General features: G+C 38.4%; 1 protein-coding gene across 1 annotated transcript; it reads left to right on the forward strand.

The window, feature by feature from the left end:
• The first annotated feature begins 5,154 nt into the window (after positions 1-5,154).
• Positions 5,155-50,636, forward strand: LOC128506546 (complement C3-like). The gene is made up of 34 exons (XM_053477042.1): positions 5,155-5,225; positions 5,377-5,572; positions 7,654-7,823; positions 8,533-8,599; positions 24,108-24,196; positions 24,335-24,417; positions 24,493-24,580; positions 26,277-26,379; positions 26,599-26,719; positions 33,150-33,265; positions 33,534-33,680; positions 33,817-34,014; positions 34,214-34,405; positions 37,158-37,319; positions 37,449-37,578; positions 38,189-38,260; positions 41,039-41,162; positions 41,249-41,340; positions 41,466-41,605; positions 42,339-42,545; positions 43,495-43,558; positions 44,686-44,772; positions 45,057-45,169; positions 46,092-46,151; positions 46,226-46,316; positions 46,402-46,450; positions 46,626-46,716; positions 46,829-46,918; positions 47,002-47,107; positions 47,190-47,285; positions 47,909-47,989; positions 48,201-48,284; positions 48,421-48,550; positions 50,356-50,636. Exons 1-34 carry the CDS (start codon positions 5,155-5,157, stop codon positions 50,501-50,503), a joined length of 3,858 nt encoding a protein of 1,285 aa, XP_053333017.1. The 3' UTR covers positions 50,504-50,636.
• Positions 50,637-69,179: the final 18,543 nt, after the last annotated feature.

Consider the following 69,179-nt stretch of genomic DNA (forward strand, 5'->3'; position numbering starts at 1 on the left):
AGTCTAGGAGATAAACATAAATAACATAACAGATAAACAAAACATAACAGTACGTACACATAACCAAACAAAGACCAGAACAAACCAGGAGCTAGGGAAGTGGCATGACACCAAGAACCTTGAAACATTAACACCCAAGTAACTTAAACAGTATGTAAACAATATGCCAGACAAGGACCCATGGAACAAAAGGCTATTTATAGCCAAACTAATTATCCACCCTCGGTTCAGGTGTGCTCCCATCACCTGCCCGAGGTGCATTCTGGGAACTGGAGTGCAAGGAAAACAAAGGAAACCCAAAAGAACACATAATGGAGTCCGGGAGCATGGCGCCCTCTAGTGTTCCACCGTGACAATAGGCTGGTATGAAAAGGCAATGTGTTCACTGGGGCTGATGTGTTGCCTAGACTCAAATGGTTCACCTTGTGTTGTGTAAAATGACGTGAAAGGGTTAAACTTCTAATTAAGTTCATATGAATCAAAATGTATAGTTGCTTAATTCGTGAATCTGTCGATTTTTTTTACTTCTTTACATTTTATTTAAAAAAGAAGAAAGAAAAACTCCTTTAAAGTAGCACTTTAATTAATAAATGTGATCTAACAAAGGTAAAGGGCAAATATTAACCATATATCATGTGTATATTGCTTGTAACCAGGATAAATTAAATGTCTGTTGAGTATTTTAACATAAAATTGATTGTGTTGAAATAAAACTACAAAATGCAGTGGGTCCACCAGACACAGGCTGAGTATCAAAAATAAACACCACATAAAGGTTAAGCATAGTGGTGTATGTAAAGCATCTAAAAATCAATAATTAGAAAATAAAGAGAGGATAAACTCAGATCCCATGTCTAGATTATGATTTTAAATGCTCAGCCTTTGCCAGGCCACAGTTGTAAATAAGAAACCTGTTCTTAATATGTCTTGCCTGGTTAAATAAAGGTAAAAAAAAAAAAAACACACACACACAAGAAAGATACTCAAAAATAAATAATATTTCGGTTAATAAAAGATTTTTTTTGCAACCCCTGTTTTAAAACTTTAGAGTACTTTTTTTTATAACAAAAAAAGTATGCTTTAAGTTTACTTTTTATGTGTTTTTTTAATATATCAGTGATAGTAGTAGTTTAGTATATTTGGTCTTATAACTGACAAGCATATAGAAATGTTTACATATACTTATACTAAAGAAAAGTATAATTAAGTGCACTTGCCTTAGATAAATTTCAAGTTTACTTATAGTTTGTGGTGGAATATTTTAAAGTAAATAGTATATCAGTGGCACTAAACTTGTGTATTCACCTGTCTTATACAAATTACTGTTTTACCTTTGACTAGTTTTGAAAAAAAAAAAAAAGTCAACTTTGTGTGTTTTAATTTTTGGGGAATTGTTTTGGAGGAATTGTTTTTATAAAAAAAAAAAAAAAAAAAACATTTACTTGAACCAACTACTTCAATGGGCAAAAATGGGAGACAACTTTGTTTTAAATAGAATTGGGGTAATAATATTAATAATTTTTATTATCAATATTATTAACTGGTCATAAAAGCAAACGAAAAAAGATGGTTAAACACTTGATCATGCTAATGTGTGCTTGCTTATGGGACCCATAATTATTTTTCTCAGTATAATTAAATGTTTTGGGGTTTTAAGAACTTCATAAAAAGAGCAAAGACAAATAAAATTAGCAAATTTTATGTATTTTAAGATTCTCCAAACACGAATAGAGAATAAGACCAAAAAGCTCTACTTGGTCTTATCTGACCACAGGACTTTCTCTCATGACTCCTCTGGATCATCCAGATGGTTCCTGGCAAACTTCAGACGGGCCTGGACATGGGCTGACTTAAGTAGGGGAACCTTCTGTGCGATGCAAGATTTTAAACCATGATGTTTTATTACTGATAGTACTGTAGCCTTGGAAACAATGGTCCCAGCTCTATTCACAGCATTGACCAGCTCCTGCCATGTAGTTCTTGGCTGATTCTTCACTATTCTTAGCATCATTGATACCCCGTGTATCTACTTAAACTTTGGCTGTGGGGTGCACAGGTGTCTTTATGAAAGCTAACAACCTCAAACAGGTGCTACTAATTTAGAATCATGAGCAAAGTGTACAGTAGCTGGTAAAAGCAAAATAACAGGTCTTTGAGGGTCAGAAATCTGGCTAATAAGCAAGTGATCAAATACTTATTTGACACAGTAGTTCACAAATAAATTGTCAAAAAATCACACAATGTGATTCCTGGATTTTTCTTTTTAGATTCTGTCTCTCACAGTGGAAATGCACCTATGCTGAAAAATGTACACCCTCCATGATTTCTAAGAAAACGTGCAAAATCACAAGGTGATCAAATACTTATTGATATACTCACCTAAAGGATTATTAGGAACACCTGTTCAATTTCTCATTAATGCAATTATCTAATCAACCAATCACATGGCAGTTGCTTCAATGCATTTAGGAGTGTGGTCCTGGTCAAGACAATCTCCTGAACTCCAAACTGAATGTCAGAATGGGAAAGAAAAGATAGGTGATTTAAGCTATTTTGAGCGTGGCATGGTTGTTGGTGCCAGACGGGCCGGTCTGAGTATTTCACAATCTGCACAGTTACTGGGATTTTCACGCACAACCATTTCTAGGGTTTACAAAGGATGGGGTGAAAAGGGAAAAACATCCAGTATGCGGCAGTCCTGTGGGCGAAAATGCCTTGTTGATGCTAGATGTCAGAGAAGAATGGGCCGACTGATTCAAGTCGATAGTAGAGCAATTTTGACTGAAATAATTACTCGATACAACAAAGGTAGCAAAGCATTTGTGAAGCCACAACACGCACAACCTTAAGGCGGATGGGCTACAACAGCAGAAGACCCCACCGGGTACCACTCATCTCCATTACAAATAGGAAAAAGAGGCTACAATTTGCATGAGCTCACCAAAATTGGACAGTTGAAGACGGGAACAATTTTGCCTGGTCTGATGAGTCTCGATTTCTGTTGAGACATTTAAATGGTAGAGTCAGAATTTGGTGTAAACAGAATAAGAACATGGATCCATCATGCCTTGTTACCACTGTGCAGGCTGGTGGTGGTAGTGTAATGGTATGGGTGATGTTTTCTTGGCACACTTTAGGCCCCTTAGTGCCAATTGGGCATCGTTTAAATGCCACGAGCTACCTGAGCATTGTTTCTGACCATGTCCATCCCCTTATGACCACCATGTACCCATCCTTTGATGGCTACTTCCAGCAGGATAATGCACCATGTCACAAAGCTGGAATCATTTTAAATTGGTTTCTTGAACATTTAGGCATTTGGCAGACGCTCTTATCCAGAGCGACTTACAAGAAGTGCTTTAATGTTTATATCATTGGATACATACTTACACTGGCTTAACTAGGTTAATAACTAAGTGCCATTAGTCCAACACAACTAGGAAAAAGGTTTTTTTTTTTTGGTGGGGGGGTGGTTAGTCCAAGTACTGGAGAAACAGATGTGTCTTGAGTCGTTGTTTAAAGATAGTCAAAGTCTCTGATGTACGGACATCTAGAGGAAGTTCATTCCACCACCTAGGTGCTAGAACAGAAAAGAGCCTGGATGAATGCCGCCCTCGATCCCTGAGAGATGGTGGGATGAGGCGAGCAGTGCTGGAGGATCGGAGGGAACGTGGTGCAGTGCGTGGTGTAATTAGCGCAGAGAGGTAAGTGGGTGCTGGGCCATTTTTAGCTTTGTAGGCAAGCATCAGTGTTTTGAATTTGATGCGGGCAGCTACAGGAAGCCAGTGCAGGGAGCAGAGGAGTGGGGTGGTGTGGGAGAACTTGAAAGGTTAAAAACGAGACGTGCTGCTGCATTTTGGATCAGTTGCAGAGGACGAATCGTAGACAGAGGCAGGCCTGCCAGGAGTGAGTTGCAGTAGTCCAGTCTTGAAATAACAAGGGACTGAACAAGCACCTGAGTAGCCTGTGAAGAAAGAAATGGGCGAATTCTTCTGATATTGTAAAGAAGAAATCGACAGGAGCGAGTAAAGTTAGTGATGTGTGGGGAAAATGACAAATGATTGTCCACGGTTACCCCAAGATTGCGGGCGTTGGCTGAAGGAGTGACATGACAATGAGTGAACATGACAATGAGTTCACTGTACTAAAATGGCCCCCACAGTCACCAGATCTCAACCTAATAGAGCATCTTTGGGATGTGGTGGAACGGGAGCTTCATGCCCTGGATGTGCATCCCCCAAATCTCCATTAACTGCAAGATGCTATCCTATCAATATGGGTCAACATTTCTAAAGAATGCTTTCAGCACCTTGTTGAATCAATGCCACGTAGAATTAAGGCAGTTCTGAAGGCGAAAGGGGGTCAAACACCGTGTTAGTATGGTGTTCCTAATAATCTTTTAGGTCATCCGCATGCTATTGCTATATATTGCAATAGCATGCTGATGACACTGAAGTGAAGTAAATAAATGCTTCCACAATGTGGAATTCTTTACCTTTGATACCATTTTATAAAAGCAAAAGCAACATAGAAAACAACAGTATATAAAGGGTATAGACATCAGTCAGAATGTGGCCCCTTCGACACTTGCAAAATGCTTGCCCTCATGCTTGTAAGTATACCTTAGTAACATCTGACAAACAGATTTTGAAGCAATAGGCTTTAAAATAAATTGTATATTTGTGTATTTTTTAAAACATTTATTTGCGGCTGTATAATCAATAACAGACTTTTTCCCCAATGATCAAAGGTTAAATTGACACAAGATGGAAATTCAGCTGATTTACGGTAACTCTGCTTGATTAACCCTTTAGATCCCGCAGGTGATATAACAAGTGTAGGACGTTCCCTCAGACCCTGGAACGGGTTGGTACATTTAAAATGTCTACGAAGCATAATAAATAAATACATAAATAAATCTTACCACTTTTGAAGTGGAATGTCATTTAAGAACAAATAAAAAAAGTTGAATTAATAATCAATTTAAAGAACTAAATTAAATCCCCAAAATCCCTTTTTACCCTGAGTAGGTGGAGTAAGAGAGATGTTTGGTAGATAGTCTCTAGAGGAGTGTATGAGGCTATTATGTATAAAAGCTGAGGTCCTGCTCTGTAACACACAACTCCTCAGAGTAAGCCAGGACCAGCAGGCACGATGTATGTGAACGTGGTGTGGATGATGGCTGCGATTCTCTCTTACCCCATGCTCACCCTGTGTGACCCACTGTAAGTAGACACACACACACATACTGTACACACACAAACAAAAAATCTGAACATATTATTTTTACTTATTATTTATAAATTTTACTGTACTGTTAGTGTTACATGTGTTACAATAAAAAAATTACTGTAAATACATGTATAACATTAACAGGAACGTCTTGGTGGCCCCGAACCTGCTGCGGGTGGGCACACCTGAGAGAGTGTTTGTGGAGGCTCAGGATTATAGTGGAAATGACCTCAATGTAAAAATCACTGTGAAAAACCATCCACAGAAAACTACAGAACTGACATCTGTTTCTGTCATCCTCACTGCTGGTAACAACTACCAGGCTGTTGTAGACATAACGGTGGGTTATTTGAGAGTGCTATATTTGAAACTAGAGGATCACAAAGAGGGTTTATTTTGTCGCCACTGACCTCATGCCTGCAACATAAATTCTATTATGACATTTACTTTTTAGAAACATAATCCAACTGTTTAAATATTAAAATCTTAAACTTGTACAATAATATTTTTTTAGGACTTTAAATTTAAATTTGGTGATTTCTGAGGGCACTTGGTTCCATTGGATTTTAGTCAGGAGTATTAGAGTAAAGAGGGCTTAATACAAATGCATGTCACACTTTCATAAATTTATTTGTAATTTAGAAATAATTTATCGTTTTCTTTTCACTTTACAATTATGCACCATTTTGTGTTTGTCTATCACATAAAATTCCAATAAAATACATTTACGTTTGTGGTTGTGAGGTGATAAAATGTGCAAAAGTTCACGGGGTATAAATACTTTACAAAGACACTGTATTATGCTGTATACAGTACATACAGTATAAAGCAACTGTGTGTCTCTTGAGTGCACCATAATCTCTTTGATTAATTTTCTTTTGAAAATATTACTGTAAAGTGCATGGTTCTGAAGTCATGGTTCTCAAATGCAGCAAAACCAGTGTCAGCGACAGCAACAGAAAGATTTAAAATTTGAAAGTAAAACAAAAATGTTATTAAACTACAAAAATGGAAAATCAGCAAATAATTTCGCTCCTGTTTTGGTTGCAAGAATCTGCAAACAATATAATATCTATGATAACTCAAACATAATCATTTTTAAATAAATAATTCTTAATAAATAATCATGAATTACTACTCTAATTATGAGATTTGTGATTTAGACAACAATGTAGAAAGTCATGGATCCTATGCAGTCCTGCCTTAAGATGCTATTGGCCCTGAGGCTTTGTAGGTTCAGAATCCTGTAAGCTTATACGTTTCTGTTTTTTTTTATATATATATATATATATAATTCCTTTTTTTCTTATATCATTTTTGTTTTATAGGCATCATTCTCTAACTTCTTCTTCTCTGACGGTTTGACCTAACTAGCCACAAGCTTCACTTGTAACTCACACTTAAATATGTCAAAGACTAAAACCTTTCCTCTACATCCTGGTAGGCTGCTATGGAGCCTACCCTATTGTACATAGGATCAATCAGCCAGAACCGTGGATATTTGACTCATTACAAAAAAAATGTGATTATGTTATTGGCTCATAATAGGCCCCAGATCTTCATTGCCACTGGAGATTCAGCCAAGATAAGCCAGTGCATTAAGGGAGCCTAGACCCTATACTAGGGACTTGTAGCTGAGAAATTTTCACAATAGCAATGACAAGTATCTGAGGTGCTTATGTTAGCATGGTAACGCACGCAAGAAGTTTTTGTCAGTAGAAGTTTCGTTCACCGACATTCCCTGCAAAAGGAGCAGGTAGTAGGGAGCACCCTGTGAAGTACACTGGAATGGAACGCAGCCCTAGTGTCCAGCACTGTTCGGCGATTCTTCTGCTCAAACAAAGCTAATTCAACTAATCTGTTTATTATTAGGTTCAGTGGGTGTATCTAGGTGATAGCCAATTACAACCTGTGCTGGATACTGGCCTTACAGGACTGAAGCTGAAGTTCTCGTTTAGTTTACTTAACTGCTGTTTATATCCTCTTATTTGACGAAATAACAAAATATATATATTTTTAATGGAACATGACAAAAAATGTACATATTAGATCATGTGGATTAGCTTATTGTCAGGGTTGCCCCCTAGTGGCACACAGCTGTGATTGCTTGTGAGTGCTGTGAGTGTTTGCACAAACACTGTATGGTGTTTTTTTTTTTTTTTTATGACTGCACTTATTATGCAAACTCCTGGTGTTCACAATATGGCTGTCTTGTGATCATATTATTTGTTCCTTCTTGCTATCATTTCCAACCTCATATCTTAATTTTTAACCTCGTTTGTATTCGGTTATTTCTTAATTTTATTATTTTATTATTTGCTCTTTACAATTTTTATGAATAAAGCCTTATATCTAACAGTTAATTTATAATTTATAATTATCAAACGATAAAACAAATTGTGTAATGTTTTTGTATATTAGATTCCTGACAATAATAACTTCTTTAGTGATAACCCTCTGGAGAAGCAGTATGTCTACCTGCAGGCTCAGTTTCCCTCTGTCCTGCTGGAAAAAATGGCCCTGGTCTCCTTCCAATCTGGGTACATTTTTGTTCAGACAGACAAGAGCATCTACACACCTAAAAACTCAAGGTAAAGCAGTCTGGACTCACTAATGAAACACTAAATGGACTGTCATGTACGTTGTTTCGTTTCACTGTGTACTAACTGTATATGGTTGAAGTGACAATAAAGCCTACTTGAACTTAAATGTAGCCAAAAGCTAAAAAGCTTTTCATATAAATTCATAAAAATTAAAGTCAGTTTTCATGGTGTAATAGAGGTAGAGATTGAAATTGAAGGTAGATGCAAGAGCAGATCAGGTTTATTCATTATATTACTTTTTTTTTTTACAAATATATTAAAAGAAAACTAAAACTACAAAAACTAGGTAATCACAAGTACATGTCATAACCATGTCAAATACAAGACAAACATGCTACCAGAGACAGAACTTAAATACCCATCCTCGAGAGACATAAACTCATGTATGTGTGTGTCTGTGTGTGATCTCCTGATTTGCAGAAGTTGATGGGTAATGTCATTCTCATGCATGGCAAGAGTGGTGCCCTATTAAGTTACATTAAATAAATACTCACTGATTCTCTCATTTATTATCCTGTACTGGATAACAGGAGGACTGGCTTTCGAGATGACTTACTAAATAATATATAATATTAATATATTAATTAAATACTTTAAATAAATAAATTAATTAATGTGACATACATACTTACATAAGAACTTTTCTTGACCTGTCTGTATACTGTATAGTGATTATCTTTATTCCAGTTCGTTACAGAATCTTCTCACTGACTCCTGATCTGCAGCCCTTTGACCAGACCGGCGGAATCTATGTGGAAATCATAGTAAGAGCTCAGACAACAACTCCGCTATACCCACACGGAAAAAACCTATATAAAACATATATGTTTTAATATAGGTTTGATATAGGTTTTTAATATATGTGACATATATAAAATTGGCCGTTTTCCTATATTATATGTACATATATGTACATATATGCATACATACTGTATACGCGTGTGTGCATATATGTACCCATATAGACATATATGTGACATATATAAAATTGGCCGTTTTCCTATATTATATGTACATATATGCGTGCGTGCATATATGTACCCATATAGACATATATGTGACATATATAAAATTGGCCGTTTTCCTATATTATATGTACATATATGTGTACATATATACGTGCATACATGTACCTATGTGCATATATATATGCACCTATATTTTTACCTAGATATTAGTAAAATTATTAAAATCCATAGCTGTTAGACAACATAAATAAAAGCCCAAAATGTAGAAATTTTTTTTTTTTTTTTTTTAAGAACAATCAAATAGTAAAAGAACAAAAATAAGACAAAAAAACTCAACAGGAAGAAAACATATATATATATATTTTAAGGACCTTCTCAGCTTCGTGAGCTTTGAATTGATAGATGTGCCTGTCTGCCCTCGGGTGGCTGCCGGCCACTTCTTCAATGTAGCATCTAGAAAAGACAAAAATAATAAGACAGTATAATAATAATAAATGATTATTTATTAAAACGTTTATAAACATCTGTAAACTCCATAAGGCATTAGCTTAGCCACCGGGAAATATCATGTTTGTGCTACATACAGAAAGGCAGCATGTTAGCATGATTTACCTAAACTATGTAAATGGCATTGAAAGCCAATGTGTCACACAAGCTGACAAGAGCTAGCTGAAGTGAGGAAAATATTTACTAATATTAGTTTAATATTATCAGAATAAGAGTTATTTAAGACTTAATAACTTACCCAGTGTGTCCTCCTGGATTCTCTCTTCAAAATGCTCCCGTTCGTGGTCAGGGCCACACAGTCTTCTTCTGAGGTAAATGTAAACTCCTCCCACTTTCCAGAACATTCTGAAGAGTTTCCTTGTCCGGGGGCGTGGCCTAGTATGTAAATTAGCCGGACTAATTTCCGTGTGATTGGCGTGTGGGCGTGTCCTGCCTCGGGTCATTAGCAGATAATGCGACAGAAATTCTAAAATGTGTTTTTTATTTAGTTAGTTCTTAGTTATTGCCTTGATAATAGAAAATATAAGCACATCATGTATGACACCAAAGTGAGATATGAGCTAAAATGACCAGATCCTGCCATGAGATATATAGGAGACATATCTTGTATGTACATATAGGGCTTATATGTGGATATAAAGAAGCAATACAGGAGACCTATATGGCCTGTATATGCACATATATGCACCTCAATTTTGCCTATATGCAGCATATATATTATCATATATATGCATATATACTGCATATAGGCCTTCATATATGCGCATATATCCTCATATAGGTCAGGATATATGCGCATATATCCTCTTTCAAGATGGCGCCGGTGAGGTCGGCTGCCGTCACGACTGCTCCGACCAGATTTTCTTTGTTTTTGTTCTTTAAGTTAGTTCTTACCGTTTTAAAACCAGTCAAATTACCACCATGGAGTACATTAGTTATGATAGAGACACTCTTGTTTCTATTGGTATACAATGTACTCACAATTCGACGTTTTTAACTCCGGATCCGAGCTGGCCGAGTGAGATCCTGAGGGACAACAAAGGACGCGACGCGAAGCGGCGGCCCCGAGGGAAACGAGCCGGCGTCAGGAACAGTCTGAGAGCCCGTGCACACCGCACACCTCTGCCTAGCATCCTGCTCGCCAACGTCCAGTCACTGGAAAACAAGCTCGATGACCTCAGGGCCAGGATAAAGTTCCAGAGAGACATTCGGGACTGCAACCTCCTCTGCTTCACCGAGACATGGCTGAACCCAGCGGTGCCGGACCACGCCATCCAGCCGGCCGAGTTCTTCTCGGTTCACCGCATGGACAGGACGCGGGACTCGGGGAAGTCAAGGGGAGGCGGCGTGTGTTTAATGGTGAACAGCAGCTGGTGCAACAGTGCGAGTGTTGTTCCTCTCACACGCTCCTGCACACCAAATCTGGAGCTACTGTCCATCATGTGTCGTCCTTTTTATCTACCTCGGGAGTTCACATCGGTCATAATCAGCGCCGTTTATATTCCACCACAAGCGGACACGGACACTGCCTTATGCGAGCTGCATGAGGCACTCACACAGCAACAAACACAACACCGGGACGCTGCGCTTATTGTGGCGGGGGACTTTAACAGTGCCAACCTCAAACGTGCAGCGCCAAACTTTTATCAGCACATCACCTGCCCCACCAGGGGCGAAAGGACACTGGATCATTGCTACACCACAGTCAAGGACGGTTACAAGGCACAATCTCGCCCTCCGTTTGGTAAATCCGACCACGCCGCCATCTTCCTCATGCCAAAATACAAACAAAGGCTGAAACAGGAAGTTCCGGTTCAGAGGGAGGTCGCGCGCTGGACGGACCAATCGGTGGCCGCGTTACAGGACGCACTAGATGACGCAGACTGGGACATGTTCAGAAACAGCTCCGATGGTGACGTCAGCGTGTTTACGGAAGCGGTTGTGGGATTCATCGGGAAACTAGCGGATGATACCGTGGAGAAAAAGACTATTAAAACATTTCCCAACCAGAAGCCGTGGGTGGATAAAACCATCCGCGACGCTCTGAAATCTCGCACCGCTGCCTACAACACGGGACTCGCGTTGGGGGACATGGAACCATACAAGGCTGCGTCATACAGCGTCCGGAAGGCGGTGAAAGAGGCGAAGCAGCGCTACGGGAGGGAACTAGAGTCACAACTCCAACAGAGTGACTCTAGGAGCCTGTGGCAGGGATTAAGGACAATAACGGATTATAAAGCACCAACATCCGGTATGACGAACGCGGACGTGACTCTGGCAGATGAGCTGAACACTTTCTATGCTCGCTTTGAGGCTGCAGCTAAAGACACTAGCGATGCTAATGCTAGCGGCGCTAATGGCTGCAGACAGGAAGTCACTGCCAGCACCGGAAGCGCGTTCATCATCACCGAGCACGACGTGAGGAGAGCCTTCAAGAGAGTGAACACCAGGAAAACAGCAGGACCAGACGGCATCTCAGGCCGGATCCTCAGAGCCTGCGCAGACCAGCTAGCACCTGTGTTCACTGAGATATTCAACATCTCTTTATCTCAGTCGGTGATCCCCACATGCTTCAAAGAGTCCATTATTGTTCCAGTCCCAAAGAAACCTCAGCCTGCTTCCCTTAATGATTATCGCCCTGTAGCCCTCACCTCAGTAGTGATGAAGTGCTTTGAACGCCTGGTCAGAGACTTCATCATTTCTTCACTACCAGACACACTGGACCCACTACAGTTTGCATACCGTCCAATTCCACGGACGATGCAATCTCACATCTCCTCCACACATCTCTCACTCACCTGGACACTCGGAGGGGGAATTATGTGAAAATGCTCTTCATCGACTACAGCTCTGCATTTAATACCATAATTCCCTCCACACTCACCACCAAGCTGGAGCACCTGGGACTCAGCTCATCCATGTGTCAGTGGATCTCCAATTTTCTGACTGGCAGACCACAGGCAGTAAGGATGGGCGTCCATGTCTCAGCCTCCATCACTCTCAGTACTGGAGCCCCCCAGGGTTGTGTTCTGAGCCCCCTGCTGTACTCTCTGTACACCTCTGACTGCGTGGCCACTACCAACTCCACCACCGTCATCAAGTTTGCTGACAACACTGTCGTGGTGGGCCTGATCACCAACAACGATGAGACGGCCTACCTGGAGGAGGTTGGAAATCTGGAGAACTGGTGCCAGAGAAACAATCTCCTCCTGAACGTCAGCAAGACAAAGGAGCTGATAGTGGACTTCAGTACAAAGCAGGAGAGGAACTACCAGACCCCCGTCATCAACAGGAGCCCAGTGGAGAGAGTGGACAGCTTCAGATACCTCGGTGTTCACATCACGCAGGACCTGACATGGTCCTGTCACATCAACACCGTGGTAAAAAAGGCCCGGCAGCGTCTGTACCACCTCAGACGCTTGAGAGACTTTAGACTGCCCTCCAAGGTGCTCAGGAATTTCTACTCCTGCACCATAGAGAGCATCCTGACGGGAAACATCACGACCTGGTTCGGGAACAGCACCATGCAGGACAGACGAGCTCTACAGAGGGTGGTGCGATCAGCTGAGCGCATCATCCGCATCGAGCTCCCTGACCTGCACTCAATCTACACCAAGCGGTGCTGGACCAAGGCCAGGAAGGTCGTGAAGGACCTCAGCCATCCCAACAATGGACTGTTTACTCTGTTGCGGTCTGGGAAGCGATTCCGCTCCCTGAGGGCCAACACAGAGAGACTGAGGAGGAGCTTCTTCCCGCAGGCGATAAGGTCTCTCAACCACACCACTAGGCAAAACTAACACAATATTTTCACAATTCTCAAAATCAATTAATCAATCTTTATACATCAGTGGACAATATGGACAACTCCACGCACATCACATCTACACTACATGTTCACGTTTACATTCTGGACCATTACACAAAGTCACTTTAATAACCATTGCACAGAGTCACTTTTTCTATGCATACTTGCACAAAATTATAGTTCTATGCATACAATATATTTCTATTTTCATGTTCTATTTTTTCTAGTTAAATTTTTATTTAAATTTTTTTATCATATTTCGTCTATTGATATTTATTACTTATAAGTTTTAATTCTCTTTTTAAGGTCACTGGCGGTCGTGTAAGCATTTCACTACATTTCGTACTGTGTATGACTGTGTATGTGACAAATAAAATTTGAATTTGAATTTGCATATATACTGCATATAGGTGAGGATATATGCGCATATATACTGCATATAGGTTTCATATATGCGCATACAGATGTGGTCTTTAAAAACGCGCGTTTTCGGAAAAGGGATCCCACGACTTACCGCGAGTGCGCGCGGCAAGCTGTGAAAATGCCCTTCAATACCTGTAGGGGGCAGTCGTGTTTCAGTCTAAAGTATTGTGTGTCTACTGAAGCCGAAAAGTGTTATGTCTCTTAGGCGCCCATAAACAGAGCGACAGAGCTCATAAACGTGTCAAGCTCAAACTGTTATGTATTTATTCATCATTTTCATTCAGAATTATTATTATTATTAGAAGTAGTTCTCCAAATTTATTATTATTATTATTATTGTAACGCACCCGCGCGTGTGCAAAAGGACTACAAAGATGTATGACGTTAGCCTATATTTACGCGCTTTCAAAGCAGACGGGTACTGGTGGCTCAGTGGTAGGTGATTCGCCCGCTATGCCGGAGACCCGGGTTCGATTCCCAGCCAGTGCTATTCGCTAAAATACCACGATATAGCCATTACATTATCAAGTTATGCTTCAGTACTAAATGCATGTTGGCAATTGAGAATTTTTTTTTTCTTAAGCTATGAAACACATTAGCACTCACCACACAGTTGCTGTAATTTAATGATTATCATAAGCAAAAAGTGTAAAACAAAGGATTCACATTTATTACATTTTCACCCAGAGCGGGATTCGAACCAGGGTCTGGACGATTTTATAGGATATACGGATATTATACAGATATTATTTAAGCAACGCCACACCACGTGGAAAGCAACAAAAATGCTTCAATTTCATTGGCTGTTACTGAGTGTCAGCTATTCACGACTGGCCCCCCCGCGGAACACAGAATCCCCGGGCTTTGACTGCGCTTTCTCCATTCGTTATTACAGGGGCGGACTGGGACCAAAAAGTGTCCCTGGACTTCCTGGCCCACAGCAGCCCACACCATAATACATTGGCTCATTAATGTAGAGATACATTTTTAACACCAGTTACTAGTATAAAAATATAACACAATGCAGAAATCAATGCTATTTAAACATGTTATTTGAAGTATCACTGAACATATATTGGGTCAAAGAAACGAAAAAAAAGAACATCAAGACAAACAACATATAAATCTATAAAGACAATATTTTGAAAGGAATGGCAATAAAACTGAACACGTAAGCTGAAATAAAATCAGTAGCAGCAGTAGCTCACGCTAGTAAACTAGTTAATTATTTTAATTATTAGGGTAGTCAAGATTAACACGAAATATTACTGAGAAACATTATTTCAATTAATATTGACCACCATCATAATAACTAGCACAAGTTAGTGCTGCTACTAATTTTATTCTGTTTGATTGCCATTCTTTTTACTTGGCTCTGGTAGATCAGGGGAGACGTGTTGGTCATCATCAGCATGTATTATGATGTGGGATGTGGTGCGCTGCTGGATCCAGCCTCACTGTCCCTGACCTGTTATAGACAGAATCTGTTCAATTGAAGCATTTCACAGCATTTACCTCTAAAGCTTTTTCTTATTTTCGCGTAACCTTTTCTTCTTCCTGCTTTTCATTCATGGAAATTATTATTAATTTGCTCAGAAAATTCGCTGCATCGAGAAAGGATCAATATCTAAAAATTTAAAGATGCCCACGTGTGTGGACAAAGAATACAAAAGTGTATAATCTTTAATAAAGTTAGCCTAATACAATATTGTTTCCAATGCTGTAGCAAACATGATTTTGTTTTAGTCTATTCATTGAATACAACGCGACAGCGCGCTCCGAGGTGAAGCGCACCCACAGTTACTGTAATCCCCCATCTCACCTTTACAACAGGTGTGAAGTCATCAAACCGGTTTCGCTGCTGGGGGAATTCACAGAATTGGGGGTTTTAAAACAAATTAACAAGACCGAGGGGGGCGGGGGGAGTCTCGCCCGCGGAGCAATTCAGTGTAGAACCGCCACTGCCTATTTTCCACCACATCACGTACTTCCCTGATCTCGGACTAAACTCTGCGCTTTGCTTTTATAATGTGGAGCAAGCCCGAGATCATATTAACGTAGCATTCATCATTCAAAGTTATTCATATCAGTGTATAGTAAGTGTGATTTGAAAAGTGCTATAACTCCACCTGCCACAGTTTCAGCCACTGGAACAATCTGACTACATGTGAAGTGCCATGAAAAAGTATTTGCCCCTTCCTATTTTTTTTTTTTTTTTTGCATTTCTTTGCATATTTGTCACACTTATATAGGTGGAATTTTACCTTTAGGTGAGAACGTATAGGTTAATATGTATAGGTGAGAACAGCTGATTCACACTTGGGGAGAGTGAATAATTTGCATTTGAATGTTGTCTGGCATTGTAAGCACACGCAGTGACACTAAAAGAACAATAGGATTAATAGGAATAGGAGGCACTAAAGAGGAGGATTTTCATTTAGACTATAAAAAAAATAACCTGCGTCTATTTTTAGGCGTGCCAGCTGCCACTTTTTAGTCTTATAATGCCCACATGACATGCTGGTACAGAGCTGGACATAGCTCATCCATGCCAATAATCCCGTGTTTGCACCCTGCGCTATAAAATACGAGTACGACGGCCATCCGCGGACAGCAGCTCCTGCCTCCGTCCGCTCGCGCTTGCTCTTCTGGGGCGCATTCCAATTGCCCCGTTTGCATGCCGCACTTCCGCGTTGTGTGCGCGCGTCTCACTCACACCGCGTAGTAAAATCCACTGTAAACCAACAAACCCAGAGTATTTTATAGCGCGGATAAACCCGGGATCATTAGCAAGGAGAGCTCTTCTTCACTATTCGTGCCTAATTCTGCAGCCCCGCTTCTTCGCATATCTGAAGGAGAGGCCGCCTAACTAGTGAGCGAGGAGCGATATTGATTTGGGCGCACGCCGTGACAGGCTAAAAAAAAACTATTGTCCTAGAAAATGTAACAGATGAGGACTCTGATTAATGTGCAAAAACTATATAATAAAACTATATAAGACTACATGCCTTTATAAGACTTAACTTTTATTTAAGCGCACTCACAATAACGAAAAAAACGTGATTTTATAAATGTTTGAAAGCAAATAAGCTGCGCTGCTCTGTATTGTTTTTGGTGAACTTGAGCGCGTCAGAAAATGAACGCAAACGTTTTTTTAAATGGTCAGAGTCAGTCTGCTTGCTGTTTTCCCGACGCGTTTATAATCATTAGTCTACTTCTGCCGGTGTGCTCTGGAAAACTTTATGCATGAGGCTGAGCGCTGATTAAAACTATGGAGTAAATTAAAGAGGAGAATCACGATGCCGAATCGAAGTCCTGAGCCCAAACCTCATTTAAATTAAATTAACAAATACTATAAGTAAAAAAAAACAATAGCCCACGTTTAGAAACCGTTTATAAATTCTTTTCGACATGAGTTGGCCCGGTGTTATGCGCCGGGAGATTTTCTGAAGCTCCGAAATCACGGGGCATTTTTTCTAAATAGATGCTATTGTTAATAACTGATGGAGGTTTTGAGCTGTATACACACACATTTTTGAGGGGTTTAAAACGAATTAGTCCGAGCAGACCTACATGAAAGGTGAGAAGTGAGTAACTGCGCGCGCTGTCGCGGTGTATATACTGTACAACACACGTTTATCAACCTACATAAAAACGCTGCCTTTAAAAAACGCTTTATAAAAACGCTGCCTTTTGTAAAGTGAAAGTACTTTACAAGAGACAAACTGCTTTATTTTAGTCATGAATTCACAATCACATCACATTCCAGCTATTATTTCCAGCCGTGGTTAAATAATGTATGAAATAATTATTAAATGCTGGACACAAACAGCAAATATGATGATTATTATAAAATGCCAGAAGAAGCTCGTGGTCATAAAATAATATTTACTTAATAATATAATATATATAGTTCATTCATGTCTTCTGATGATGTCGACACATTTTTTACGTTTTAAATGAGATATGTTGGCATATTCACGAATCAGGACATTCGCATAGTTAACACTATCAGACAGCCTACTATCAGGAAATTAAATTAATTTAAACACCATGTAAACCGAGACATTGCCATGTCTTTTACTGTTTTGTCCCTGTTAAAACATTACAAAAAATATATAAGAAACTTATTAAAAATTTTAAAGCACGAATTTGGGCATCTCATTTCATCATTATGAAAAAAATATGAAGCACATATACACACATTTATCATGAAAGATCTGTTGTAAAGCAAAATAAAATTCATGTTTGCTTCAGCATTGGGAACAATATTGTTTTAGACTAAGTAATTATACACAATTCTTCGTTGTACAGTACTTGGTCCGGCGTGCGTTTAAATAAAGTCCTTCCATGCGCCATCTGGCGGATATTCAGTGAAGCACAACACATTTATTTAAATTCCCGAATGTTGCTTACGGCAAGTCGCGGCGCCGCGCGCGCTAAATTGAGGCATCCCGCGGGAAAACACACGCAGTCTTAATGACCACATCTGTATATCCTCATATAGGTTCTTTCCATGTGGGTAGGATTTGCCAGTTTGTAAATGCTTCTGTAATTTACTCATGAGCAGTGTTGGGTGTAACGCGTTACAAAGTACTTGGATTACTTTTTTGATGTAACAAGTAATCTAACACACTAGGTCCGCCAATTAAATTTATTTAGTTATTTAGTTATTTTTTTCAAAACTGTAAAAAAAAAAAAAACAGTCAATCCCAATCCGTGCGTGTGTGTGTGTTTGTGTGTGTGTGTGTGTGTGTGTAAAAGTCATTTTACAAGCCCCACCTCCCTCTGTTATTCATGCTGTTATACCCCTATCTCACCTATGCGGTTTGACTATGCAAGAACCGACACATGGAAGGATGGAAACCTAATCACAGTGCCTAATCACAGGGAATCGTACTTACGGCCACCACGCAAAACCACGTAGGTGAGGTAGGGTTATTAGTAGTTAACAGATTATGGGCCAAACTTCACTGAGTGATGATGGTGGAATAATTATAAAGGTCTTGACTTAAACAACATGCATGAGGAATCACAAAGTAGTTTTCATTTTTTGCAGTGGAAAAGTCAAGGTCAAGAGCATGCATAGACAACAACTCAAAAAGATAAGAAGGAGCTAAACCATTCAAAGATAAGATAAGATAAGATATGATAAAATAAACCTTTATTAGTCCCACAAGTGTGAAATATGTTTTGCCACGGCAGCAAGTGGACAGCACAAAAGTTAAAAATTAAAAAACAACAGAATAAAGTTAAATAAAATAGAAAAAAATAGAATACTAACAGTAAAAAAAAAATTACACTATACAATCTGGCTATAGAATATGGACATCTTTGTAGTAAAAATATTTAAATAAATATATATTTAGACTATAAGTAAGCAAAAGTTGATTAAGTAATATGTCTGTACCCAATGTAAACATACAGAGAGTGAGTGACAGGCATATACAATAATATTTTAAATGTTTTAAATTGCACTTTGCCCAGTTATGGTGGTTCCCTAAGACAGAAAGAAAAATTGCGCGTTCCACCATAGTATTGCACATGACTAGGGATATTACACATTACTATAAAATTAAACATGTCCCGTCATAATATTGCACATAGCTACCATGGTGTATTTGATGTGTGTGTTTGTTCGTTTGTGCGTTTGTTTGTGCGTGTGGGCAGAGTCTAAGTTGTACAGTCTGATAGCAGTTGGCAAGAAAGACTTACGGAATCTCTCCGTCCCACATCATGGGTGCAGCAGCCTGCCACTGAAGTAGCTGCTCAGTGCTGTCAGATACTCCTGCAAGGGGTAGGAGATGATATCCGAAAGGGGTATCCACCATTCTCCTGTCACTCACCACCTCCACTGGGTCCACAGGGCATCCTAGAACAGAGCTGGCCCTCCCGATCAGCGTATTTAGTCTCTTTCTGTCCCCAGCAGAGATGCTGCTGCCCCAGCAGACCACGCCGTAAAAGATGGCTGATGCCACCACAGAGTCATAAAAGGACTTCAGGAGTGGGCCGTGCACTTCAAAAGACCCGAGCCTCTGCAGCAATTACGGCCTGCTCTGCCCTTTTTTGTAGAGTGCATTTAAATTGTAAATCCAGTCCAGTTTATTGTTCAGATGAACACCAAGGTACCTATAACTCTCCACAGACTCAATGACCATATCTTGAATGTTCAGTGGTTGTAGTGGGAGATGTTTTTGCCTGCGGAAGTCTACCACCAGCTCTATAGTTTTTCCAGTGTTGATCTGGAGGTAGTTCTTTTGGCACCAGTCCACAAAGTTCTTGTTGAGTTCCCTGTACTCCTTTCTTTAGGCTCATGTTGAAAATGAGCTCCATCACCCCGCAAGGTTGATCTGCACAGTTCAACCCCCTGATCTGAATGGTTGAGAGAGATAGACTGGAGCCGTGTATTGGATGTGTACTGGATGCTGTGGTTCGGAGTGGGGAAAAGTTAGGGGAATGTGCGAGGAGGTGTAAAGTGATCTTTGGGTCAGAGGTGGAACAGCAGCAGTGGGGGTGGGGGTGTCTGCAGCTAATGTTAAAGATGGCTGGAAGAATCAAACCTGTTAAAGAAGTGATTCAGTTCATTTTCCCACCTTACATCTCCCATGGGCAGAGAGTTTTGATCTTTGTGGCCTGAGATGGTTCTGAGGTTTCTCCTGACTTTGCTAACATTGTTCCTCTGGAGCTGGTTTTCCATCTTCTGCCTATAGCTGTCTTTCCCATCCCTGATCAGTCCTTTCAGCTCTCTCTGCGCCCTTTTCAGCTCCTTCTTGTCTCCAGATTTAAAGGCTCTCCTCTTTTGCTTGAGGACAGCTTTTATTTCTGGTGTAATCCATGGTTTGTTGTTTGAGAAGCACCGCACAGTCCTGGTGGGTATGGTGTTATTCATGCAGAAGTTAATGTAGTCCATCACACAGGTGACAAGGCTATCAATGTCCTCCCCATGGTCTTCACAAAGCACCCCCCACACAGTAGACTCAAAACAGTCCTTTAGAGCCTCCTTGCTCTCCTCCGACCATCTCTGCACTGTGTGAGTGACTGTTGGCTCCCTGCGCACTAGGGGTTCGTACACAGGAGCAAGTTGCACCAGGTTGTGATCAGATCTTCCCAGGGGAGGGAAGAGTAATATGTAGAGAACTGTATGTTTCCTTTGTATTGGCATACAGTAAGTCCAATGTTTTATTGTCTCTGGTGGGGCATGTCACATACTGGGTGAAGGTGGGCAATGTAGAGTCCAGTGATACATGATTGAAGTCCCCAGATATATAAAAAAAAAAGGCTCCTGGCGATTGCGTTTGCAGTCTGCTGGCTACAGAGTGGAGAGAGTCACAGACTGCCTCTGTGTTGGCAGAGGGTGAAACATGCGCTGTTATCGCGAGAACATGCGAGAATTCTCATGGAAGATAGTAGAGATAAATGCTAATGGATAACAGCTCAATGTCTCTGCTGCAGAGTTCTTTCACAGTGATGTGCCCTGGGTTACACCATCTGTCGTTCACAAACACTGCCAGCCCCGATTCTTTCCTCTTAATGCTCTCCCTCGTCCTGTCTGCCTGCAGCAGCTGGAAACTGGGCAGCGCCATGTTTGTGTCAGGCGTTAGCGGTGTTAGCCTGGACTCCATTAGCATCATGATGCTACACTGCCAGTACTCCCTCTAAGATCGGGTTAGTTGAGCTGTTGGCTCATTCATCTTATTTTCGAGAGATCTCACATTTCCCATGATTACAGAAGGGATAGATGGTCCGTAATGTCTCCTTCACAGGCGATGATGCTCTCTCCCGGCTCGACACCCCTGTCTCTTCCTCCTCACCTTGCTGGGGATATTGGGTATATTCGGTGGCAGCATCGCTGCTGGGCGCAGAGCTAACAGCTGATCTCGAGTGTAAACAAAAGAACCACGTGCCGGGTCTCGAAACACAGGTGAAAAAAGTAGTAAAGACCAAAGAAAAATGCCCAGACTAGCACGAAACGGTAGTGCATGATGTCAGAATAAGATAGCTAAAAACTTAAATATAAACAGTTCCGAAAAAAAAGGAAAATAAGAAAGAAGCTCGAAAATGAGCAGAGCTGCCGTTGCAGGCTGCCACACAGAAGAGAAGTCAAAGATTTAAACACAAGGAGCAAGACTTTAAATTGGATCCTGTATGCAACAGGAAGCCAGTAAAGAGAGGCAAGCACCGGAGTTATATGTTCTCGCCACCTGGTACCAGTCAGCAACCGAGCAGCTGCATTTTAAACAAGTTGGAGATGGTGTATTGACGAATGGTCTAGGCTGTAATAAAGGGAGTCCAGTCTACAGGTAACAAAGAGGTGAATAACCTGTTCAAAAACTTTGAACTGGAAGGTATGGCTTTATCTTGGCTAACTGTCTAAGTTGAAAGAAACTTGACTGGACAACTGCACTCACTTGCTTTTAAAAGACTTGTCAAAGAACACTCCCAGATTTTTGACATGTGATTTGCAATACAAGGATAATGTGCCCAGAGCACTATCCACTCCATTTAAAACAACAGGATCGCCAAAAATTACAATTTCAGTTTTTTTTTATTTAAGTTAAGAAAATTAATGGACATCCACTGTTTAATTTTGGTAAGACAGTCCATTAGGTTGCTAAAAGATCCTGTGCCTGATCTTAACGGCAAATAAATTTGTAGGTTGTCAGCAAAGCAATGAAAAATATATTCTGCTTGGAGACGATTGATCCCAAGGGCAACAAATAAAGGCCAAAAAGGTTTGGGCCAAGGATAGAACCTTGTAGCACACCACAGTTAAGATAGGCTGCTTTAGAATTGTAAGGGCCCATATTGACAAAAAAATTTCTTTGGGAAAGGTATGATTGAAACCACTGAAGAACGGTGCCCTTAAGACCAACACACAGTTCTAAGCGAGATAAAAGTATATTGTGGTCAACTGTATCAAAAGCTGCTGTTAGGTCTAACAATAAGAGGGCAGCAGAATTGCCAGAGTCTGTAGTTAAAAGGAGATTGCTAAAAACTCTTAAAAGTGCAGTCTCAGTGCTATGCCGTGATTTAAAACCAGATTTAAAATTTTCAGAAATTTTATTAATATCAAGATAAGCCTGCAGCTGTGTATAGACAACTTTGTCTAAAAGTTTTTAGAGAAAAGGCAGCTTCGAGATTGGTCTATAATTTGACAGTCGGGTCTAGATTATGTTTTTTAATAAGTGGTTGCACTCTAGCCTGTTTAAAGCAGGATGGAACAAAACCTGTAGCAATGGAAGCATTTATTATATTTAAAATATACAGCCCAATAGTGTTCAAAGTGTTTTTAAAGAAGCTGGGTGGAATACAGTCCAGTGGGCAATAAGAGGGTCTTAAGTAATGGATTAATTTATATAATTCCATCAGAGAAACAGGATCAAACTGCTCCAAGACAGCTGTGCACACTGGAAGAGCACTGGGGTCTACAGCAGAAGTTAAAGAGACAGAGGACCTAATTGTTACAACCTTGTCTATAGAAATTGCCAAGAATTGTTCACACATACTAGGTGAGGGCACAGCACCAGCAGTATCACATGGATTAATAATACAATTAAATACATAAAAAATATATTAAAAAGAACTTTAGGCCTGTGACTATTAGCAGACACAATGTTAGACATGAACTGGGTCTTAGCGGTCTTCGCAGCATGTTGGTAGATAAGCACTCTCTTAATATTTGTAAAGACACATGCAACCTGTCCTTTTTCCATTTCCTCTCAGCGCATCTACATTCACGTCTGAGAGCGCGCATGCGCTCGTTCAACCAAGGCTCGGCCATCAGTTTAGAGTGCGTGGGCGTGAGAGGTGCAATAGGGTCCAATATATCAACACAGGTGGAATTAAAACATTCAGCCAGGTCTTCAGCGCTTTTACAGCCAGAGTTGATCAGTCCAGAGTCATTAAAAGCATCAGAGAACTGGGATACCGTGACGACGCTGAGCATCCGCCTCCTACACTCTGGGGCGCGCTGGTTATCCAGAGTGTAGCGTTAAATTAAACAGCACAGGAAAGTGATCGGAACTGCAGACGTTGGGTATTTCCGTAATGCACAAATCTAGGCCCTGGGAAACCAAGTCCAGTATATGTCCCTTTTCATGGGTGGGGACAGTGACCCACTGCACCAAGTTAAAAGAGTCAATGATATTCAAAAAGTCCTTGACCAAGGGTTTAGAGTCACAGCAGAGATGAATATTAAAATACCCAACATTTAAAAAGCGATCAAATTTAAGGACAATGACTGCCATAAACTCTAAAATTAACTCTAACTAGTTACTTTTATCAGAAAGTAATGCTGTAATGTAACTAATTACTTTTTAAAAACAGTAATTTTGTAATGTAATTAGTTACTTTAAAAAAATAATGTCCCCTAACGATGCTTATGAGCTACAGAAAAGTATCTGCTAATTTTCTGATTTTCCTATTCATACATTATGTATTTACTGAAAGGTATGAGAAAGATAAAAAAAAAAGTTTATATTGCTGTTAAAGATTTTAAATAGTTAACTTTTCTTACTACTACTACTACTACTACTAATAATAATAATAAACAATTATTTTTCCCTCAAGAATCCTCAAGGTATTGTAATTAGCAGAGAAACACTCTTCCCTATGCAAGGGATCATAACAGCATTTTACAACATCCCTGAATTTGCCAAGTGAGTTCACTGCATTAATAAAAATCAATTAAGTTTAAATATCTGTGGAATAATTATATGATATTATACTCTGTGAGACTATTAAAATGATCTCACAGTTTTCATTTGAATTCTTTCTGCACTTTTTGTTTTCACAAGACCTGGAATATGGTCTATAGTAATGAGGTATAAAACAACACCACAGAAGAACTTCACTGCTGAATTTGAAGTTAAAGACTATGGTAAAAAAAAAAAGGACTGTTTTCTGCTTTTGGTATTTTTAACTGTGCGTTGAAATGTTCTGTTTTACTTTGCAGTGCTACCGAGTTTTGAGGTAACATTAAAACCATCGAAGTCTTTCTTTTATGTGGATGATCAGGAACTTCAAGTGGACATAATTGTCAAGTAAGTAAAACATTTAAAAAGTATATACATTAAAAATTACTATAAATGAAATATTTTCTGAGCGAAATTATAGTAAGTGCTTAGTTACTGCAAAAAATACTTTAATTACAGAATTAACCACTGTGTGTTTTCATTATGCAAAACTACTGAGAGATTTGGTGGCGGAATAGAGCAGATTTACTGTTATTGTTACTAGAAGTTGATTCTATTTTTGTTAAAAAAAAAAAAACTTTACAAATATAATAATAACAATAATAATAATAATAATAAAAAAAATATATAATAATAATAATAATAATGTGTGCAAGAATTAATTTGTCCTAAAGACCTTCCGATGGTATACATCATGGTATACAGCATAAATTGTGACCATTACAAAGACCTTCCCTATTTTCTCCTTACAGAAAACTTTAATAATTATACACATTTTAATGTGTCTATTTTGAGCATAAATTAGATGTAATTTTTATTTAATTTATTTAAGGTTCCTTCATACAGGAATGATGATGGAATTATGCCAGGCCACCGACAGATGTTAGGGGCACATTATCAGTTGTGTTCTGAATGTCATCGGGTGATTTGGTCTTTTAATCACAATATGCCCTCTGCTAAGGCAGGCAGCTGCGATCTTTTCTCTTAATCCACAGCCATTGACTACAGCACTCAGCAGCCTCTAATGTCTCTTTGATTGTATGGCGCAGAGCTTGGCCATGAATCCCCCTTTTTTTTAAGGAGCCTCATAGTGGATGTTGCGATAAAGCCATGGCAGCCAACCACCACTGGGTGAACTGTTGCTCTCCAGCCCTGTTGTTCTGCCTTCAGTATAGCAGTATACCATCAGCTCTATGAAACAGACGGTATGAAGAAATTTGGACCATAGTACCAGGTCTGGTCCTAAGGTTGAGGTGACTATTTCTGATGGCATGGAAAGCTGATGACCCAAATCTGCCCACATTTCTCAGTCTCGTGCTCCTTCCAAAAATCTAACTCTTTTCAGTGAAGGAATTTTTGTTATCCTTATTCCCCTTCATGGACAAATAATATTGATTGGGCACTGTATGATAATCTAGGGGAAGTAGCATTTTTGGTTGCTCTTTTAGTCTCAATAGCTGGGGCTATTGATTTTACTACTTGTTTTTTTTTTTCTCCAAGTGTACCTGCCTTGAGATAGGCTCACTCTGCAGGCAGTGACGATGTGTCTGAGGGAGGCTGGTTCTGAGCAAGTTAAAAATAATAACTCATTAGAACAAGAAGATTAATATAAACCTGTGATTTCCAGCTACACTTTTGTGCTATTATTACAGACAATTATTCAACACTTTATGAATAAGATTTGATGACTTTAGCTTTGATTACACACAGAATGAGGTGTCCAGTTCATGTGTAAAAATGATTCCTCATGCTCATAAAACCACTCTTTCACAACCCTGGCCTGACCTTTTACAGTGGCCACTATGCATACCTCACAAAGTGATCTCCATTCATATATTTTTTAAACCACATTTATTTCATGAATTTAAACATTTAGGCCTATCCTTCCAGGTATTAATTGTGTGTTGGAGGACTCCTAAACATTTCAGACATTTTAAATAAATTAATTTTCTTTCTTTACATAATGCAGGCCTTCTTATATTTGTAAATTTGAAATAAAGCCCCAACTTTTTGTAAAAATCTAATCTTCTTGAATTATATAAAGGGGACGTTTAGGAAAACATGTGGATGGCGTTGCCTTTGTGGTGTTTGGTGTAATGAGGGATGATGCCAAGACCCTGTTATCAGCCTCTTTGAAAAGAGAACAAGTAAGACTTCTTATCAAAAGGTGACTTTTTACAGTTACACTTACAGATTTAATTAGTTTTAGTTAGAATTGTTGAAATGCATAACTGCTGTTTTAATCACTTACCTTTGTTCTGTTGGGTTTACTAAAGCTCCTTTTTGTATCTTTATCTGCTAGGGAACATAATACAATGATACATTGTTTTTTGGATAGGTCTCTAACATTATTTTGTTGCATCTAGATAATTCATGGGGAGGGACGTGCAGTGCTCACTAGAGAAATGATTCATCATTCTTTCTCAGATATTGCTGACCTGGTTGGAAACTCGATATACATTTCAGTCAGTTATTTAACAGAGAGCGGTAAGATCCCATCAGATATGTGTGTCAGTGGGTATTTTCCCAGTGCAAAATTAAGCAATACCACATGAGAGGGAGTGTTTTATTGATGGAAATAGCGATGTGGTTGTAAGCCCAAGAGCGCATCCTGAATTAATATAGAATATATACAGCAATACACAACCTTAAGTGTGGTATTGTTTTTACACAACAATTGCACAAATATTACTCATTATGAACAAATTATAATTTAACCAGTGTAAGGATTTCTTGAATTTTGGTAGACCCCCTTTGGTCTACTCAGTGCTCCGCCTGTATTCTGCTGTCCCGCCTGAGCTCAGGGAACCCCTCAATGAAGCACACAAGTCAGTGTTCAGTGAGACGTTCAAAGTTTATTGTGGGAGACAGGAGTATATATACGCACACACACAAAGAACCAAAGAAAAGGTGGATGTGGGAATGTTTACATCCAGTCTGGAATGCTCTTAAAAGATAAGGTAAAGAAGAACATAAATTTAGGAGTAGCTCTGCATTTACGAGCGTTCAACAGTTTTACGACCTTTAACATAAACTACTATAGAATCTGTTTATTGAAAGTGCAGCTTGTGTCGTGGTAAAAGAAAGACACTCTGTTCTCACGCACACAGAATATCATGAAACACACTAAGAATTAAATATTTCCTACAATTCCCCCCTTTTATTCGTAAGAAATATCGTTGAATAAAACTCAGAGCTTTTAAGAAGTCGCCGGCAGACAATAGGCCATCGGACACGGCGCAGGAACATACCCTGAAACATACTCATACAAAGAATTTTGCACACAGCGAAAAATACACAGAAACATGACAGGTTGAGTGCAAACTCGTGTGTGTCAAAAACCTTGTTCACAATGTCAAACTCATAAATAACTACTAGTGGTGAACTATTGCCTTTCTTGACGCTACAGTGCTCAGAGTGCGGGCACGCCCAATCTGCACTCGTCCCACGAGGCGCTAAGACACCACCAGGAATGGTACACTAATAGCAAAAGTAAAGAGTCGACCCGTGGCAATCCAAGGCGATCCCTCTGTGTCACGTCACTCCATCAAGGTCACGTCATGGGTTGGACATCACTGCAGCACGTCTTTAGTCTAGGAAACAAAAATCACAGAGACAGAAAGATAATAATACACACGCATTTATTCATCTTTTGGTCTCACGCCGACAGGACATCTCTTCAGCCTAGTAGCATGGATCCACTGTGGAAAAAGATCAGTTAGGATAGCAATACGAGTAATTGCGATTATTTCTGCTGGTCCGTCATATTTACAATCTCCCAGTTTTCTGGGGGTCAAAGATTTTACCAGAACAGTATCTCCCACATTAAAAGGATGTGTGGGTTTTGTTGAGGGTATTAAAGTCACATCAGCAATTTGTTCATAATGTTTAGTTAGAGTATCTATTAGAGCAGCAGAATATTCAGCAATATGTACATCAAGATCAGTTGTTCCTATCGCGGGTTTACCTTTCCTCCATGGCACGGGAAAGGGTCTGCCAAATATAATTTCATATGGTGACATGTGCACGTCTTTTCTTGGTGTCATTCTTATTTCAGCTAGAACAGCAGGTAACAGATCAACCCAGTTTTTACTCCCCACAGTTTGCATTGCTTTAGTCAATTTTTCTTTCAGTGTCCTATTTGTTCTTTCTACTATACCTGATCACTGTGGATGATAAGGAATGTGAAAATGCCAGGACAGTGAAAGATATTTACACAAATTCTGTGTTACCTGTGATGTAAAAGGTGTTCCTTTATCTGAGTCAATAGCATAAGGCACGCCATAACGAGATATTATTTCTTTCTCTAGGACTCCACCTTTGCATTCTCTCGAGCACACGGAAAAGCTTCCACCCACCTAGAAAACTTGTCTACCAAAACCAGAAGATATTTAAACGTATTCTGAGTACACACCAAGCATCTAGATATTAATGAATCAATTGTTCCAAGCATGTTAGCTATGTAAAAGAGTTCTTTCATATCTTCCTTAACCCCCCTTCGCGCGCGATGTGTAACACCGCAGAACTCACGCACGAGAAACAGAAGACAATGAGATGGCAGACACAAACGACCATCAGCACAATACCATAAACTATCAGAAACAACGTAGGCACCTTGAGCTTGCCAAAAAGAGGAATCATTCTGAAGCTTGTAAAGAAAATAAATCTACATCTGGAATCAAAGAGCTAGCAAGAAAGGATGTATTGATCAAATCAGAACCAGAGTCAGGAAAGAAAATCTGTTTTCAGGCTGCTTCTTTAACAACACTATAAGCTAGCGTATTACCTTGGACGTCCATAGATTCACCAGTTGTTGATGTAGAAGACATATCAGGACGTATACTAGTGGAGTGAACAATCTCTAAGCAGCAGTCATGATCTCTTTCTACTAGCCTGCCATCCTGTGCATTGATCAAGCGTGCCAGAGCATATCTGAGGGTGTCAAAAGAAGAGGTGGATTTTATCTCTAAGTTACTTGTAGGACAAAGGATAATCTCATACCCAGATCCAGGCCTTCATATGTTGTGTTTAAAGGTTCTGTAGCACTTGTTTAACCTGATATAGAGAATACAAAATTAAAGGACGAGAGAGATCAATCTTCTCAACATCTTGTACCATCACCGCACAGGTGGCCACAGCCCTGAGACAGGCAGGCAAATCTTGTGCCACAGCATCTAAAGTTTTAGATAAGAAAGCACATGGTCTCACTCCCCCCCATGGTTCTGTGCCAATACAGCAATAGCGGTGCCCCGTGCTCACAGACCTTTAGATGGAACGGTTTTTGATAGTTAGGCAGGCCCAGCGCTGGAGCAGAACCTAGGACCTTTTTCAGTTCAGCAGTCAATGTCAGAGGCTGTTGGAGCGGATCGTTGTGTGAGATGACTCTCCTGATGCATTTATCGTAGAATGAGCAGTCAGGAATCCACTGACGACAGTAGTTGACCAGTCCCAGAAAAGCCATGAAAGCATGTTTAGTGCTCGGACGTTTAGTGTCGATGATAAGCTGAATTCGTTCCTTTAAGAGCCTTCTTTGACCTTGGGAGAGTTCAAAGCCCAGGTATTTTACAATGTCTCTGCAAAACTGTAATTTAGTCTTAGATACCTCGAAACCCTTCTTTGCCAGGTGTTTCAGGAGACAAGTGGTGGCTTCTTCGCAGCGGCGGACACCAGTAAAACATCTGCGTGCAATAGGACAACAGAATCAGTGGGGAGAGCTAGATAACCAAGTACATCTCTTACTACAGCCGAAAAAACATTTGGGTAGTCAATTAACCCTGCAGAAGACGAGACCAGGTGAACTGACGCCCCCTGTGGGTGAAGGCGAACAATGGCTGTGTCTGCCCTTCCACAGGAACACTGAAGAAGGCAGAACAAAGGTTAATAACAGAAAAATGCAAATGATGACAAGGTCTAGAGAAAACAATGGACAGCACATCAGGCACAACAGGTGCAACAGGGATAATTATGCCATTTATTTTTCTCAGATCTTTTGTAAATCTCCACATACCATCAGGTTTCAGTACTGGATTAACAGGTGTGTTATAAGAACTTACACATGGTTTAACAACACCCTGCTTGAGCAGTGAGCTTAAAATTTCATCCATTCCTGAGGTGACTCGAAAGTACGAAGTAACATCGCGGGGCTGGAACTCTGAGGGCATCCCTATGCATCATATGCTCCTACCTGCATCCCTGAGAAGGGATTGGGTCTATATTGCTGTTGTATTTGCACTCTCTACGGCGGCTGCTGGGAAGGATTAGGAGAAAACACCTCATTAGCATCATGCCACTGACCATCATTCAATCGATTATACATATTTTGTCCACTACGTTCCTTATCTCAGGCCTTCGTGCGACATTCACAAGCCCAATGACCTTATTTATGACAGTAATAAAAATGACCAGACCTACGGGGTGTACTCTGACCCTGCAGACCTCCTCTACCTCTGTATCCTCCACTCTCCACAGACAAACATGTTTATTTTCTAAAATACCATCTCCTTTCTTTGTTCTCACATGCTCACCTAATTTTTTTAATATACATTGTAGAACCATCTGACAATTGAAACTTTAACATTTTCATGATTTCTGGTCGACAATTATTCAAGAAGGTGGTAAGGAAAAGTGAGTTAGGGTTTGCTTCAGGCAGGGGCATACCATCCAAAAGCGTCCAGGTCTCTCAATACCTCTCAAGAAACTTTTTTCTTTTCTTGTCTACAATTAGTTACCTGTGACAGATCTTGACTAGCTTGCTGACATGCAAGAAGATAAGTAGTTAGCTCATCTTTTAAGAGTTTCATAGCCTCATTAGAATTACCTCAAAGAAAGTCAAATTCATTATTTTTCCACTACAGCCAATTTGTCTGTTTTAGAGTCTAAGCATTTTACCGTTTTTATCAAATCAGCCTCATCGTACCCATCTCCCAAAACCGATTGCAAAATAAAGCGGTAATCCGCACCCACGGGCTGACAGTGCCTAGAAGCCTTTATCAGCATATCAACAAGATTCAAAGGTTTGTTAAATTACAGATAAATAGTTGTGGTCTTATTACCCATTTTATAAATGTGAATTAACCCGCGACAGAAATAACCAATATCTTCAACAAACAACACACAAAGACAAGTAGCAGGCAACAGAATACAGCTTCCACACTTATACTTCAGTTCAAGGAACCTTTCAGAAGCGAGCGCGCGCTAAACAGGCGTAAAAGCCCCAAGACAATCCTCCCCCATACTGTATATGGTCCAGATACCAAAAACCCAGGCAGTGTGCTTGCTCTATGCTTATAGAGAAAAAAAAATTTAAAGCCGCACTCACCTGATTAGAGGTATCCCGGACGAGCCCCCAAATTGTAAGGATTTCTTGAATTTTGGTAGACCCCCTTTGGTCTACTCAGTGCTCCGCCTGTATTCTGCTGTCCCGCCTGAGCTCAGGGAACCCCTCAATGAAGCACACAAGTCAGTGTTCAGTGAGACGTTCAAAGTTTATTGTGGGAGACAGGAGTATATATACGCACACACACAAAGAACCAAAGAAAAGGTGGATGTGGGAATGTTTACATCCAGTCTGGAATGCTCTTAAAAGATAAGGTAAAGAAGAACATAAATTTAGGAGTAGCTCTGCATTTACGAGCGTTCAACAGTTTTACGACCTTTAACATAAACTACTATAGAATCTGTTTATTGAAAGTGCAGCTTGTGTCGTGGTAAAAGAAAGACACTCTGTTCTCACGCACACAGAATATCATGAAACACACTAAGAATTAAATATTTCCTACAACCAGTTATTTTGCTTCACCAACACATGATGGTATTCACTAATGATATTAAATAATTCTTAGCGACTGACAGTTACAAGTTAAAAAGGGTGAAAGTTGTTGTAATTGCATACCTGTACAGTTAAACCTTGGATTGCAAGCATACATTGTTCCAGATACTGTACTGTATGTGCTTGTATTCCAAAGAAAATTATTACAACAAATTTTCACATAAGAAATAATGGAAACCCAAAATATAAAGTAAAAACAAAAACAAATTAGCCTGCAATTTGCCTCAGCTTTTTTAACCTTTTTCTTCACGAGGGCTGTTGTGGCAGTGCAGTTCCTAAAGAACAGTCACTACACTTGGATACAAAAATAAAATAAAAAAATGCTTTACATGCTGTTGCAAACGTATAGTAAACAGTATATGTGAACACGGATGTTAACTATACAAGTGATGCATGCACGCCAATGGCTCAATTGTGATCATGTGACATTTGGCAGACAAAGCGCATGCATACTTCTCGTACCGTATTTCAAAATCTTGTTCATTTATCAAGTTAAAATTGATTTAAAAAATTTGCTCGTTTTGCAAAACACTTGCAGACTAAGTTACTCAAACTCCAAGGTTTTACTTTACTTTGTAGTCAAAAAGTGAGAATAAGGAACCATGGAAGTGGTAGATAGTTCTTTAAATCTCGTAAGTTTCTATTTATGTTTTCACTTCTTCTGCTTTCGAATATCAGCACACACACACACACACGGTTTGGACAGCAATTTGAAATTCAGGCTTGTTTGTAGGAGCTAGTTAGCTTTGGAGCCATAAATAAAATAACATGGACAGTTCAAATGCAATTCAAGAATTATTAAGGAGATAGCATGTTGTTTAAGATGGCATAATGTTATCAGATATGTTTTCTTGCTGAAGGTGTTTCTGTGATTGGTTTTGAAAGCATTTATTTTTTTATTTATTGGCACAACCAGTTATTGGATTTAGGTGCCAATTACTTTATTTGCAAATATTTAGAAAAAAAAAAACATTTAGGAAGAATGCAAATACTTTTTTATAACACTGTACCTCATTTTACCTCATTGTCATTCATTGTTAACTATGTGTGAATATATACATTATTTTAAAATATTAATATGTGTTTTAGGTAGTGAAATGGTGAAAGCAGAGAGGAGAGGCATTAAAATTGTGAAATCACTCTACAATATTCAGTTCAAGAGATCTCCAAAATTCTTTAAACCTGGGATGTCATTCGATGTCATGGTATAGAACATGAAAAACCAACACAAAACTTTCTGTACTTTGTAATTCATTTGCATGAAATGTTTAATTGTGCCGTGCTATCCTTGCATGCAATATTTTTGTCTACATTGTTAAAATATATGTATTGAAATAAAGTCTCCATTGCAGCTTACAGCCTACAGTTCAAGAGAATATTAGCTTTACTTATTACTATTGGTTTGTTTTTCATGTTACATTATCTGAAAAAATGATGCATTACACACGTTGTGTCTTTTCTGGATTTGAAAAGGTTTATGTGACCAATCCAGACCAGTCGCCTGCTGAAAATGTAAATGTGGTGGTCACGCCTGGTGATGTGAGGGGTCGAACAATGAATAATGGCATGGCCAAGGTTACAGTGAACACCCAGGGAGGAGTGAGGACTTTAATAATAACTGTGAGTTGAATGAAAAAGGATATGGGGAACTGAAGTATTTATATCAATATGTATATCCTGGTTGGCCAGCTTACAAAATACAGGCTTATTAAATAAATTAAATACAATTCTGACCTTTTGTTTGTTGTGTAACCAGGCAAAATCTACAGCTCCAGGCATATTACCTGAAAGACAAGCTGTGAACCAGATGACAGCCCAGGCTTACACCACCAAAGGAGGCTCCACCAATTACTTACATATAAGTGTAGATACTGCAGAACTGACAATCGGTGATCAGATGAAAATCAATCTATACTTTAAAAGTAGTGCCCAAAATCAAGATTTTACTTATCTGGTTGGTGTCTTACATACACATTAGTTTAAATATGTTTGTGATATTATGAGGTGGTCATGCAGTAAAAAATTATAAAAATCATGCTAAGCCTATACTTAACCATAAAATCTATCTTTGAAATTTACTAATTAGTGAAAAGCTTTTTTTGTTTGTTTGCTTATTTTATTAATTTCAAGCTCTGGGCTTCTCTTTGTATCAGATCATTAGTAAAGGACAGATTGTGAGAGGAGAGAGGTTTAAGAGACATGGGCAGTCATTGGTGACCTTGTCTCTACCTGTCACTAAGGACCTGCTTCCCTCATTTCGTGTGGTTGGGTATTACCACGTAGGATCCTCTGAGGTTGTGTCAGACTCCATCTGGGTCCACGTGAAGGACTCATGTATGGGAACGGTAGGTAATCCGCTTTATTCTTTAACAATAGTTCCATGAAAAAGTATTTGCCCCTTATGATTTTTTTTTTTGCATATTTGTCACACTTAAATGATTCAGATCATCAAACAAATTATAATATTACTCAGATCATAAAATGCAGTTTTAAAATGATTTCATTTATTATGGGAAAAACACCTTCCAAGCCTACCGACCCAATGTAAAAAAGTAATTTATAAAGTCATTATCCATTTTTTATTGCTTTAAACTCCTTTCCAGTTTGACAGCATTTGGCAGCCAAAAATCCATGTATTAAATGTAGATAAAAGTAAGGGAAATAGTGCTGATTAAGCACAATTGAAAGATATATTCTCATGCCTCATACACAATAGAAATATTTAAACCTAAAATGGCTGTGGTTTGACATTTTTGTTAATTTACCATCTAATTTTTATTTTTAAAATATATGTCATAGATGCCAACTTTTTACACCATACACCTTACCCAGCATGGCTCAGGTTCTGTATATTATTGGAGGACAAAGAAATTGACTGTATTTGCATTGAGTTTAATTTGTTTAAATTGAGTTGAATGATAAGATTCAGTGGATAACACATTTGTCACTAAATGAAAACAGAAATAAATAGATTAAAAAATATGTTCATGCATTTAACTGTGCAGTCAAACATAAAGTGACACTAGACCAGAAACACAAAGCAAAGGTAATAATAATAATAATAATAATAATAATAATAATAATAATAATAATGAATGGAGAAAGAAGAATCATTATTGATACAAAAGAACAAGGGAAAGAAAGAAAATGAAGATAAATAAAGATGAACATCACATCCCACAAATATAAAATGGGATTGTGATTTGACTGTGATTCTCTCTTTCTTGCATACAAATTGTTACACTTTTTTTTCTTGTATTACATACACATTTTTATAATTATCTTTTAATTCTATAAAGTTGCTTTGCCACAATGACCATAGTTAAAAGCACTATACAAATAAAAATTTAATAAATTCCACGAATATTAAAAGTGCTAAATGATTCAAATTAATGCAAATATTTTAATGTCACTGTAAATACTGACATGTATTTCTCTCTTTGGATAACATATCACTGCCCCTACTGCTTAATGCTCGTGCATTTGTGTGCAGCTTTTGTGTATGATTTGATGTCTTCATGCAGCTGTAAATGTGTGTTAATTGCAACCAAATTACATGTATATATTATTTTTCTATTTTCATGTCCTCATGAATTCGTTTAAATTGTTAACGGCTCAATGTGGGGTCGTTATGCTTGACAAATTAACAGAATTGGGACCAACCACAATGACTACAGAGCTGATTAATTCGGAGATGTCAGTAGCAAATTTGGCTCAGTGGAATCGGGGCGTAATGTATAAACTGGAAACTGTATTTTTTGAAAGCTGACTAAAATTCCACTTGCCACGCTTAGGCCTGATTACTGCCAGACAAAGTTTTTCACATATGCCAGGCACATTTGGACAGCCTTTTTCTCTTAATAAATCAAACAATTATTTAAAAGCTGCATTTTACATTTACTCTGGTTATCTTTGTACAATATTATTCTACTCCTTACCAGTAGTGTAGTTAATATTATTCCAAATTAGATTTGTCTTTAATAGTTTAGGATTATAGCTAAAGTATATATTATCCTCTGTGTATAACAGTAGTTTATGTTTTATTCAATTTAATTAAACTCAATTTTATTTATATAGCACTTTTAACAATGGTCATTGTCTCAAAGCAGCTTTACAAAATTCAGAAAATTATGGAACTATGTAGGAGCAAATAAAAATGTGTATCAATTCAAATTCAAATTTTATTTGTCACATACACAGTCATACACAGTATGATATGCAGTGAAATGCTTTGACAACTGCTCGTGACCTTATGATAAAAGACCTTAAAATAAAAGACTAAAGAATAAGAAATAAATATAAAAAATGAAAGAAGGAATACATCATAATGATTAGATTGTCTCTGATGAGCAAGCCAAGGGCTATGGCAATGGTGGCAACGAAACTCCCTAAGATGGCAATAGGAAGAAACCTTGAGAGGAAACAGACTCAATAGGGAACTCATCCTCATTTGGGTGATAACGGATAGCAGGATTTTTTTGGCTGACATAATGTTTTAGGCAGCTGGAAGTTCAACATAAAAGCTTAAAAGCATAAAAGCAATGTCCAAGTTAACATGAAATCCAGTACAGTTCAGCACCAGGATGAGTCAGACAAGTGCAGAGGGGTTCTGGATCACTGGGGGCTAAGGAGTATATCTTCAAACTATCATGAAGCAGAATGTAGCTGGAGGTGGTCCTTCTCTGGATGCTTCAGGATCTTCTCAGGGTTGGCCTCTGTCTACTGCAGCTAGCACAATCTCAAGATGCCTGAGAAAGAGTAGAAGAAGAAACAACAAATGGAAAAGAATTATTGTCACCTCATTTTAAAGCAAAAAAATCTAAACTAAAAGATTCACAAAAGTCTTGTACACAAATGCTATGTTTTGTGGCCTTGTTATGTGTTTTGTGGCATTATTTTAGAGACACATTTTTTAATTCAATAATAACTGTAATTTTCTCTCGAATAAAAACTTGTATAAACATGCTGCTCACATATTACTGTAGTCCAGTTTGTGCTGAATGTTTAATTAAGCCATTTAGGATATAAGTTAAAAAAAATGCATAAATGTCAGGACATGTCAGAACTTCTGTTTCTGTCTTTGTTTTTGTCATGTAGCTAAAGTTGGACGTAAGGGAGAGTTTAAAGGTCAAAAAGGTCTTTGAGCCTGGTGATGAGTTTCATCTCATAGTTACTGGAGATCCAAAAGCCAAGGTTGGACTAGTAGCTGTGGATAAAGCTGTCTTTGTCCTCAACAAGAACAGACTTACACAGACTAAGGTTAGTAACACCTAGTAATTGGTTAACTAAATCAAGCAAATGCTCAAACCTGTGCACAATGGTGTGACCCAATATAACTTGGGTTTTTAACCCCATATAACTTAGGTTCTTTTCTATCTACCCTGACAGATCTGGGATATTATTGAGAAGCATGACACTGGCTGTACAGCTGGCAGTGGTAAAGACAGTATGGGAGTTTTCTATGATGCAGGTCTACTGTTTCAGTCTGATAAAGCAGGAGGCACCACTGAAAGAACAGGTATAGCTTATAGAAAAACTTTTCTCAAATTTCTGCCAATTGAATGCCACATGCATAATACTAATGAAATGTTGTTAGGGATCTGTGAGGTTGTGATGGATCCAAGTGCAGGAGCTTGCTGCTCTGTTTCAAGAAACAGTATGTGCACAGAGAGCTGCACTTTAAAGCGGAGGTGCAGGGAGGCGCCGCAAGAGCTCCGTGTGCAGCTTGAAAGGCCCACAATAATTTGGAGGTATAGTTAGTGCATGGCTTAAATAGGGAGGCGACGTGATTACTGATGAAGAACAGGTGTGCACAGTGAAGACCGAGGCAGTGGGAAGAAAGCTGCTGGGTGGACCATGGAAGCAGAGTTCACAGGTGATCTTGGCGGGTCGGGACAGTTGTTAGTTTTAGGATATAAAAGATGATATGCGATTTGAGAATTTGTTTGATTTAACTAAAGAGAGTAAATCAAAAATTCATCTGATACTAAGCTTGTTTACCAAACAAACCCGTCTCTCTCCTGCACTTGGATCTATTACAACCTCACTTTTTGTTAACCAATATGAATCGAAATGTTTCACCCAGCAGTTTATTAATGTTAGTATTTTTTTCCTTTTTTTGTTGCTAGCTCTTGAGTGTTCTTCCCCACCACAGAGGAAAAAAAGAGGTGAGTCTGTTTTACAAAGCACTGCAACCTTGTGTAGGAAGTTTATTTTTTATTTTTTTGCTCAGTTGTAATACGGTCATTTAAAGAAAATTGCACCAGCTTAGCATGTACAGTAAATGAACCCTACCCAATTTTAGCTTGAATAGACTAACAGTTCCAGAAAATCACCTGTTTGAACATAAACACTGCACATTATATATAACCAGGCCCTAAACCTTGGCAGGCATTCTCAGGACAGGTTTTTTCATTTTGTTCATTTGTTTATTTAATTAATTATGCAATCTTGAGAAAATCTATTTGCACTTACTAACGTGTTGACCATCTCTTCATTTCTCAGAATCGCAGCAACCAAGTTTCTCGCGTACTTGCTCATTCTTCCTAAAGATGGCGCTGTGTTTCGATGACGTCATGTTTCAATCAATATATTCAGACTATCCATTCAATATATTCAGACTTTCCATTCAATATACAGATCTGGCCATTAAAAACGCACGTTTATAACCATCTGTATTTTAAGTGTAATTAAAAGTACAAGAAATAGCATAAACCAAAATAACGTGACTAAACATCGCTAATGTCACAGCAGGTGACATTTATATTTAGTATTTCGTTTCTATTTAGAAAGATGGGAATTAATTCCTGCTTACCTTTTCCACCCGCCTGCCAAACGTTTGTCTTCTCAACAAACTGTTCTCCTTCTTCTTTGGAGTTTAACGGCGGCTTGCATCTGTAAGTGTTGCACTACCGCCACCTTCTGGTTGATTCTCCTTTGGTGTTTCTCCGCTCTATTTCCAGATTATTATATTTCCCGTCCACATACCAGCAAATTTCGGATGATAAAGATACATCGTATAGATGTCGTATAGATGTAAAGACGATGTATCATTTAACAGCTTAAACAGGCAATCTGCAGACGATCAAAATACGACTATAAAAACGCGATATTCACCAGATGATGCGCTCTTTAGCAGCAGTCTCCGCAACGTACCTGTGCTATCTGGGTACTGATATGTATTTATTCTTTATTTTCTTCTCTCCTCAAGTAATGATACTTTTTTAACTGCACTTTCTCCATTCAGTATTATTATTATTATTAGTAGTAGTGCTCCGAATTTATTATTATTGTTATTATTCTTATTATTATTGTAACGCATCCGCGCGTGTGTGCAAAAAGACGAAGTAAAACTAATAATACAAAAGTGTATGATATGTTAGCCTAAAACAATATTTTTTGTGTGTGTTTATGTGCTTTAAATATATACTAAACAATAAACACTGCCTTTTGCAAAGTGAAAGTGAGTTGCGCGTGGGGTTTTTTGATCAAAAGGCAGATATGAGCAGATTTATCGATAAAACTACAGACATGAAATGCAACAAACACAAAAAAATGCTACTCGCTGAATACAACATGACAGCATGCAGAATCCCCGGGCTTTGACTGCACTTCCTCCATTTATTAGTAAAAATGCTGGGTTTCTGTAAACACATTGTTGGGTTGTTTATGCTGGGTCAAAATTCTTTGTTATTTTTGTTCTGGTGTTTATGCAGTAAACCCATGGGTGAACACGATGATTCAAAAATTTAAGAATTCATAGTAGGAAGAAAAAGAGAGTTTGTGCTTTGTGCACTTTAATCCGAGAGCGCACACTAAACTGATGCATGTTGCTCTCCCTCATTCTCTCGCCCGTATCTTAGACAGACAGAGGCTTTGCCTGTGTCTTCTTCAGCGCGCTTTTTCTTTGGCCCTAAAACCTTTTACCAGTGCGATTAAATGATCACACGGAGTGTCGCGGTATCACCACCCGGCCCGTTCTGAACAGTTTATGCGTCGTTACTGTACATACATATCCACAAATACTTTAACAACATACACTTATCACGAATTGCATTTTATATGAATGTCCCATATGAGATGCACGCACAAACACATACCTATATATTATATTCACATACAAACACATACTGTATACACATAAAAACGTAATATATTCAGTAAATTTGTGAATTACACTCAAAGTAATTATGAAGTCTGATTTGATTGGTACCATTGAACATTTTATTTTATTATGTTTTACATTATGTTTTGCTGGCGGAATACATTTTATATATATACTGCATATATGGAATAAAACCTGACATAGTTACATACACACAGCGATCCCTTGCACCATCTGCTGAGAAAAATGAGAATCACAGGTTAGAAAAGACAGGAAACGGCATGACCGGCGCGCAGCTGTCAGCAATTTTTCGTAAATAAGAGCAATATACTGGCTTTTACTGGTGCGATTTTGAAAATGTAAGCATGCAGGGTGATTAAGCTCGCAGATTTAAAAAAAGTCATGAAAGGAGGGAACTGGAATTTGATCGAGTGTGAAGTATTTATTTATTTTTTTCCCCATTGCAGTCAAATGACTGGTACTTGGCGCTTCTAGTGTTAATCCCTGAGCTAACCCTGCCCCTAAACAAGATTGCAGTACTGTAACAATTCCAATGGGGGTGACAGAACCTTCCTTGCTTCGAATCAAAGTAGATTCCTAGGGACTCTAACAATAACAGCTACAATTGCCATTTAATGTGGTGTTTTCATAAATTTTAAACAAATTGTGGGTTATAAAATATACATTGAAAATTACTTATGCAAATACATTTTTACTTTTTTTTTTTACTTTACTGAAAATCAAGCAGACACCCAATACCCTTGATTCTCTGTAAAGTTTTTTTCTCAAATAATAATTATTTAGATTAGATTTATTTATTGAAAAATAATTGCCAATGGTCCAACACCTGATTTCCCAACATCTATTTATCCAGGGAACTATGAAGATGATGATGATGAATTCATAAGTTCTGATGAAATTGTCAGCAGAACACAGTTCCCTGAGAGCTGGCTGTGGGTAGACACAGAACTCCCAGGCTGCCGAGGAAACATACCATGGTGAATGCAATAATCCAGGATCTTTATTATTGTAACATTCTGGAGGTTAATGTTTGCACTGATCTGTTATTTCCCTTTAATTTTAGTGATACAATAAGTCTCACCTTGGACAGAGCCTATCTAAAAGACACTATTACTACCTGGCAAGTCCTTGCCATCAGTCTCTCTAAAACCCATGGTCAGTGCCACATCTCTTTACATTTCTCAAAAATAATATTGATATTGATTTAAAAAAAATTAAAATGGACATCTGCAAGGGCTGCGATATGATGTCAAATAATTAAAATATATATTTCCCTGTAGGTATCTGTGTATCTGATCCCTATGAAATACCAGTGGCAAAAGCCTTCTTTGTGGATCTCAAGCTACCTTCCTCAGCAGTACGCAATGAACAAGTAGAAATCAAAGCTATTTTGCATAACTTCTCCAATAGGAAACAGAGGGTACCTATTATTATTATTATTATTATTATTATTATTAGTTCTATCTGTCTATATATTGCATCTTTAAGAATTAGAATATAGTAAAAAATTTAATAGGATTTTGTTTTACTGTGACAGGCTTCAAAGTGCCTTATTGTTTATGTTGTTTATGTAATCTCAGCAGCAACCTCACTGCCCTCTTTGTCTGCTCCAACCACTCAGAATTTAGCATTAGTAGTATACTGACCACCGACCTAAACATCAATCATTGAACCATAGGTCACAGTGTGTGGCTTAGCAAAGAAAAAAAAAACATTCCTCTGAAACTGGTCATGTCCAAGGACCAGACTAAAAATGAGAGCCAAAATTTTGCCAATAATGAAAGAAAAAGGAGTCCTTCGGGAAAATCTGAAGAAATATCCTTATTATGAAAAAATATGGGTTAGTCCATGAGAGCAGACTTATACAGCATGGTTACCAACATGCCATGCCATGCCAGTTGACTAAATATAATAAATTTCCCCAAGGGTGCATGGGTGTGTCCATAATCTATTATGATGGATGGACACTTAACCCTGAGTCCATTTCTGCCCCACACTAAACAGAATAAAGTGGTTGCAGAAGCTGTATGAATTAAATTAGTTCAGCCACTGTACAACTGTATAACTTACATTAAACTTGCTTTCTAACAAGTTAATATAATCCCTACTTTTTTGATACTAAAAGCATCTGTCTGACTTCCTGTCCACATCAGGTGCGTGTGGAATTCTTTGAGACAGAGCATGTTTGCAGCGCAGCCAGCAAAAAGAAGAAATACTGTACCATAGTTAACATTGACGCCAAGTCCAGCAGAGCCATCCCATATGTAATTACTCCCATAGAACTAGGGAACCATGAGATAGAGGTACAGGCTGCGAGTGCAACATTTCATGATGGAGTGAGAAGAACCCTGAAGGTGGTGGTGAGTATCAGCAGATTATTTGTCAATCAGCTTTTCAGAGAGGATTATTAAAAAAAAAATTAACATCTGATAATACAGTATGCCATTGTAGAACCTGAATACATACATTTTCTGAAAGATGTGATATAACACATTGTATATACAGGCCAAAAGTTTTGACACACCTTTACTCCTCCAATGTGTTTTCTTTATATTCATGACCATTTACATTGGTGACACTGAAGGCATCAAAACGATGAATGAACACATGTGGAGTTATGTACTTAACAAAAAAGGTGAAATAACTGAAAACAAGTTTTATATTCTACTTTCTTCAAAATAGCCACCCTTTGCTCTGATTACTGCTTTGCACACTCTTGGCTTTTCTCAATGAGCTTCAAGAGGTAGTCACCTGAAATGGTTTTCCAACAGTCTTGAAGGAGTTCCCAGAGGTGTTTAGCACTTGTTGGCCCCTTTGCCTTCACTCTGCGGTCCAGCTCAGCCCAAACCACCTCGATTGGGTTCAGGTCCGGTGACTGTGGAGACCTTTTTTGTTAAGTACATAACTCCACATGTGTTCATTCATAGTTTTGTATGAAATGTACAAATATGTACTGTAATGTATGTAAATATTACCACAGAGTATTACATTGTGTCGTGTTGGCGCTCATTTTTGGACATGAACTTTATGTTGATTTGGTGTCTTTTATAAGTACTTAGATAGTTGTGTTAATTTATATTGTTAATTTGGTTTGTCTTAGCTAATCAGCTAATTAGGTGTCTTAGTTAGCTATTTATTTATTTATTTATTTATTTTTTATTTTTTGTTATTTTATGTTGTATGGACTGTAGCCCCTTAAGGAGGAAATTTGTTTTGTTTCATTTTGGTACTGTATATGGCTTAAATGACAACAAAAGGCTTCTCGACTTGATCAGTATAAGGTCTAAAACATTATCATTCTATTTACAGTCTGAAGGTGTGCTAACTGAACTCACAAAATTACATTTGGAAATAAATCCATCCAAAGTACCTGGTAAGATTTAAAGCAAGCAATAAAGTTTTATTTTTCCTTATTTATGTCTCATTATTTACTTTTTGCATACAGTGAAACCTCGGATTGCAAGTAACACGGATTGCAAGTGTTCCGCAAGTCAAGCAAATATTTTTAATACATTTTGACTTGGAAACAAACAAGTCTTGGTTTTCGAGTACCGAGTATCATGTATCTTGCATGCGCTTCTTGTTTTAAAGCCAAGCGTCACATGATCACAACTAAGCCAACGGTTTTTCTCTCTCTTGCGCTGCGGAATTGTGGTTAAATCATCTCCCCTGCTGGGTCTTAGTGCTCGTCTCTAACTGGTATAATCAACATCCGTGCACGCGTGTACTGTTTACTATAACACTGTGACCACGTATGTGTGTGTAAAACATATTTTATTTTGTGTCTGTATGCGTGTGTGTACAGCGCGTGTGTGTACAGCGCGTGTATAAAGCAAAAGCAAGTCTCAGTCTCAATTTTCTCTCTCTGCTCAAGGCTCAGCTGCTCTTTGTGTTTGTGTGCACACACACACACACACACACACACACAGACCCCTCCTACTTTTGCCTTCACAGACACACACTGACAAAGGCTAATTTAGAACAGGTTAGTGCAGGTTAATTTTTTTTTTTACTTTACAGCAGTGATTCCGTTAGTGTGTCACTTAATCGAGTTTCATGGAGATATTTCTTGTTAATTTTTTTCCGATAAAACAGTGTTTCTGTTGTGTGCGCGCATGTGTGAAAAGAGTAGAGGAAGGGTAACTATGTAAGATCAGATGCAGGAGAGGGAAGCTTACTTTAGATTTACACACACACACACACACACACACACACACAGCGCCTGCATGCACAAACGGAAACACTTATCTGTCAGGATTTATTTATTTATTTTTATTTGTGTTAATTATTTTAATTTAATTTAAATTTTATTTTTGGGCTGTGGAATGAATCATTTAAGTTTTAATTATTTCCTATGGCAGAGTTTGATTCGATTTATGAGTGTTTTGGAATACGAGCCCACTTCCGGAACTAATTATACTCGTACTTTTCCATTTGCATGTGCATTACTATGCTTTTAACTGTTTGTTTTGTGCCTTGTCTGTGCTTTTGGAATAAAAGGTGGCGTTCAAGTTGTGCATTACAAGAGTGACATACCAAATGGGCGGGTCCCAAACTCCCCTGCACACACTTACATCACTGTGACTGGTAAGAAATGTCACTATAGGAGTAGAAACTTCCTGAGTGTGGTTAACTTTCATGACATGCAGAGTCCAAACGAGGCAGAAACATAATGTGTGTCATTAGTTTTTAATGCTTTGCAACAATGAACATGTAATTAACTTCCTATAATTCTATCCATAAGCTTAATAGTTATTCACTAAGCAGTTTTCTGAGAATATCTAAATACTTTTTTTACGTATATAGTCAAAGTTAATCATGCAGAATTAAATTGAAAGTAATTAAAACCTGTTCTTTTTTTTTTCTACTAGTAGTAAGAGATCATCAGAATGTACACTTGGAGATGGAACTAAGTGGAATTCGAAGTTACCCCATCAGATGGCTTTTCACCAAGAACAATGCACACCTTGCACACACAGAAAAGGTTATCAAATTATAGCTGTTTCTGTTTATTGTGCTTTTGCTTTATCATGGAGAAGTTTAAAGTTGGAATTTTTGCCTTCGAGTGGCTTTGAGGCATAATTAGCCTATCCATAATTAAGCATAGCCAGGACAAAATTAGGGTATGGTTTGGATTTTTAATGTAATTATTCAATCTGTGAAGGGTATAATTTAGGCAGACAAGGGCAGGATTTGTACCTGGCATGGGAGCATGTATTGTCAATCACTTCAGCAGCAGGGCTTGGCTCAGGCCGAGACCTGCATTGAAACGTTGTCTTAGCGACCTTGGTGAGCAGCTTGGCTGCGGAGATTGCCAGGTTTACTATAAAACATATATTGAATATAGAACACATATAGCAGTGCATGTCCATCATTCTGTGCCCCTTATGTTTGATTTTGAGCTTCTTCACCGTTTCTTGTAAATACCGTTTAATTTTATTTACCACTGTGCTGTTTTCACAAATGTGAAGAATTAATAAATGCATGAAAAAAAAGTTTGGTAGAATACAGGACAAATGCTGAATCAACATGTATAATATTTATAGTTATTTTATTTATAATGTCATAATAGGAATTATAGGGTTAATAAGAAGTGTAGCCTGTGCATTTTATTACAATTTGTGACAGATAACTGTATATGTACATTCGAAATATGTCATCATACTAATAAAGTCTATAATATTAAATTAAATTTGTAAAATGTGGTCTGGGACATAGTTCAGTGTCTCTTATTTACCTTTCACAGCTATTAGATTAATTACCAGTACAGTACCACTTTTATTAAAATATTCATCCACCTGTTGCTCACAGTAGTTTTTCAAATTCTTATTATTTGTACAAAGACGTTTTGTGCTCTTTATGATGGAAAGACTAAATAGGGGATTTTTGTGTCTGGACTTTTACAGGTTCAGCTGGAGCAAGAGATCAATGTCACAGCCAAGGGATCTGGTGCTGGAGTTCTCAAAGTAAGTGTTCACAGATACCACAAAACCGTTTGTTTTTTAATGGGAGTTTATTTATTACGTCCTCTTTTTTGAAGGTATATACACTTTATTATGCAAGACCAATAGAAAAGAAAAGCGAGTGCACAAAGTATGATTTGTCTCTTGAAATGAGAAAGGAACGAGAGGGTAAGAGTCACCTCTTAATTTCATTTCTATAATCAAGATTTTTGTTTGTTTGGTTGTAAATTTTTCTCTAATATTTATCTCTTAGTATCATATCCAAATGCCGAAGAAAGTTACCAGGTCATCATTAAGCTTCTGTAAGTACACTGTAAAAAAAAAAAAAAAAAAAAAAAAGAAGAAGAAGGAGCCATGCAGTTTTACAAATAGATTAGTTTATCTCCAAATTAAATTCTTAAGTTTTGTTAATAAAATAATTTCATGTATTAAATATAAATTAACATTTTGTTTTCCTTTTTTTATCAATTAAATCAGGTTTAAGGATCCAAACAGAGATGCCACTATGACTGTTTTGGATATTGCCTTGATGACAGGCTTTGTGGTGGATGTAAATGACCTTACAGAAGTAAGCAGACATCTGACAAAATGCTTGAAGACAGGTTGTCTAGTTTTTGATGAGAAATATTTGAACAGAACGCAATGTATAATATTTGTGTGTTTTATACTTAATATCTCAGCTAACCACTGGGAGGGACAGATACATACAGAAGTTTGAGATAAATAAGCAGCTTTCCGAACGAGGCTCACTTATCATTTATCTTGATAAGGTAAGTTTAAAATATTTTCACATTTGAATAAATAAAATGTGGCAAAAAACTTATCTGTTGAAATGTATTTGTTTTCTCGTCAGGTATCACACACTGTGCCAGAAAGGATTGTTTTTAGAGTGCACAAGATATTTAAAGTAGCTTTACCTCAACCTGCTGCTGTCAGTGTGTATGAGTACTACTCTCCAGGTAAACACACACACACACACACACACACACACACAAACACACACACTCTGTTGTTTACATATTTATCTGGTCTGTGTTAAAGAAAACCGATGTGTGAAGTTTTATGGCACAAACATGGAGCAGATAAATGGCTCGATAAACATCATGTGCTATAAAGAAGTGTGCACCTGTGCTATGGGTAAGTTTCAGAATCAGACTCTATGTGTGCATCCATCTGTCTGTCTGTCTGCCTGTGTGGTATACAGAAAGATATTGAGAGAAAGAGACATTGCATTATTAACCAACTTGCAGAAACATTATTATTAAAAAGTTACAAAAGTTCCAATTTTGAGTTTATGATAAATAGTTAGTGATAAAGCTAAATGTTAGTTCATGATAATTGATTAATCATAATTAAAAATGACAATTTGTTAAAAAAATAAAAGAAATGTATTGCCCCACTGTAACCCTAATCTGTAAGCCAACTGAAGCATATTTTATTTAAATGAAAAAATAAATACTTACCCACAATAAAAAGGGTTCACAAAATGACCATATTCACCTTTTTAATGCAGTTTGACAGGGTCAGTCAGACAGGGGGAAGGTAAATTGCCAAGACAACTTGATTTTTTTTATTTATTTAGTCTATGTCTTCAAAGTTTCCCAGTGTTGCATGTTTTCTTAACAAATACCACTGTACGAAGTTGGGCCAATAATACCATATTAATTAATATTCAATTCAGTCTCTTATAAACCTAGTCACACAGTATACAGTCCTGTAATTAATTGTATTTTTTATTTTTTATTTATTTATTTTTTAAGCAAACTGCCCTCAACTAAAAGGACCGGCGGTTCCGGAAGAAACGGTTCGCAGTAGAGAAGCCTGCAATAAAAAGGAATTCAGTAAGCACTCTTTCTGCCCAGGACAATTATTAAAGGGTTAAAAAACTTGGAGAATTGCTCATATTAATTAATTATACGTAATAAACAGTTAAATCTCATCAAATTAAAACAGTAAACATGACATCTGCTTAAATCGAACTCGTTTCATCACATTAAGCTTGTAATTAGATCTTACTTACTTTTTATCCCTCTGCTCAAATCTTCTTTCCAGTTTACAAAGCAATTCTGAAAACAGTGACGAGATCAGGCTTGGCTGATGTTTATACTTTCACCATAGTAAGAGTTATTAAAGAAGGTGAGAAACTACGCTTTTTAGTACAAATCCTGTGCTGCAGAAAGAAAAACACATAACATGATATTACTAGATGCAGAAAAACTCAAACGTAAATTATCTCTATCATATATTTCTATTGTTCTTTGTTTGTTTGTAGGGACTGATAAGAGTGTGCTAAATGAAGTAAGAGACTTTTATACCAAGGTGGGTTGCAGAGACGAACTTGCTTTGAAGGAAGGCAAGGCCTACCTCATCATGGCTCAAGAGATAAACCTGACTGGGCAAAGGTGTGGATTATAAACAATTAAATCATAGACCTGTTTAATAATAAACATTTATTATTTCAGTTTTAAGATCACATATTCCCCTTGAAAATAATAATTCCCTTTCAATAAAAGTAATAATAATAATAATAATAATAATAATAATAATAATAATAATAATTTGTTTTATTTTAATATTACAGTAATATTAAATAAGATATATTTTTGAGGTGCTATTACCAGTGTTGGCAGAAACTTTTCAGACCATTTTAAGTTTTCCCACATTTTATGTTTCACACCCATTTTTCAAAACCTTGTTTCTCATTCTACAAACAGCATGCCATAAAAACGGGTGTTTAAAGTTTTATGTTAACTTTTAATTTGTTAAAAATTTAAAATAAATAATCTGGGAATTGTGTTTAATGAGAATTCTTTGAATTTTTTGGAAGTGTAAATGTTGATACTGTAAGTCCATGAGTACAGTACAGTTCTGATCTTACTCTATTTATAACTAAAAAATAGAGAGAGAAAAAAAGGTTGGATGCACTGTAAAAAGTAGTTTAAAACATAACTAAATGTGGAAAACTTAAAAGGGTCTGAAAACTTTACTTAGGCACTGTAGTTAGCTACAGTAGTTAGTAGTTAGTCAACTTTTTTTTTCAAAGATTTTTTAACTCCCTATAATTGTTCATTGTCATTTTTATATTGTAACTCTGTCCGTGACAATATCACACATGGTTCCTCTAAAATCTACTGTAATTATACTCACCCCTGTTAAAATGGCAGGTTTTTGTGCTGTTAAAACATTAGACCAAGAAAAATTATTTCAGAACTTTTTTCACCTTTAATATGACCTATTTAATATCTCCTGTACATAATAATAATAATAATAATAAAAAAAACAGATTATTATTTTTTTTTTTGTGGGCAGAGGGTTTACAATCAATCAATCAGCGTAGCTGATTTTCCCACTCTTCTTTGCAAAATCACACCAAATCTGTCTGTTTGGTGTGGGTATTAGATCAAATCACAGATTTTTTGTTGGATTTTGGTCTCAGCTCTGGCTGGGCCATTCCATACCTTAATCTTTTTTTCTGGTGAAGCTATACTTTTGTTGATTTGGATGTATGCTTTGGATTATTGTCATGCTCTCTTCATCTTCAGTATTTTAACAAAAACGTGTAGACATTTTATAACCAATATGCTGTAACAAGAAATAATATGAACCTTTTGGAATTTTGTGTTTTTTTGCATTCTTTTGTCATTATATGATATATAATCTACATATAAGTAAGGGGTATTGACAATATACCGCAATGTGTCTAAAATAATAACACAAAAAAATATTTAATGTTTTTATTAAATACACTCATTCACCATTCAAAATGGTAATAAAAAAAGTCGTAGTGTAGTAGTGCTGCATGTTCTTTACAAATAGTTTGAGCTTAGTTTCATTAGGGCACAAAACATTATATCTAAATTAACAATTCTACATCATAGACTTTCTGGAAGCTCGTTTTGGTAAGGCATGGCACGTCTTGGTAAGGTCATTAACTCAAGGATTGACATTCTCTTTCCGCTATGACGATGAGGCTTTGTTCTTAATAAAGACATGAAAGATCAGTTTTTCTATTATTACTATTTTAGGCACATTATATGTGTCAAAACTCTTGACTAAGAGAAAGATCAGATCACATTTTATAACAAATTAATGCAATGTTTTTCAGTGCCAAAGACTAAGCTTGTCCTGTCTCTCTCTCTCTCTCTCTTTATTTTATAAAAATTCCATAAAAAAATCATGACTAAAACCTGTTTATGTTTTTGCTCAGTCTCCGCTACACAATTGATGCAGATGCCTGGTTGGAGTACTGGCCCACGCAAGAGGAAGCTCAGGAGAACATGAACAACAACAAGGAGAGATACATTGCCCTGAGCGATCTGGCCTTTAAGATGGAGCTGCATGGATGCACAACTTAAACATCTTAACAACATGGATATGAACTTCGAATCACAGCTTTTACAACTGATTTCCAGCTTCAACCCAAATCCACATCTGTATTTTTAAGTAATAATATTCGCTGTATCATAAAAATAAACTGCAAAACAGTTTTTTTTTCTTTGAGCATAAAATATAAATTAATGAAATAAAATCTAATATAGATAGAAATGACTCAAATGCGTTCTAAAATAAAGTTCTTAAGATTAAAATCTGTTTGATTTATAAATAAACTTTGTTTATTAAGGCAAACTCCTAAATAATTGTCCCTTGGGGAATTTAAGTTAGATCTTTTAGAGTCTGTTAAAACAAGAGAATAGCTGTGATAAACAGGAAAATAGGTCTCATCCTAGTATATATATGATAGTCAAAATGATATTTTTATATAGTTTTTTCCTTTAAGAAAAAAACAAGTGGTATAAGTTCAGGTAAATGAGGCCTGCAGGACATACAGAGCAAATACAAGTTCAAAACATGTAATGTTCACAAGAGCTAAAGATGATAAAAGATCTAATACAAAATTATATGAGAATATATGTATTATTGTGGATTTATAATGAAATAAAATGCTTCAGTCAAAACTAAACCTGAACATTATGGGTGTGAGCCACAAATGAACACAACATTAGGATTAAACTGTGGCCCAAAATACCACTTTTTGTGTTCCAGGTCAATATTGACCAGTATGACTTATTTTTTTAAAACAAAAAGTAAACATGGAAAACTTAACCATATTACAAATATAATGCTTGACCCGTACAGAGTTATATATTTACAATTTTTAAGTAGCCCTGCTGTCATTTCCAGAACCCCCTACTTCCCCTTATTTTTAACACCATCAGCTGGTTTGCCTGTGTACACTTGCATGTTCCAGGAATAATGTCTTCACATAACATGCTGCCCATGCCACATTCTTTATACCATACTTAAATGGTTTGTTTGGCATATACTGCTTAAATGGGCACCATCCCCTAAAACCGACAAGATGCTGATCAACAGTGGTTTGTAAATGAGTGGCAGGTGCTCCACTTAGTTCTACTAAACTTCCCAGCTTGTCTCGTTGACTTCGGGCTGCTCTTGTGTGGTGGTCATCCAAGTGAATCACACATGACAGCTGTGGAAGTTCTGCAAAGACAGTGTAGCATGAAATTTGTCTGACCAGTGTCCGCATTCTATGAGCTGGTTGCAGAATTGTTGCCGGATCTGAAGACACCACACAAAATCCACACACCCATGTAGGCTTCAATATTCACTTGGTCTACCTCTTTGGAGGTATTTCCATAAGCCCTTCTCTGCTCCAGGTTTGTCATGTTCATTACAATGGTTACAGTCTATGACTGGTTCGAGTCTATGAGGAAAAGTTAAAAACAGAACTTTGTCATTCACCCGGGATATGGCATATCGGATTAGGTTTAGGGTTTGGTTCCATTTTTGGACCGAAGAGAGACCACAACTTCAGCTGGGTCTTCTTCATCAGTGTCAGAGTCTTCTTCCTTTGGGTTATACTGTGTGTTATCCTCAACCTCTGACTCTTCCTCATCTAAACCCTCACTGTTAACCTGATTTCTCTCCTCCTAAACACCGTCATTGTCGAATATAATTTGACTGCTTCATGTGCAGAATCATCAAGGAATCATTCTGAGTGACATCATCAGCACTGCCTGTATAGTCAAAGATAATTAAAAAAATGGCGAATGTTAATGGCGAAAGTTTTTTTTTTAAGTGCTGAATGTTTACATCTGAATTCACAGTGTGTAAAGAATAACTAAAATGTTTTAAAATCTTCTCTTTAGTATACAATTTACATATTGTTTGCAAGAGTAAATCTTGCTATCAGGACAAAGAGAAAAGACAAAAATAATTACTAAATAGTTAATCTAGCCTAACATAACATATAATGCATAGTCATGGAACAACAGACAACATGGTCAGATAATGTGCAAACAGTATGACATGGCTTAGCCAAAAGAGGGGTAATATCAAAGAAAAAAAATGGCAAAAGGATATAAATGGCAAAATGATAAGCACTGGACATTACTTTGCAATATAACACACAGGTGCAGTTCTGTGATGGTACTAAATCTCTGACAATATAAACATATAAACTATTAAACTACATTTATGAGAGAATGTACTGCATAACTGACACATTAGAAAGGTGTGTCTCCTGCATGCATGAAAAAATAGCAGAAATAAAAGGTATAGTTTTGATAATGTAAACTGTCGAACTGTCTAAGTATAAATACAGTGCTGTTTCTTTCATACAGTAACAATTCCTTCATCTTTCTTCCTACACATGATATAAAAACACACACAGCAGTTACAGTAAAGGCATTTCATTTTTACTTTGTTGTCTGACTTGTTGATCCACATGTGTAGGGGTAAACCTCAAATAACAAAAATAACTTATTGTTTATTCTGTTTATTCTGGATGACTCTCTTTAAGAAAAAATCATATGGGTGATCCTATTTTATCTATATAATTGAATACTAAAATTTCCATCATTTAGGTGCACAGTTTAGTATCGTTCAGAAGTAACTCTGAGGAGTGAATCAGCTAAAACTAAGCTTAAATAACTTGATTCACCTAAACAAATCCTTAAAGACAAATCATTAAAATGAGAATAAATACCTATTCCATCTGGTACAAAATGGTTAAACACACACAGTGCTTAGATACATCTCTGGATGCACTGGGACATATCATCGGTGATGTTTCCTGGGATCATCGGGTGTTTCTCACAACATCACATCAGGCACCCTCTCTCAGGTGTCCCAGCAGCGCTGGCCCACTTTGCTGACCTCTTGATCCGAATCCACCTCAAGGCTCTTTCTGCGGCTTCCGTTTCCTCATGCTATGCAGCGACTGCTGCTGATTGCTCAGGCTCTCCAGCGTTGGGTGGAGACGGGGTCTCCTCGGGCTGTCCTGCATGCCCACACGGGTGGAGATAACTGTCGTGACTGCCCTTCTCTTATGCTCATATTTTATACCCAGTTCTTTTCTGATTCCTCTTTGCAGACCAAGGATACCAGAAACACACACACACAAAAGTGTAAATGTTCCTCGCACACACATTCCTCTTACCAAGTTTTCTGCACTTGCTTTTTTCCCTGGGTACACAGTGTTTCTTTTGCATGTAAGCACATTAAGACGACCTTAAGCAACTACATGTAGATTACAATTTTTTACCACCACTGACATTTGATGTTCAGTAGGGAAGACATGATGATGCAAAACCCTTGAGAGGAACCACACTCAAAAATGAACTTTTTTTTTTTTTTTTTGGTAAGACTGAATAGTGAGATTATATAACATTAAACTATACAGGTGTAGAATATTAAAAATGAACAGTACTGAGTGTGTTAACAGGATGTTTCAGTAGGAGAATATTTTGAATTAGAGTTATGGTATCAGCACAGATACAGACCTACTGTATATCTCCTCTCCTACTGGAATCAGTCAGTCAGAGGGATGCAGGTGATTACATCTGTACCCTACAGGGACAAGGTGCTGTCCCCCATGCTGTCACTCTTGATATTCAGCCTAAGTACAATTTTATTTATGCATACATAAAACCAACAAACCTAAAAGCTCTTGCTTAATACACATGATGGCCTATAATGCTATTGGTCCTTACTGGGAGCAAATTTCAGTTTCCTATTTCCTGCTGTTAGAGTTTTGATCGTTTTAGTTTTCCCCCGGCAATAGTGCTTTAACCACGTCTCCTTCCTTTGTTAGTCAGTTGTAAAAAATGTTTTTATATGTTCCTCGATGTCTGATGTTCTCTGTGTCTGTCTCGGTAGTCTGGGTGAAGTGTTCCTCTTGGTGGTGCCGGTGTATTCAGGACAGACATGTTTGTGCGGTGACTGAGGTGTTTCGCTGCTCTGGGGTTTAGTAAAGCTGACTACCAGGTGTTTTCCCGCTGGCTGTCCCTGCGTTGCTGCTGCTGTTTCCCAGCTGAGTCGCCCTGTGAGCTCTAGACGGACAGGTCAGCCTTTTATGTCCAACATCACCGCACTCAAACCACCTCAGCCGATCCGTGGTGGTGAAGACAGTGTACTGTAGCTATTATTTCTATGTAATGACTTAAAATTGATGTTTAATTGTCCCCCCTGGTCATTTAAAATCCATAAAAATTTGCATGCAGAAGCACAGGACATGTGTCAGGCTACTGCTCCTCCACCCAAGTGGGATGGATTTCATTGAGCTGGTGAATTTCCTGAAGCAGGCAAGCTCCCTCATTATCGGTTCATTCTTGATGAACGGGGGCATATTAAAGATCACCATTCATGTTGCTGGAGCAGACAGAGGGGTAACCTTGGCCATAGTGCCTCTTAATCGTATTCCGTTTTTTAATAGCGTGCCTATGAAGGATTATTTTAGTAGGGAAACCACAATCACTTTATTTATCAAGTAGGCAGAGTAGATGTTCTCACACCCTACCTACTTTCCCACTGCTAGCAGCACCTCCTTTACCTGTACTCCGTCCTCTGGAACACACCTAATGCCATTCTGGAGAGACTACGTCTCCCCACTGGCTTGAGAGGCCATGGTTCCTTGTTCACTTTCTATCATTCTAAATGTTTTAATTAGTTACGGTACATTCACTAAAAAAAATGAATTAGAGGGGGAAAACACTCTTTCAAAACTCGGCAAGACGCCAAACAGCCTTTCTCACGCTCTCAGAAGTTGACTGATAGTATGCCAGGGCAAATTACAGAGGTCTTGAAAAAGGTCTTTGACTTACGAAATGCTTGTAATTTTACTTCAGTATACCATAATAACATCTGATAAAACAAAACTAAACACAGTGAAGCAGAGATTTTGCGAAAATGAATACTTATGTAATTCTCAAAATGTTTATCCACAGCTGTATAATCAATAACAAACTCTTTTCCAAGCAATCAAAGGTTAAATTGACACAAGATGGCTGCAATCCAGCTGATTTACGGTAACTTTGCTTAATTAACCCTTTATATCCCCCAGGTAGCATAACAACCCAAGTAAATAAAAAAAAGTATGCTAAGTATATTAAATCCCAGCATGCTAAAGCATACTCAAGTGTACTTGCTCCAGACTAATGACTAGGAAACTTGACGTTTGACTTGACATTTTAAGCTAAAGCCAGGAGAAGTGTGAGACAGAGGGACATCAAATCTATTAAAGAAAGTGTTATTAGATGGTTTCCACGTTCCACATTCCCCTCAATAGTCTGGCGACCTGTCTTGTAGCCAGTAATGCTCCTCATGCCCCTCCACAGCTCTCTCATGTTGTTGATTAATATACTATGAGTATATTCTAGTTGCAGCAGTAGCATGCTGTTGTACTTCTGGCCAACTACAAATACTAAAAAAGTACACTTTGTGGGTAATACAAATATACTTCATTATATAATATAATACACACAGTCTCCTATAATACTGTATTGCAAATGTATTACCAATACACTAAAGAATAAAATGTTTTTGAAGAGCATTACATCAGTAATTATGAGGCAGAATTTATTCATGAGTTCAACAGATTTTATTTTTAAAAGGTTGTCTTACAAACACACAAACTAAAATTTAAACTGTTGTCTAAACCAAGACAGACATTAGTATTAGAGTATACAGGTACAGTATTAGTTCAAACCTGGTGTGTTGATTCTAGCTGTTATACAGAGACAGAAAACAGGCAGAGAGCTACAGAGCATTATACCAGAAGCAAAGTACATACGATTTAGCAATAACACATTAGACAATGCATTCTATAGTTGAAACTATGTACAAAATTTGAATTTTGAATAAATTAAATTGCCGATGAAAATAAAAATAATAACGATACAAACTGACACACGCAATGATGCTGCTTCCAGCTGTGAATTTAAACTAGAAGCGGAGGACTGGGGAGCCAATCAGGAAACATACAGTCCGAATCTGCCCGCCTCCAGTTTCTGATTGGCTCGTGTGGTGACGAGTATAGTCTCTGGTTGGCTGAAATAGTTGCAGAGTTATAACGCTGCTGCAGTTTGTGCAAGTGTAGCTTTTTGATAATCAGCATTATAAGTAATATCAGCATAATAAGTCATTTTCAGTGTGTGCAAAAACAAGTTTGAGAGCGTGCGTGCACGAGAGAGTAGGGCAATAATTATAAGCATAAATAAGTACATATGAATAATTACATTTAAATTTAACTAATAATATACTGAGACTACCGTATTTTAAAATTTGTATTCTAATGTATACTTTCTGAACATTTGTACAATGATTATTTTGAGCATATTTAAAAAAATATATATAAAAAATGTAATTTGAAATAAGTGTGCTTTGAAAATTAGAACATTTCATTTAAAGTGTATTTTCCTATAATATATTTTTGGAAAGTGTACTATAATATAATTATTTTGAAGTACGTTTAAAGTTTAATTCCAAAATTTTTTAAAAGCATGATGTTAGTTTACTTTTTATATATTAACTGGTTAACTTTTTGTAGTATATTTGCAGTGTACTAACAAGGATGTTAATATATTTGTGTGTATTTTTTTATTTTTTTTCACTGCGGAAGTGTAGGAAGATCTTCCGCAGTGGCCTAGGATCCTACTCTCAGGCCTAGGATCAGGTTGGTACATTCCTCCCTAAAGTAGTATCAAACAAGAGTTATTATCCAGCTACCTAACTGGGCAAAGATAGTAAAACAACAAATGCTAAATTTACAGGTAAATCCCAGGAGTCAAAGCAAGATTAGATCTCTTCATTGTTTAAATGTCTATTCTAACAGAGCAGAACAAGAAACCCTGTCATGTTCTAGTATTTTTGATCACTAAAACATGGGTGGGTTCAGACAAAAGGTAAAATTTGTAAAATGCAAAAGTGGTTTAGGACTTGATAAACCAGATATCATGAAAATTAAAGCTGAAATTTTTATTCATTAGTTTACATTTATCTTTTGATCTTAAACCTCTTTAATGTGTTTAAAGCATAAAAATAATGAACAAATAAACAAACAAATAAATAAATAGACCTTTCCACTTTTAGAATGGAATTTAATTTAAAAACAAAGAAAAAATTCTGCATTAATAATGAATAGATTTAGAAAACTGAACTAAATCTCTTATAACCCTTGCTTACCTTGAGTAAGTGGAGTAAGAGAGATGTTTGGTAGATAGTCTTTAGAGGAGTGTGTGAGGCTATTCTATATAAAAGCTAAGGTCCTGCTCTGTAACACAACTCCTCAGAGTGAGCCAGGACCAGCAGGCAGGATGTATGTGGATGTGGTGTGGATGATAGCTGCGATTCTCTGTGTCACCCACTGTAAATAGACACACACACACACACGCATGCACACACACATGCATATGCGCGCATGGAAAACATGGAATCAGACTAAATGACACATTTTACATGTGTTACAACAAAATTTTTTTTATACATGTATAATATTAACAGCGGGTCAGCACACCTGAGAGTTTGTGGAGGCTCAAGATTATAAAGAAAATGACCTCACTGTAAAAATCACTGTGAAAAAAACCATTTACAGAAATCTACAGAACTGACATCTGTGTCTGTCGTCCTCACTGCTGGTAACAACTACAAGGCTTTTGCAGAAATAAAGGTGGGTTCTTTGAGAGTGCAGGTCAAAACAATTACTAGCCATGCATGCTTAGGCATTTAAGAAAAATATATGAATACCATGAGAGAGAGAGCCTATTTTCCAGGAGGAAAAATGTAAATTATGAACTGAGCTGTATTTGAAACCAGGAGATCACAAAGAGGGTTTATTTTGCTGCCAATGACCTCATAACTGCAAATTAAATTATATTATGACATTTAATTTTTAAAAGCATAATCCAAATATTAGACACAAATTTCAAACTTATACAATAACATTTTGCCTTTTTCTTTCATGTATATTTTCAGGTGGACTCTATTTACTAATTAAGTAACTTCTGAGGGCAACTGGATTTAAGTTAAGGCTATAAAGGGGACTGAATGCAATTGCATGCCACACTTTTCAGATATTTATTTCTAAAATTGCTTCCGGATCTTAATTATGTGCTATTTTGTGTTGGTCGATCACTTAAACTCCAATAAAATAGATTTGTTTTTGCTTTGTAGCATGACAAAATGTAGAAACGTTTAAGGGGCATAAATAATTTTGCAAGGCACCTCCACAGTGTCAAGCCCTATTTCTAGCACCAGCATCTTTCTGACACTTTGATGTTGCAGCCCCTACAGACCACAGGATTAAAACCACAACAGTCTCATAAAATATCGGAAGGATGGTGTTGCAGACATTAAAGGACCTGGGACTTTTCAGAAAATACAACCAGCTCTGTCCTTTCTTGTAGATAGCTGCTGTGCTATGTGACAAGTTTATTGTCCAGATGAACTCCCAGATATTTGTATTCTGAGACCATGTCCACTTTCTCCCCCTGGATAGACTTAGGAGTCACAGGGGTCTTACTTCTTTTGAAGTCTACCACCATCATCTTTGACAAGTATTTAGAGATGTTGCCATCCTTTATAAATCCAACAACAACAAAGTCATCAGAAAACTTCTGCAGATGACATGAGCTATATCTGAAGTCAGATGTATAGAGGGTGAAAACAAAAGGAGACAGTACAGTCCCCTGAGGAGCTCTGGTGCTGCAGATCATAGTCTTGGACAAACTGTTCTGTAGTCGAACATAGTGAGGACGGCAGGTTAGATAGTCCATGATCCAGGAAACCAAGGAAGTGTTTATGTGCATGTTCTTAAGTTTCTCTCCCAGTACTGCTGGTTGACTGGTGTTGAAGGCACTTGAAAAGTCAAAGAACATCATCCTTACACAGGTCCCAGATTTGTTGAGGTGGGAGAACAGTTGTATTTTGGCATCCACTACTTCCAGGAAAGGAAGGTAGGCAAACTGAAGAGGGTACACAGAGGACCAGGAGACGAAGTGTATTCAGAATCAGTCTCTCGAACATCTTTATGATATGCGATGTCAGAGCGACAGGCCTGTAGACATTCTGGGACGAGGTATTTTGGGGACTGGCACAATGCATGAGATTTTTCTCAATGCAGGGACTTTCTGTAGAGACAGGCTTAGATAAAAGGTGGCCAGAGGACACCACAGAGTTGGGGAGCACATGATTTCAGAATCGTTGGGTTGATTTTATCTGGACCTGTAGCTTTTGTGGGGCTGAGCTTGCGTAGACCATGTTTGACCTGATCCTCTGAGATAATGATTAAGGGGAGGGGAGGTATTGTAGCTTTTTTTTTGTGTGGGAGAGGATATGGAAGTAGGAGAGAATGGATTAAAGCTAAAGCCAGAAGAAGTGTCAGACAGAGGGACATCAAATCTATTAAAGAAAGTGTTATTAGATCGTTTGCACGTTCCACATTCCCCTCGATAGTCTGGCGACCTGTCTTGTAGCCAGTAATGCTCCTCATGCCCCTCCACACCTCTCTCATGTTGTTTTGTTTCAGCCTCTGTTCCATTTTTTTTCTATAGGACTCTCTAATCCCTGATTGCTGCCATACTGTAAGCACCTTTTACATTAGCAGGTCTATTTAGTTCTCTTTATCTTTGTCGTCTCTGTGCTGCTTTCTTCCACCTCTGCATCCTCTCAACATCCTCCACCGTATCTCATCCACTATAATTAAAGTCCTAAACAGAATCCGATCTGTAATGCAAGAAATCTGATTCAGAGAGAGCAACTGCACCAAGTTGCTGCACGCTTTCACATGCGCATAACTTGCACTTTAATATTTACAACCTCACTGGTGTTAGTTACCTAGACAGGTTAACCCACATGCTAATCCACCCACAGGTAGCATCTAAATCACGTGTGCAATTTAAGAACAAACTGTGTAATTTTAAACTTAAATATACTACATGTTGTTTTCACCACAGACTCTGTAGGCAGGCAAAGTAGGTGGTGCGTTACCGCCACCTAAAGGTCTGAATGAATAATGCTTGGTAAAGTGGTTTTACCAGCACATTTCTCTTACACACTGGTCACTTAAACATTTGCAGGTGTAGCATGTCTGGATTGGTCACTCTTACACACAAGGACCATGCAACCATGCAGCAATGAAATTCAGTGCTTTCTTTATTTCTGCAACAAAGAGAAATAATCAGTGGGTGAAACAGGCAACAGCTTCTCCCTCTCTGGCACACACACTAGCATACGATACCATTTAATTAGCATCATGATATACATCAATTAAGTCAAATAAACATATTAAATGATTAATTTCCATTATGACCAACACAATTAAATGCCAGTATAAGGTAGTCACGTGCAACAAATAAGCATTTTAGGCAAAAACATTGTCATACCAGAGTCATTCACGGGGAGAACCGTATAGTACATGCGCTCGTGGGCCTCGCACACAGGTAGACTGAGGCAATCACATGTTGCATGCAGAGAAAGCCTGAAGTGTCCCGCTGATATCGCTCCCCCTGCCAAACAAGGCCTCGACAATAGAGTTTCACTACTTTAACATTCTATTTTTTTTAACTTGTGAACAATTACGGAAGAACATGAATTCATGAAGTTCATTAAACCAATAAAACAAAATGGAAGAGAATTAAAACATCATAGACAATATAATAAAGGTGAAAGAAGAAAAATAAAAATAATCATACAAATAAGGAAGGAAAAAGCAGAACAAGCAAGATTTAATCAATGTATTATTCACACCAGTTACATTCGCCCCCCTGAACTTTACGAATTTTAACCATAATAGGGTATACACTGGAGTATACACTGGAGTCATTGGACCAAATGTTATCCAGAAAGTTGTGCAACAAAATGTGTCTCCCACTCACAGGGAAGGTGAGTACGGCAAGTTGATCAGGCTTACTGCAATCACCTGCAAAGGGTGCCTTAAACACCATTCATCTCAGACTAACCACGTCTCTCATCTGGAACAACATACCGAAATGCATTGACTAATCATAAAACTCAAAATAATATAAAACAATATTGTACTCTATGTTCTCATCCCAATAAAGATCATACAATCCCACCAACTGGATCAAGAGTTTTGATGGATTGGGCCATGTATTCTATTGACGGGTTTTACAATCCTACCCACTCTGGTCCGAACATTAAGTAAAACGGGGTGTAGCCAGTGGATTCGTGCGCGGTACAATTATACGCAAATGTCAGTATCTGAAGCAACTGCGACCACCTTTCCTTAGACCTCGACGAGAGTGCCTTGATCAATTTGCCCAGGGTTCTGTTGAACCTCTCAACACTCCCATTTCCCATTGGGTGATAAGCAGTCGTTCGCATATTTTTACTCGCAAGCATTTTTTTACTCCAGCAACCTACAGCAACTCTCGGATCAATTGACTCTTAAAGTTAGCCCCCTGAATCCTGTCAGGAAAACCGTATACACCGAAATAATGGTCCCACAACTGTCGTGCTACTTGTTTTGCTGACTGATCACAACATGGAAAAGCACGAGCCATCCGAGAAAAATGGTCAGTCACAACCGACACGTCCACACTATGACCTTTTGAATTTTCTGCAGTCCAAAAATCGATGCACATGAGCTCCATTGGACTTGACATTTTCATGCTCTCCAATGGTGCTCTACCTTCGGGCTCAGGCGTTTTACTGACTACGCAGCACTTGCAACACCTAACATACTTGCGAATGTCACGTTCCAACCCAATCCAAAAGAATCTTTGTCTTGCCTGATGCATTGGTCGACCTTGGCCCTGGTGCCCTGCCTCGTCATAACAACATAGAACAGAACCCTGGATAGACAGGGATCATTTTGTTGTCTGTCTCGAAGTTCATCTAATGAGAAGACTGGCAGTGGGCACTGCCCCGGGGGCAACAACTGTTGGGCATCCTGGGCAATCCAAGAGATTGCTCTTGACTCAACCCCTGCTTCCCAGTCACTGTGATTTTGTAACACTGCAGACACCTTGGCATTGGAAAGTGGATAATGGCTTAACACTGTGCAGGAAGAGCATTTAATGCTCTGAATATCAGCACTAAGCCTGAATGCCTGCTGCACCGTCTCTTCGCCAAATTGTTCCGCTTCCTTGAGCAACACATTGTATAGCTCATTTAACAGCCTCTGACTGACCTGACTATGGACGAAGGGTTGACGACTTAAAGCATCGGCCACCACGTTTTAACTGCCAGGTATGTACTTGATGCTAAATTGGTAGGGTGCTAACTTGGAAACCCACCTCTGCTCACACACATCGAGTTTAGGCTTTGTGAGTATGTAAGTCAAAGGATTGTTGTCCGTCCAAAATACAAACTCTTGACCCTTCAGCCAGTGGCTGAATTAGTCACAAACGGACCACTTCAAAGCCAAGAGCTCTAGACTGTAAGCAGGGTACCTTGTCTGAGAGCGCGTGAGTGCTTTGCTGGCAAAAGCAATTGGCTGGGCTCTAGTCTCACCTTCTGTGACATTACAGCGCCCAACCCATCTATAGACGCGTCAGTGGACAAAATGAATGGACAGCTAAAATCAGGGTGCGTCGGTACCACAGAATTCATCAACACAGCTTTTAACTGCTGGAAGGCCATACTGTGCTTATCCTTCCAGTCATCAGGACTCAACTTCCTGAACGTAGCACCCCTCTCCGAAGATTTCTTTCCCCTGGGCGCAGCTGTCAAGGCAAACAGGGGTTTTGCTATGGTAGAACAGTTCTGGATAAACCTCTGATAATACAAAACTATCCCAAGGAACAATTTATTTTTTTTCTCTGGGATGGGGTAACTCCATCCTCCATCATTAAGTCAGACTCTTCTACCACTCCAATAGCACTAACCTTATTTGCGTCGGTTGTTACTCCTGAACTATCGATGACGTGCCCTAAAAACCACACGCTCCTCCTGAGGAAATTACACTTCTTGGGGGCTAGCTTTATCCCATGCTCTTGGAGCCTACTGAACACCATCTCAAGCCTCTTGATGGCCTCACCTTTATCTGGGGCCTATACAAGTAGGTCGTCCAGATAACAGAGTAAGGTCAAGAAGTTTTTATCGCCAAAGATGTTAGTCATCAGGCGCATAAAGCTAGCAGGACTATTGCAGAGTCCTTGAGGTAAACGGTTAAATTCAAAGAGCCCTATCGGCTTTATGTCCACCTAAGGCTGCCAAGCAGTCTGCTTGGTGAGGTAAGGGATGAGCATCCTTGACAGTTCTGGCATTAGACCAACGGTAATCAACACAAACACAAAGATCACTGCTTTTCTTGCATACCAAAACTAACGGGGATGCCCACTTACTGCAAGCCTTGTGGATAATCTCTTGCTCCTCCATTTCGGAGAGAACCTTTCTCAGTTTTTGATATTGAGCAGGGGGAACATGACGATACGGGAGCCTGAACGGGCGACTATCTGATAGGTGAATCCTGTGAACAATCTCTTTGGCTTTACCACAATCTTACTTGTGTTTAGAAAACACATCTTGATGTCTTTGAATAAACTGCAAAAGCTGGTCTTTCCAGTACGGATTCGTCTCACAGGACTCAGGGTCAAGATCACAGAGTCCGAGCTTCTGCAGTGTGTCATGAATACCACAAGGAGAACCAACCTCTGTATCTGCACTAGAGGAGACAGATTGGCTCTGTATGTTCACCAATTCCCTGTCACCATGTCCAGACTGGGTGTCAAGATCCTCTTAGATCTTAGCATTACGTCTCAAAGTGACAGGCTTACTAGATGGGTTGAGCAACTTAACTGGTACCCATCTGTCACCAGGCAGCGTAGCTATAACTCGCCCAACAAGAACACCCTTCTTATGAGTTTGTTCTCTGATTCAATCATCACAGTGCTACCTACAGAAACAGCGGAACTCATTGGGAGCCTACCCCACACAAGGTGCTCTTGCTGAGGTAACGGTGTGACTGCTTGAGTAAGCTTAGCAGTACTGACAACTGTTGGAATATTACCACCCTCCTATCTATCATGCCCAGACAGCATACACAAGAATCATTGAATATCTTTTACTCCCGTGAAATTTGGCTGGCTCATGATACACCAATGATCAGCAGATCTTTTTGCCCTGGTACCAAGTAGGTACGACAACTGGAAATCCATACACACACCTTTTTAGCTGTTAGATACACTTAGGTTTGACCCGAACACAGCCACAACCAACGAGCAAAACATCAGCATGGGGCTTCTCAACCTCAAGAGTTTCACATGCATCCAGTAGCTTGCGCTCTATTTCCTTGTTAATAGTACATGCCATTAATCCAGTATCCAACAGGCCTTGGCAAGTGACCGCATCATTTACCAACACCTCCGTGTAAAACAAACTATCAGCTTTTTCTAGCTTCGCTGTGTTTTGGAATAAAATGATGCTGCCGCTTGGTTCGGCCTGACAGTGGTTGCTGTAAATTAACATAGGATCATCCTTGCTGCTGAGAGGCTGACTCTCAACACTCTCACTGCCCTCTCCCCAATTTGAGTGATCTCATTTTCCTGATCATTACTAATCTGGGCAACACCCTGTGCAACAATTCTGTGACACTGCTTGCGTTGATGTCCAAACTCTAGACACTCAAGGCATTTTTTTTCTCTCATGCAGTGTGAGCGAGTCGAGTGGGATCGATCTCAGAAATCATGACTGTACTTTCACTTCCCACTGTTACCTGAGTGCTGACAGGCTTTTCAGCAACAACAGCTCAAGCTCATCCATGGCCTCCTGGACCTCTTCAGCTGACCATTTGTTTATAGGCTTGCACCTAAAGACATTCGGAAGATCAGGATTAGGACAGTTCCTGATAAACATTATTGCGATCTCCGAGCTAATGTTTTCCATCTTTCCACATCTTCTTAGGTAAGCATCTGCTAGCTCAGCTGCTTCATTTAACCCAACCCAATAGTCAACAGGGTGCTCATTAGGCTTTGGCTAAGTCGTGTAAAAATCAGCTAACAGCTGGCAAGAGCCAGGACTCTCGCTAAAGTAACGCTGTAATACTTCATAAACTACTTCAGGACATACTGTAGTACTGCAACTGGGCTTCTTTTTAGCTTAACCCGACCACTGAGATGTTTCAGTATTTCTTCTACACTAGCAGCTTTGCTGCAACCCCTTTTGCTCAGATACACATTCATCTGTTCAATCCATTCCAAGATGGGGCATTTATTGCCATCATCCCCTCTAAACAGTTGAGGTTCTTTAATGTCAGTCTTGACTACTAGGTTCACCTTGGAAAGATCAAGATTTGTAGACAGGGGCGTTGTGCTAAAGGTTTGCTGCTCAAATTACCGAGTAGAAAGAGGTAGTGCAGAACTGTGACTGGTTAACAACCGTGAGACAATTAAGTCACCTATCTGGCTTCCAAGCTCACCAATGAGGTTGCGTAGTTGCTCTGTAACATTATCGTAACCAGCATTAACAGGAGTGGAAGACTTTGGTTCACTTAGCTCGTTATTATGTGATGTGGTTTGAGCAGTCACAGAATCATAGACCAAAACACGTGGTTTACCAACTATAGGCTCTGATAACCCCCAAAAACCACGTCCCCTCCAATGTGTGGCGTAGTTAAATTTTCATTCCACCTCCCCTCTGCCATATTATGATAAGTAGATGGTAGGAGGAAACATATCCAAGAAAATTAACTTCACAGTTACTGCACTGTCTACAACAGAATTAAGGAACCGAAAAACTACAGTTTAAAATACACAATGTGTGAAGCCCAATGTGTGCATAACGTGAGTGAGGACTCAGTTACTCAGTTCAGCTCGATGTCCAGACACTGCCACTAGAATCTCAATAATGAAAAACCTTCACCCATTGTTGATTTCAGAAGCGTTGTGATCCCGCGTTGTCGAACCTCAGCGATCAGCTGCAGCAGATCTGGTGTATCTGGGTCACAGCACCAAATTTATGTAGTATGTCTGGATTGGTCACTTTCACACACACAAGGACCATGCAACCATGCAGCGATGAAATTTAGTGCTTTCTTTATTTCTGCAACAAGGAGAAATAATCAGTGAATAATCAGAAAGGGGGTGCTTTAGACACACACACACACACACACGCGCACACAGTAAAGGCGAGAGAGCAAGAAAGAGAGAGAGAGTGTGTGAACCGACACGGTGTCAAATTACACGTGCGCACACATAACGCACACACATAACGACAGGCTGATTTGCTTTTCTTGCGTGCACACACGTGTTATAAGAAACAGTACACACACGCTGTACACACACAAAATAACATGTTAACACACACGTGGTCACAGTGTTATAGTAGAAAGTAGACGCATGCACGGATGTTGATTATACCAGTAAGCGACGCACACTTAAACCCAGCAGGGGAGACAATTGCTCAGACAAAAGCTCAGTTGTGATCACATGACGCTCGGCCTCAAAACATGAAGCACATGCAAGATACATGATACTCGGTACTCGTAAACCAAGACTTGTTCATTTTTCAAGTCAAAATTTATGAAATTTTTTTGCTTGTCTTGTGGAACACTTGCAAACCGTGTTACTTGCAATCCGAGGCTTCACTGTATTGCCATATCTTTTTCCCTTAAGGGTGGGTTAACTGATTAACTGATTTACAATTTATAGCATACACTTTATCTTCTATCCGTCCAGTGTCTAGCACGATTTAGTGTATCTTACTAATTCTGTTTATCCCGTGGCCAACGATGATAATACAAAATCTGGTTTTATATTTATGAACAAGTTAATGTAAGATCTGGGCAAATGTTTTAACTTTAAAATACACAATCAAGACAACAGTTCTGTTTTCAAATAACAATAATTTTTTGATCTACCTTATGATACTTGAAACTATGTTACTTAAGCACACACACACACACACACACACGGACACAAACAGTTCAGTGGGTGAAAGGTAAAAGAGTTCTGAGGAAGTCTCAAATGTCTAGAACTGGTTATTAGATTTGAGAAAACCACAAGATCAGAGCCTTGAGTTTAATTTTACTGCTTAGTTTTGGATCGCAAACGAATTTGTTTGTTTGCTTGCTGATTGGTTGATGTACTATTGTTGGAATGACATCTTTTGAGAGAAGCCTTTTGGTGACGCATTGGTTGCTTGGTTACTGATGGTGGCACTCTGGAAGTTCTTCTAAGTGTTTCTTTAGTGCAAGTTCTGGCACGAAGTTTCGTTGAGGTTTATTGAGGTACTTAATCACCTAGTGGTGCAATGTGTGAGCACATGTTGGATCCCAAAGGCGTAAGAGCGTCTGGAAGAGCGCCTGGAAGAGCGCCCACAAGAGCGGGAGAGATATAAGAAAAATATTACCTGGATATTGCATAGAAGAGTATCCAAGCTATTGGGGAAAGAATTCTTTCTAGTTCACTTGTAATGATTCAGAGGAGATCTGAATCAAATGCAAAGATGAATTGAAATCTTGAAAGAAACTGCAGTACAACAGCTGCACTTCTCTCTTTCCCCCTGCTTAGCTTTTGTCACCCACTGTGAGTACACACACACACACACACACACACATGCACACAGACAAGCGCGCACACACACAAACAAACATACTGTATGTATGGGCAAACTTTTTCTCATGTTATTTATCTTTGATTTATTCAGGTGGTTTTAGGGGGTTGGTTTAATCTTTAAATAATGTTTTAATAATGTTTTAATAATATTTTAAATTATTTATCTGACACATTTTCTATGCATTAAATGTCTTTTAACTTTATTTTAAATAATTTACTCTTGGGAAATTTCTGTAGGACTTAAACCTGGAATCAGACCAAATGATGATGATGATGATGATGATTATGATGATGATGATTATTATTATTATTATTATTATTATTAATATTAACAGGAACGTCTTGGTGGCCCCAAACCTGCTGCGGGTGGGCACACCTGAGAGAGTGTTTGTGGAGGCTCAGGATTATAGTGGAAATGACCTCAATGTAAAAATCAGTGTGAAGAACCATCCACAGAAAACTACAGAACTGACATCTGAGCCTGTTGTCCAATGGCTAATGCTGGTTCCCATTAAAAGGTATAAGAAAACACAGTGCATCACTGTTTTGGTGGCAAAACTACTTAATATCAGGTGGGTGGCCATAATGTATTGATCAGTGTATATGGAATTAAAACCACAAAAGAAAGATAAGCACAACAACATGACATGACTGTGACAAACACAAGACAAAGAGCACTAAAAGAGACAAAACGTTGCGGGTCTTCTCAGTGGTTCACCTCTAGCAGAAGGGAATCATGGCATTGCTGATTGGTTGATGTACTGTTGTTGGAATGACATCTTTTAAGAGAAGCCTTTTGTTGACGCATTGGTTGCTCTGTTACCGATGGTGGCACTCTGGAAGTTCTTTTAAATGTTTCTTTAGTGCAAGTTCTGGCACAAAGTTTCGTTGAGGTTTAATGAGGTTTTTGAAGAATGGATGACTCGATCGCCTAGTGGTGCAATGTGTGAGCACATGTTGGATCCCAAAGGTGGAAGAGCGCCCGGAAAAGCGCCCCGCAAGAGTGGAAGAGAGATAATAAAAAAAAAAGATAACCTGGATATTGCATGGAAGAGTATTCAAGATATTGGGAAATGCAAAAATTAATTGGAATCTTGAAAGAAACTGCAATACAATTTTAGACCTTTAAACTAAGTAAATAAATGCTTTTGCAAAGTGGAAATCTTTTCCCCAGTGAGGAGTTCCAAATGATCAAAGGTTAAATTGACAGAAGAAGATT

This window comes from Clarias gariepinus, chromosome 18 (genome assembly GCF_024256425.1).
Source record: "Clarias gariepinus isolate MV-2021 ecotype Netherlands chromosome 18, CGAR_prim_01v2, whole genome shotgun sequence".
Classification (NCBI taxonomy): Eukaryota; Metazoa; Chordata; class Actinopteri; order Siluriformes; family Clariidae; genus Clarias; species Clarias gariepinus.

What these genes read in the sequence shown, in the direction of transcription:
- LOC128506546 (XM_053477042.1), top strand. Translation starts at nt 5,155, where the DNA reads ATGTATGTGAACGTGGTGTGGATGATGGCTGCGATTCTCTCTTACCCC. An exon ending in CTCACCCTGTGTGACCCACT is followed by an intron (nt 5,226 to 5,376) that starts GTAAGTAGACAC and finishes TAACATTAACAG; the next exon opens with GAACGTCTTGGTGGCCCCGA. An exon ending in AGGCACCACTGAAAGAACAG is followed by an intron (nt 37,579 to 38,188) that starts GTATAGCTTATA and finishes TTTTGTTGCTAG; the next exon opens with CTCTTGAGTGTTCTTCCCCA.